Source organism: Metopolophium dirhodum, chromosome 5 (assembly GCF_019925205.1).
Source record: "Metopolophium dirhodum isolate CAU chromosome 5, ASM1992520v1, whole genome shotgun sequence".
Lineage (NCBI taxonomy): Eukaryota > Metazoa > Arthropoda > Insecta > Hemiptera > Aphididae > Metopolophium > Metopolophium dirhodum.
The window spans coordinates 37737464-37794315 of NC_083564.1; the positions used below are offsets into that span (position 1 = coordinate 37737464).

The following is a 56852-nucleotide window of genomic DNA, read 5'->3' on the forward strand; positions in this document are numbered from 1 at the left end:
ATTATACAATCTCAACAAAATAACTGAAAAAATATTCTAAGTTTTTACTTAACTCAAAATAATTTGCTAATTTTCGTGATTTTTCATTATTTTATCAATTTTTGAACTTTAAATGCTTAACCACCAACAATATTCACTTTCTAATCGAACAAGATACTGAAGTTGAAAATCGAATTATTATTTTGACTACTTATTGTGTACATAGACAAAAAAAAATTTTAAAAAACACATGATTTTAAAATCAATACATTCATCGTTCCACTCAGAATCTAAAAACTAAATTATCAGTTTGTTTTATCTTATTTTTCTATTTTATAAAAATAAAAGCTTTAATAAATTCAAAACATGACATGGTGTTTGTAATAGTCAGTGTCAATGTTTGTTTTATTGTAATGACCAATTAATTAAATAATACCATTGAATATGAATTATGAACTTAATTTTAAAAAAATATGAACAATAATTGTAAAAAACTTAAAACACTCACAAAAAACATATGAGGAACCATCAACTTTTTTTTTCTTCTAGTAATAAGAACTAATGTTACACTTTGTATTAAATGTTCAATGTTTTTGACAATGCAAAAGTTTTTTATCAACAATTATTGAAAAAACAACAAAAAAATTCGAAAATTTAAAATTTCTAAAGTTCTCAAAAAAAGTTAAAATATTTTGAAAATTATTCCATGCATAATTTTTTTTTTTATCTTAAAATTAATTATGCATAGATATTTTTTTTTATAGAAACACAATTTTGTGTGTTAATTTATAATATGAAGTTGAATATGAAGTATTAGTTGGTGTTTTGGTAGTTTGGCTGAAGCCAATAGTGTCAATTAATTTTTTATGTTCTCATATACTTTTGTAGTTTTGTACATTAATACTCAATATATTTATTCTATACTTTTATAATTCTTTATTAAATCTAATAGACAAACGTATAAATGTATAATATATACTTAAACATTTTACACTTAGTATCTAACCAAATAAAATATTATTATTTTTCCAAATATGTTGTGTTTATGAATGTTTCCAATACTATTATTATGTATTATGCATACAGCAGTATTATTATTATTATTATGAACCTTTTACATAAAAACATAAATAATACACAAATACTGCCAAATATGTTTAGGTAGTTATTTATTATTTTGTAAGATATCATTAAGATTAAAGATCATTTAGATAATCTTTACATTTGTAATTAGTAATTACCGAATAAACTTTGAACAAATTACCTAACAAAAAAAATTATTTATACATGCATTTTTTTTTGTCATTTAGTACAACATTGAAGTATTAATAATAAAAAAGGTGGGCTAGTGGATGTCGCTCTGCTGTACAGTAGGTTACAAGTGGATCACTGTATAATGGATGGGATTAAATTTGAATTCAATGATATATGAAAAATATGATATCATGCATTTGTTATACTTAAGCTCGGTAAACTTTAAGCGTTGTACGGGTGCGTAAAACACCGAAAATCGTGAACTTCGTAAGGCTGTACCATAAATACCAATGGCTTCCCGGTAGTAGAGTTTTGGACAAGTACCTACATAGGTAACTTATAATAATTCATATTGTAAATTAATTAGGTACCAAAAAAATATATAACTTCTCAAACACTGTGTCTATTGACACTGCCGGGAGAATGTATTAGAATGTCTATAAACTTACGGACCAGTTCAGGCGCGGACTGGTAAAATAGGGCACGGGATGCTACACAATTTAAAGGACAAATAACATAAATTGTTGGGGCGAATTTAATACATGTAGATTATTTATAAAATATTAATATATTTTATTTTGTTTTGAAAAAATATTGAATATACGTTAAACACGTAAATAAGTACCAAGTTACAAAAAACTTTCAATCAAAGTTGTACAATATTATAGATTACTAGTAATAGTAAGTTGGTAACAATCTGTTGTTCATTAGGTGTCTAGAGTCTTTAAATATATTATAATAAATAATATTAGGCAAATATATTTTAGGGCAAGGGATGCTGTAGCATCCCAGCCAGTCCGCGCCTGAACATAACTATTATAGTTATAATCAACAGTATTATGTACTATATAATTGTGTAATTAAAGAAGAACATAACAAGGAATATATGTACAGCAGAGCGACATCCACTCACCCACTTTTTTATGATTAATTGTGTCATAATATTATAAAAGTATAAATAAATAAATACCTACAATTTGATGAATGAGATTTTACTGATTTTAGTTGTTTTTATTTTATACAATTTTTATTGTACTAGATTATTTTAATTTTATCAAAAACCGAAATATATTGATACATGAACAATAAATCGAATATTTGGGGATAATCGATTAATTATTAACTATAATTTATTAATAAAGATATCGATTGTTATTGTTCTAATGTTATACTATAGTGCACAGATATCTAAATAGTAGACCAACAGTGACCAATTTATTATTGAGGTGGTGATGCATAGGCGCATTGCGAGTCGAGGGATATTTTCATTTTTTTTGTCCGAGCTCAGCGTACCGAGCGAGCGGCCACGCGGGTATCACTGGCGAGCATCACTGTAAATAATTTAGGTTAGATAGTATCTATTCTAAAGCTGTGCTGTAGTGTCTTTATTTCAGTTGAGTGTGTGGTCAGGTGGTCCTGGTCTTAATTTTCGTTTCGCTTCGCCTTCCACGTTGGACGTGAAAATAACCATTGCGTAGCGTAATTGAAGTTTCCTATACTCACGAATACTCATCCTAGGTTTACCACTATTATATTTTAGTATTTTTAGTTATGGAATCAATCAACAAAAACGTAAGTACTGGCTTTTATTTTTAAGTGATAATTCATTTGGATTATGAAAATTGTCTATACCTTCTTTTATATTAAATTGTTGTACACAGTTTAATGATGCACACTTGGATAACAAAAACTCAAACTATCCAACTGCAGATACTCAAAGCAACACTTCTAGTGAAGAAGACAAAGAACTGTCTGCGTGTGAAAGATCATTATTGCAGAAAATTGTGCGTACGGGTCTCATAACGTCTAAACATGACATTGAAATTCAAAGACGTGACCCAAAATCGCCGTTATTTTCAATCAAATCATTTGAGTTACTTAAACTGTAAGGTTCCAAAATTGAACTATGGTAGAAACTCGTTTAACCGTTACAGTCGAGACCGGGATTATGACTGTTAACAAAAAACCAGCCATAAACGTATACATTTTACAACATGTATACATATTTTCATACAAAAATAATACAAATATAAGTATGTACTATACAAAATAATCCGTCATCCTTTTTTGTTTCTTCAAGGCTTTAGCTGTTGAGCAGCAATGTTCCATATTTTACAGAACCTGCTTTGCATATGCCGTTTTTTTTGGACAATGACGGATAACAGAGTGACAGTTAATCGAGTTTCTACTGTATTTTAATATTTCTAATGGTTACATTAGAAATATTTATTATGTATGTCATTGTTGATTTGTTTTCATTACTTTTTAGTCATCCAAATTTGCTTAAAGGAGTTTATGAAATGGGTTATAATGCACCGTCAAAGATACAAGAAACAGCATTACCTTTACTCTTGGCCAATCCGTAAGTCTATTCTTATACATTTTGCACACAGCATTAAACTCAAACCATTGTGAGACAACTACATTTTCTTTGTTTGTATCAATATATAGTATATCTAACTATTAACTGATAAATATTTGGTACTCGTCCAATATGCTATCTACCGCACGTTTGATGGTTTAGTATGCTATCTACCGTGAATATTTTTTCAACCGTCATTTTATGTTGGTTTATTATGATAAATTTCTACTTAGTCACATTTTTTCATGTGGTACTGTGTAGTTATGTATACAAATTTCTGACCACTCCGAGGAATGATTCGAAAAAGTCTTCGGTTGATTTTTGTAACGAGCGCCACCACTCTTCTGGAAGTTGGGATTGTAATATTATGTTAGTAACTCCACATGTTTTTATTTTGGACATGTCTCCAAGGAGTTTCTATAGTTTGTGTCTCAGCACCAGTTTTTGTGCCAGTGAAATTTTCCGAATAATTAACCGTTTTATGGATAAACCCATGTCATATATAGTAGTACCTTGTTCAACTTCATTTAATATAATTGGTAGTAAGGTATTTCGAATTTGACTTTGAACTTTAAAAATATGTCTCTAAAATGCAATCATGCTTACAACACAAACCAAAAATCTATGGCCCTTGAATTTGCTGTCCATAATTTCAATTATTTATTACACAGTCTTCATCTGAACTATCTTCATTATCATCAGACTTTTCCTTAGGTTTGCGATATCCAAGATATTATCTTCCACGATTATATTTAATTTTATCTTAGAACAAGGCTTCATCTAAATCCTTTCATGCTTAATCTTAATTACAAAATGATAAAGTATATTATGATACAATATTTACTGTAGATGTCTTATTAAACTATCATAAAATTATGGTACCTAAAATATTTACAGTAAATAGCATATTGGACAAGTACCAAATATTTTTTTATACACAAAGATTAAAATTTTTAACTTATTGCATATTATAGGCCTCAAAATTTGATTGCACAGTCACAGTCAGGTACTGGAAAAACTGCAGCTTTTGTTCTGGCTATGTTGAGTAGAGTTGATCCGGAATTTCAGTATCCACAGGTAATTTTGACCAGAATATTTTGCAAAATAATAAATAGTGTATTTAGTTATTTAATTTTTTCTAAATGTTCTTGTAGGTAGTTTGTTTGTCCCCCACGTATGAATTAGCTATTCAAACGGGTGAAGTTGCAGCAAAAATGTCCACCTACTGTCCAAACATTAGGCTAAGGTATGCTGTTCGTGGTGAAGATGGTTTGTATTTTTTTATATAGTTTCTTAATTGTTAAGACGGTACTACATATATTATTCATTTTTAGTTGAAAAAGGTTCCAAAATAGCAGAACAGATCATTGTGGGTACACCTGGAAAAGTTTTGGACTGGGCAACTAAGTACAAATTTTTTGACCCAAAAAATATTAAAGTATTTGTGTTGGACGAAGCTGATATTATGGTTGACACCCAAGGTCATCAAGATCAAAGTTTCCGCATTAGAAAGTAACATTTCTTCTAATCAACATTTTTATATTTATTAAAAATTTTAATTTCATATTAAGGTTACTACCAGAAACATGTCAAATGATGTTTTTTTCTGCAACATATACAGAAGATGTTATGAGGTTTGCCAATGCTATTGCACCTATGTCTGTCATCATAAGATTAAAACGTGAAGAAGAAACTTTAGATAATATCAGACAATACTATGTTAACTGCAACAATAAAGAAGATAAATATAATGCATTAGTTAATATTTATGGAGGAGTAACTATTGGTCAAGCTATGATCTTTTGTCAGGTAATTAAAGCAAAATATTAATATAAGTTAATAACTTACTGTTCTTCGTTATGCATTGGTGACTATTGTATCTTAGCATTTATTTATTGATTGTAAAGGAAAATTGATTAATTTTAAATTATTAAGAATTTAAATTTGATTATTTGTTATTTCTAACTTTTTAAATTAAATTTGAATGCATTATTAATCAAAAATATTTTGTTTTGCGTTTTTTAAATATTTTATTTCTTTTCTTAAAATCTATCTAATCAGTACTCTTTTAATATAAAACAATAAAGTAAGTTAAATATTATGTCACCTGCAAAGTTAAATAATATATTGATGATTGCAAATGGGCAATTAATTCAACCAAAATGTACCAATCTTCTGTCGATATAATGTGATTAGACTTCTGGAAACTGATTTCAATTGTTAATATATCTGCTTGAGATTTATTTAACATTTTGTCCTCAAATCCAATAAATTTTGTTTGAATATCTAAAATTTACAAAAATTTAAATGTTGATTATTCAAAAATTAAATTAAATATCTTAAAATGTGACTTGATTGATCTTTAGTAGATATATTAATAAATTCTTACTAAATCTTTTTATTTTCAACATAAACATGCCTTTTGGCTATGTGTTTATCTAAATATGACATTTATTGTAAGATGCTTTTTAGTTTTTATGTTACACTTCATGTTATCACTTAATATGGTAACATAATTGTTATTATGACTAACTTGTAAATAATGTATAATGCTAAACAAAACTATTTTTGAAATATCGTGTATGGGATCAACATGGGATATTTAATATTTATTTGGTATCATAATTTTACGGGTACCTAATCGAATTAATCACTAGGTAACATTTTTTTCAAAATTTAAATTTTTAAAGGTTTTTATTTAACTTTGAATCTGTAAGTTACATAACAAAAATTGGTAACACAACATAAAATTATTTACAATAGGTAACGTCTAATGAAGTATATAAGCCTAATGTAGATTTTGTATACTGAGTTAAGTCTCCTTAATTCTAATCTTAATATATACATTGTCGATAGTGATATTTGTATTATTGGTAACTATCGAATTGAGCCTTCTTTAAATAATTTAATATGCTGTATAATGTGTTGCCTATGGTAGTCGTCCAACTAGGCCCGTCGCTAGGGTACAAGTAAGTTATGCACTGCTTTAGAGCGGCTTTATTTTTTTTATTAATGTAATGGTAAAATCAGATGAATGGCGCCACAGGTATTTTCCTATTACCTCATTTGGTTTTACTGAGCAGGAATTGTGTTGGCCGTAAACATAACCATTTTATAAATTATATATATAAGATATACATTTATATCTTAAGTAAAAAATATTACAGCATGACAGTTAATTATTTGTAATATTTGTTTATATTATTTAATAACATTTTGTTTTTATTTTAGACAAAAAAAATGGCTTTATGGTTAGTTAATCAAATGGTAGAACAAGGACATGCTGTAGCTTTATTATCTGGTGAACTCACGGTCCAACAAAGAATATCTGTTTTGGACCGTTTCCGCGAAGGAAAAGAAAAAGTTCTTGTTACTACAAACGTATTGTCTAGAGGTAATATGCATCATTATTTTCTTAATTTTTTATTTTAAACTTCTATTTTATTATGTTAGGTATTGATATTGAGCAAGTCACGATTGTTATTAATTTTGATTTGCCTATGACAGTCACTCGCGATCCTGATTATGATACATATTTACACAGAATAGGACGTACTGGTCGTTTTGGTAAAAAAGGTATTGCTATTAACCTTGTAAGTGGTAGTTCGGATCATTTTGTATTGAAACAAATTGAAGAACATTTTAGTAAACCTATTGAATGTTTGAATACCGACAATGCAGATGACATGGAAAAATTGGGAGCCGAAGATTGATTTGTAATAATTATCTATAATATTTTTTATCTTGAAGTTGTATTACAGATTATGAATCATCAAAACATATATTAAGAAAGTGAGGTTAATTTAATACATTTTTGCTTTTTACCTTAATTAAAATTCAGATTTAAAATCTTTTCTGAACAAAAGTTGTTTTTATACTAATTTATAAATATAAATAAAATAATTTATCATTATATGTTAACATTTTTATATTAAATACATTAGTATTTTTATTTATAAGTTAAAAGTTTTAAGTTTTGGCGCATATAACTACATTTTTACAATTTGTAAACATTATTTTGATAAAATAAATAAATTATGATTCTTTTAATTTGGATGAACTAATAATACAATATTTAAATCAAATGCTTGGAATTCAAAAAAAAAAAATATTTGCTTAATTATATTATTTATAGATAATTTTCATACCATTGTTTGCTTAAATTATATTTAATTATTTTATTTAATATTGGAAATTAGAATTAACTAATTAAGCTCAAGTTAATATGAGTACAATTAATTTAAAAATTGAATTATTTAATTTTAATATCCCTTTCAATGTTCTTTAATGATGCCATAGGAAACAATATGTTATACTTTTTACAAAAAAGATCCTTGGAATCTCTGTTGTGTACTTGTGTACATTACCATTCTTTCATTTGTTATACATATTGTGTTGTGTTCCATCCCACTTGGTTCCAGTTCAGTTGTTTTAGCATTTGGGTTCTGCTTGAGGAAATAATCAATCAATAATGTATTTTTATAAATGATCTGTTAGTAAAAGAAAATGAATTGATGACTGTTTTAATGACTTAATCATTGTAAGTCTCGTAATCGACTGCTGGCTTCACGCCATGCATGTTAGTGACACATTAGAAAATACGTCTGTAATGGGTGTCGTGTATAAAATAAAATTACTTACATGCTAAATCATCATAATTAAACAAGGCGTTCCTAACAATACTAAGATAGGTGTGGGTTAAATTTTTTCTTTGTCCTTTTTCAAAAAGTACCATAATATTATTTTTAAATTCTGTTTTATTTACATAGGTGACCTCCATTATGTATTTCCACTTCCTGATCATAACACTCAATCAAGTGTAAATATTTAGTACCTGTTGGTAACATATCTTTTTTGACTTTGCCTGTGATTTGACGTATGTACCTTTGGAGTTTAAAAATTTAACAGTAAGCTGCTATGTGTAATCACTTTAAGCCTTAAGGTGATACTAACTGTATTTTATAATAATATAGTCTATAATATAAATTATGATAAAGCATAAAATGTATGGGAATTAGTAATAACTAGAGAGCATGGATACGTATTAGTATAAAAAAGTCTTATATATAGTTTTATATTTCATAATAGTAGTTTTCGAAAATAATTTGGCACTTCGTTTTTAATGTAACTGCAACACAAATAGGTACTTAAAGCTATTACTTGAAATATTACTTTTACTATCTTGACTTGATATAAAAAGGCTTTATATCCGGTTATAATGATTGCTGGAAATTGATTGCAACAGTTCAATACATAACTTATACTATATAAAATTATAAGCCTGACTAGGGAAGTGGACTCCCCTAAAACTACTCATACCTTAGGATAAATTAATCTTCAAACTCGTATAGGTAAAATTATAAATGAATAAATAATTATTTTTATTTTACTTGTTATAAAGTATATGGGATAACCCTTTTGAACATAATACCTATATGCATAGATATCACAAGAATTATGACATAAATTTATTAATAGTTTCAGAAGACACGCAGAGTCCATATTGACATTGGCTCATAGGTTCGTTTTTAAGGTAGTTGCTGGTGGCATGGGGACCATAAAAAAGAGCAACAGAGCAGTATAAAAGTTGAGGTAGGTACTCTAAAACATATTATTAAGAAAAGTAATTCAAGTGACTAGGTGAGTCAATATTACCACTTAATAAATTATTAATAATAATCCATAATTGCTTGATGCTCGAAACATAAATTCTTACCGCCAAGGAAACCAAACCAAGTGGCAATGCAACAGGTTTATAGTTATGGGGTTTACAAGGGATATAAAATTTAAAGATTTCATACCTCAAACATTTTTGTTGAACCTTTTCCAACTTCAAGGAGTTACTGATAGTATAAGGTTCACAAATGAAGGCACCATACTCAACAATAAGATGAACAAGAGCACAATATAGAACCTTAAAGGAAAAGCCTGACCGAAATCTACATAATTTTAAAACTTAACCAAGGGTTTTAAAAGCCTTACAACAAATATGTTTGATGTAGGGCCCCGGATCAAGATTACTATTTACTAGGTAGTTAGGTACCTACCTACTAAGAATAAATCCTAGATCTGTAATACATAGCCATTAGAACGTGAAAGAATAGTAATTCCGAGATGATATGAATATATAACAGGGGACTAAATCTTGGCAAAAGTCATGGTTTTTCACTTAAAAACATTGAGGGATAACCTTAGTAAATTGAACCATTTAATGAAACTGTAAAGAGGAGATACCGAGTGTAGAGTTGTATATCACCAGCGAGATATAAAATACGACTGTGGGAAGAAACACTTGAGACACTCGCTATATTCATAAATAGAGAGGCCAACAGCGGGGAAAGATGTCCTCCTTGAGGAGCAGTATACGTTGACAGATAAACATTCGATTTCACTCCAAACAATTTGACCTATTGATGGCGGTAACATAGGTAAGACTAAAACCACGACAAAGGTTCACCAATACCAATTGCTTTGAGGACCTGGAGAAGGGTACTGCATCAAACGCTTTATAAAAATCCATATAGGTACAATGTGTAACAAAAATACCGGACGAAAAAAAAAATGATGCTATTTAAACGTATGACAAAAATTATTAAAATTATATAATTAGTAAATAATTTAAGAAATATACTCATGTCAGCAAATTTCCAAAAAAATATTTTGAAAAAAGTTATTACCTTCCAAATTTAATGAACAAAACAATTTTGACATTTTAAAAAATTCTAAAAAGTAAACTACTTCACTTAGATAAATGTTTTTACTATCAACATTTTATTGTTCTTATAATCAGATTCACAAATCAGCTATTTTGAATATATCCAAAAAAATTTAAATCAAATTTTAAAATTTTTATTTTCAGTGTTAAAAAAAAAAAATAATTTTTTGTATAATTTATAATATGTAGCGCAAGTGACTATAAAATAATTATATATAAAAAAATTTAAATATTGATTAGAACAAAAGTCAGCTCTATCTGTTACACACTTACAACCTTTTATATAACGTCAACCTGGGATTTCAAATTTAAAAAAGCGGGTAAGTGGATGTTGCTCTGCTGTACAGACGTACAGTAGGTTACAAGTGAGTCAATGTATAATGGATTGTATTAAACTTGAATTTAATGATATAATATCATTGTATAAGAAAAATGATTGTGAGCGGAGACGGTTTATCAGTCTGGATTTCTTAAATTTTATTTTTTATTATAGCCTTTAAGTTAAATTAATATTATAATATTATAACTTTTTATTCGTTGCTACGGTGATAAACAAAGCGTTAGAAATTAAAATCCCATTTTAAGCGGTTTTTCGTAATTTTTCAGTAGTTTTTCCCGTAGCATCAAATAATTATTGAGAAAATCAAAAAATGACCTCTCTAAAGTACCATCCTGATCCAATTTGCTAAAATATAAGGTACTATATGTGGAAATCGAAGCACTCCTTCTGGTAGAAATTTTGTATACAGGATATAAAAAAAAAAAAAAATAAACACCATTGTAAAACCACTAGCTTTCTCGCTCCGCTCAGAATCTAAAAAATAAACACCATTGTAAAATCACTAGATCCCTCGCTCCACTCAGAATCTAAAAAATATGATATGTAATATCGATCCGTCCAATATTGTCTTCTTACAATATTATATATTATTCAGTTTTTTGTTCATTGATGATGGGTAATCCTACTTTCTGGGCTGTGTCGTAAAGCCTTTTGAATAGCTGTTTTATCGGTAATTGGAATAAAAATCCCCGACCTTAGGAAAAAATGTCCCCAGACTACAATATTACTCACAACTACATATAAAAATGGTTGAACAAATATTTTTTAAACATTATATAAATATTAATATTTAATTACAAATACGTGTATTAAATTATATAATACTATATTATATCATTCAAAAAATTATTATAATATAATGTATATAATACTATAAATAATTTTCGAAAATTAACATCGTAATTTAAAACAAAATATAATTTTTTTGAATGATATAATATAGTAGGTATAATATAATATTATAATATACGTATTTGTAATTAAACATTAATAATGTGGTAATTATAGATACTAATTTTTTATACATCTTAAAATACTCATAACTCGCTTTAAAATTAAAATATACTAAAAAGCCCATGAGGTTGCCTAGATAATAATCTTACCTTTAGATTTTATAAGAGGTCAATTCAGTCTAATTTTTAAATTAACGGAGCTACACGTGATTTGCTGAGCACTTGTAAAAAGGAGACAACACATGCGGGTATCACGTCCTCTTAACGTTTAAAAAATATTTGTTCAACCATTTGCATGTGGTTGTGAGTAATATAATTGTAGTCTGGGGATTTTTATTCCGCAATTCGTTTTATCCCATCTATTGAGACTTACTTCAAACTACATCATCTGCGTATGCCAATAAGCAAATAGCCTTATCCTGGAGTTTTATTCCCTCGTGGGGTTAAATCCTTTTTTCTCTTATTACTTTTCCGAAACCAAATTGAACAATGCAGGTGGTATGAAATCACCTTGTCTTAGGCCGGATTTTACTGCAACTGGATCAGACTTCATGCTTCTGACTTTAACTTTAACTATAGTTTCCATGATGCTGATTGAGACTAATTTGATCAATTTTCTGGAAGAAATCAAACTCTTTCAATATGTTTTAATATTTATAAGGCTTTCTCTATGAATACTGTCGTATGCTTTTTTGAAGTCAACGAATAACGTACCTATGTATCTCCTTATCGAATTCCCAGGTCATTTGATTTAGTTGTCTAATATTGAATATTTGGTCCGTTGTTGATCTTCTCGGCCTAAAACCACCTTGATACTCTCTAATTATTTATTCTACTTTTTCCTTTATTCTAGTTAGAATACAGTTTGAGAAGACTTTGTACGCCACATTCAATAGAGGTAGGTATATCCCGCTATAATTGTTACGGTCTCGCTTATCACCCATTTTTTGTGTATTGGATAGATGAGAGAAGTTTTCAAATCTTTTGGGAGTTCTTCTGTTGTTCATACTATTTTGATCACTTGCCAGACCCACTGTGTCATAACTTCTCCCCCTTTTTGGAGCAGTTTAACTAGTAAGCCATCTATGCCTGGAGATTTATTATACTTTAGAGTTTTAGACTCTAGGGTCAGCTGTATATGTTTTCTATATCTCTTCTAGAGTTGGTGAGTTGGTCTTACGTTTTGGTACAGCGTTTACATCTGAACCAATTAATTATAATGAGGCAATTAATTGTATACATGTGGAAACAGGCCATGAGTGAGAAAATAGACTCTCTGAGCTATATAAAAACAATACATATGGACTTTGAGATCAGAGTCGGTGGGAGCTAACATTATTTAACGGCACTTTTATATGGTAATCTAGAAGAAGATATGGAGTAATTATTGCGGTTTAGGTACCACGCAATTTCTTTGATTTTTTGTTTGGAACATTTCCCTTGAAGTATTTCCCCGAGTTAACAACGATGGTGCAAAAATAAATTGCGCAAATCATCATTTTAAAAACCTTCCAAAGTTTGCGAATTTGCGAATTGCGATTTAAGCAGTATTTACTATTTAACGTTTATACGCATGCGCACATTACTTCTTTACTGCCACGAATTTTGATTTTTTTTTTACAAATTTTAACAAGTTAAGAACCAGTTTCGGCTCCGACTCCAATCGCCAGTTAAAGTAACATATTAAGTATATAATGGCTCCCTTTGCAATTTTTGTTTTGTTTTGTATATTATGTTTCCAAAAAAATTAAAAATTAAATCGCATGGTAGAGGCTAAAGCGCGATTATACCTGGCTTTTAAACCACATAATATTAAAGATATCATAGTATCTGTATTCATATTTTAAAACTAATTTAATCACATATCAGGTGATAGTATTAAAACTTAGATAACTGATATTGGAATTTCTTAATAATGCACTAAATTTACAATATAGGTATTATTGTGTCATTATAATACAATTTATATTTCATATTAAATTACTTTATTTTATTCTACCTATTGTGTTACTTAAAATAATACTGAAATACAACTATGGTAAACATGAGGAAAATATTAAACAAAATGGGTAAAATATTATTAATAACAAATAATTATTAGTTTCTCTTTGTTAAGTTATTGTTTTAAAAAATCTTTCAGCTGAAATAAACCTGGACGAAGGACGTCGACATATGGAAGTTGAAGGTAAAGAAAATCGTTCTGTATTTGTAAGCAACTTAGATTTTGCTGTGACCGAAATGGAAGTGAAAGATTCATTGTCTTCAGTTGGTCACTGTGAAGTGTTATTAGTTAGAGATTTCAAAGGCCGGTCTAAAGGATTTGGTTATGTGCTTTTTGAAAAGCCTGTAAGTATGAATAATTATTATTAATTATTATTATTAATCTATTTATGTTTTGCAGGAAATGGTTGCAGAAGCATTGAAAAAAGATCGTGAATCTGTAAATAATAGACCAATGTTTGTATCTAAATGTCAACCTGATAAACAAAGCAGATCGTCAGGATTACGATTTCCTACTGAACTAGAAAAAAACAAATTGTTTGTTAAAGGTAAATATTTTGGTTATTTTTATAAAATTCATGAAAACTCATACATTTATAAAATCATATTCTGGACTAGAGTAATATATTTATCAAATTAACTATGGTTACTATAGTCATGACAATGCCAAACATTGTCTAAGATAGTATATACTATAATATAATAATTTACTAATTTTACACAATACTAAATATTTTTTTAATTTTGTATTGATCTAAAATAAATTATTAGTTTTTTTATTATTACTTATGACTTACTAATTATTAATTAATAATTTTAACCTTACAATATAATTGCATCAAAATAAAATATGTCATATTTTGTTGTTAAAAATTGAAATGACTTATATGTCAGTAATACATTATCATTGCATTTAATTATTTATAGAAGATTATAATTTTTCATAGGTTTACCATTGACTTGTACAAAAACTGATTTAGAAAATATTTTTAAGCCATATGGAGCTTTAAAAGACATTCGGGTTGTGACATTTAGAAATGGTCATTCAAAAGGATTAGCTTATGTAGATTTTGAGGATGAGGTAAAATTATTTAAGTATAATAATTTGATATAACATTATATTTAATTGCATATTTTATTAGGTATCAGCTGCTCAAGCATTGTTAAAAACAGATAACACAGTAATTAAAGATAGAACTATATCAGTAGCATTAAGTCAGCCACCAGAACGTAGAGAACCTTCAGACATTAAATCTTACCCTCCTGTTGCTAAATTTAAATCACAAGCTACACCTCTTTTATTAGGGCGGTAAGTTTGTTTTTATTTTATTCAATAATATTTTTTTTTATATATGTATTTTTTTTTTTTAGTCGTGCAAAACTATCTTATACACCAAGTGTATTGCAGAAAAAGTCTGCGCAAACTGCATCAACATCTGCTGATGATAAAACTCCACTAAATAACGAAGACTTCAGAAAAATGTTACTTGGTAGCATGTAATTAGCTATTGAATATTATTTTTGTTTTAAAATAGTAAAATAATACTTTATTTTATATTTACCTTATCTTTATATAATTAAAAATATTTAATTTTAATATTAAATCTTATAAATATACTTAATAAAAAAAAAAATTAATAATTTCCTTCTATAAAACCAAATTATTTTTGTTATAGACTTGATTGTTGGTTTATGTTAATTTAGTCATTGCATAAAAAAACAGGAGTTTTTACAAATAATTCATCATACAAGCTATCTGTAGGTAATGACATTTGGTTTTTTAATTAATAAACTAGCAATTATATACTCTTCAAAATCAAAATGTTTATTGCCATGATAATTTAATATTTAGTATTTACTACATTTAACATCGGATGCATTTATAAAATAATCATTACAATCTTAACACCTTCTCTAGCCAATTATTATGAACATCTACTTTTTAAATCACTATATTAATAGTTTTATAAATAAAATCAAGTTTAAAAAAAAAAAAAATAATAACCATGTCTTTTTTTGACACATATACTCTTAGTTATATCATAATATATTAAATATATATACAGATTTTTATTAAGTAAATTTATAAACTATCACTTTAATTTAAGAGTAATCACTAATTTGTAAAATGTAAAAAAATAATAATAAAAGTTTTCTTTACAGCTTATAAATTATGACTTATAATTGAATACTCTTATACTAGATTGTCGGGTACACCTTTGAAGCCTATTGTGGTCTTCTTAACCCTAGGCGGTGGTACAGGCTGTTCATTTTTGCTTGTTTTCTTTTCTTCATTGGCACTTTTTCGCATACAAGAATAAGATGATTCAGCCATTCTTCTCCACCATGATTTTATTGTGTCTCCAGCATGATAGAAGTACCAATACACAAACATGAATACCATCAAAATAAAGCCCAATGACAATAATATAATAGATATGATAAATATGGCCAAGCTGAATCCTGTAGATTGTGGCTTATGATGTTCAATCGTGTCTGGTATTTCGTTGGTGTCCACAGACTCAGTGACACTGGTAGTAGACGGTGTCACTGTTATCGGTGTTGGGTATGGTGACGTATCGACTGTGCCATCTCTGTCTGACACCGATATGTCAGCACATGCCCGGAACTCCTCTTGCGCCCCACAGCCCACCGCACTGGTGCCGTTACCACACTCGCCCCAATTGTTGCCCGCAATGTACTTCCACTGCAAAACGCACTGACTACACGTCAACCCATCGGGGAGCTGGTACCTCATTTCGTACACCTTGTTCTCGGTGCCTGGATAGAATCGAGTTTCGTGGAACGCTTCAATGGTGTCCTTGGTCTTAACCCTCCGCAAAATATACTTGTCCAGACACGACTGGCTGGCCACTTGCTTGGGTGCATTGTTCGGACACAGCCTGAACTCGAAGTACCCACGGTGGTTGGCTGTCAGCTCGACGCGCACAATTACTGGCTGTCCGATTTTGTAACGGCGCACGATCACTCCCTGGCCGTACTTTCCGCCAGCTTCATGTTGTCTCGGCTGCAGAAAAACACAAAAGCATTATAAATTGTCTCATTTATATGAATTTCGGACATTTTCCTCTCGTATGCGTGGAGTTACCCCTTCCCCAGTCTTTCGTTAAATAATGATGGATTTAAAATTCAAACATAATATATTCCTTTTTGGTAGGTATATAAATCATAAATGTATAATAAATATGTTGTATTATACTAGTATTATACTACTATGCTGGTTTATTGAACTCTCAACTCTCGTGAATTTATTTGAGCCTATTTGAAACTTAAAAATAATTATAAATGAATTTCTAAAAACGTTTTCAAATATTTCTTTGTCATATAAATAGATACACAATAGTATCAATAATCTATGTGCTTAATTCTCAATCTTATGGTGATTTACGTTTTTTTCTGAAATTAATTTTAAATATGAACTAAATTTTATAGTAGGTAGGCACCTAACAATAATAATACATTTTATAATATTTTATACATTTGACAATACAAATCCATAGGCCATAGGTATACACGTATGATATTTAGAGTTCAATCGATAAAAAATCGAAATCTGACTTAAGTACTTAAAAATTTTAGATTAATTGTGGACGGAATATGCCCAGCCAGGCATTAATTAAACCAGCCAGGCATCAGGCATGTAGGTATAAAATTAGAAGATTGGTGATAGGTAGTACTTATTTTTTATTCTTATATCAATAAACTTTAATACTTTATATATATAATGTGTTGTATAGGTACCTCTACATATAGTGTACCTAGCTAATAATTGATATCTAACTTCAGTAATGCAATTATAAAATATATTTATTTTATTAATGTTCAACTAATTTATATGAATATTACTAATGTCTTATGTGTAACTGACATGTTATGTTCAAAGTTCATGAAATTGATATCTGTTTTGTGAAAAACTTGAATACAGTATTACACTATATTGATGAGATGTATATTATCTATAATGTATATTTTAATTTATAAAACACAATACTGTATAGTGTATAGTGTATACTGTATAGTACAACGCAAATTAACGTGAGGTGAACCATTTTCCTCCAAAAATAATATATCATTATACACCACTGTTAATTATTTTCCTTGAAAAAAAAGAAAGTACTTTCCATTTTTTTGAACTAGAATCATGTCAATTTTCCTACTAATATTAAAATTATTTTTTTATTTGTTTTTGTATAAAATTATGACTCAAATTATTTGATTGTATTCTTAACAGTATTTATAGCACTCTTTACATTATCTAATAAATAATAATACATGGGTAATTAAAAATGTTACAATAATTTATATATAATATTTAAATTTGAAGGAAGTCATTAATACCTATAGGCACAATTCTAAATTATTAGAAAAAATTATTTTACTATATTTTATCGCAATGAATTTTGGTTTATATTTGATGTTATAACCTATAGGTACATAAATATATAGATTAATCAATTAAAATTAATAAGGTGGCGACAGTATTTCTTATTTTGATAATAGGCGAAAATGGTCTATATTTGTTTGGGGTGTTATATTAACGAATACATATTAGGTATACCTGTGGAGCGTCCCACGGGTCGCCGCATATACCGCATTTGCCTCCGTTCGTCTGGTATTGTCTCGTGAAGCCGCCGCAATACAACTCGTTGTCATTGTAATTTGGAGGTGAATTGAAGCCATATCTATCGGAAAAAGCATAAGGGTTTTCAATTGATTTTATTGCGACTTCAAAAAAACAAACTCACCTCCACATGGATGCCCTGGAGGGCGGTTCAATTAGTCGTCCGTGACCATTGGTTTCTTTGTATTCCAGCGCCCATAGGAAAAATCCGATAACCAGTTTTGGTCCAAAAATCATTATGACCTGTAGAAAGAAAGTAAAATATTAATGTTGTTGATTGACGGAAGAGATCATCTATTGTGTTATTCAATATTTCGATTTGCAAAGAGATGCAATTTCATTTGTATAATCTACATATTTTTTACAGTACTCGGCGGACTCTATATAGTATACATGTGCATAAACATCTATATAATTATCATTTATCACGTTAAACTCCTTTCGAATTCACCGGGTCCGCGGCTCCTGAACAGAATATTATTGACACGCTTCACCCATAACAAGAAAAGTGAAAATCGTTAAGACTATAATATAATATAGTTAATAATTATAACTTATTATGTGTACCTATAATATGACTGCGTTTAATTTTCAAGAACCAGTTGATTAAACAAGATTTAATACGAGCCAAACTTGAAGTCAATAATAATATATTAATATATTATACCTATGTTAATCATTTTTAATATTTTAAATAACAACATAATGCATTGATGCTATTGCCTTTTAACTTTCATATTTAAAGTTATTATACATTTGCATTGCTTAACACTAAACTACTAAACTATAATACTAAGAAAAATTAAATTCAGACCGCTTTTTCGTGTTACTACAATAATATATACTATTAATGTTACAGGACTTACGTTTATTTCATATTCACTACGGGGTACCAAAAAGAGGTCGGTGGGACATCTTTGGAATTTACTTTTTTCTGGACAATCAGATTATCTAATCCAATAATATTACCATAATAAGACGTGAATCGCACTTTTTAATTAATCATTATTAAATTATGAAATATTTTCTATCGATTATTCGTGAGTTCGTGACCTACTGTGACGAAAAAAACATTTATGTATACAAGTATCTAAATTGAATTGAAAGAGATTCATAATTAACCAATAAGTAAATTGTATATTAGTATTTAGTAGCGGTAGGTAATGAGATAAAACTGTTAGATTGCTATTATAATACATATATTATAGCCGCATAGGTGTTACAACTTGAAAATGGTTATTAAATATTTTGTTTCGTAATTTGAAATGATTTTCTTATAAATAAAAAAAAAAAAAGAAACATATTATTATTAATAATATTCAAAGATTTTACTAGTACCTATATTTTATTTTATATTAAAACATTTAAAAATATAATGTAAATATGTATATCATTTATGTAATAGGTACCAAGGTGTATAGAATATTAAAATTAATTTATCATTAATAAATTATTAGACAATACTATAGTAATTATTACTAAACATTAAAAGCATTATAGTATAACTAATAAAATGCGAGATATTTTACTGTGCAAAAATGTACGAGGTACGCCTTAAGTAAATTAGGCGTTTATTTTGTTCAGATTAAAGAACCGTCATATGGGTATAAAATAGACAATAGTTTAAATAGTTTAAGTTAGTGCATAATATGTTGGTAAATTACTTAATTGTATGCGGAAGTCATATAAAAATATAATATATTATCAATATTGTAAAATTGTAGTTAAAAATAAAAATATTAAATAAGTTTTCAATAATAGGAACTATACCTAATACCCAGGGTTATCCAACCTTTTATAGTTGCCGAGCCAATTTACACTTTCATAAATACACTGAGGGACCATAAAAAAATCTCTCACAACGAGAATTGAATTTTATCATGGTTTTGGAAGTTACTCATAGGGGTGAAAGGCCAAAAAAAATTACTTCGAGGGCCGAGGGTTGGACAACTCTGGCCTAACCCCTATAGACAGCTAGGCCGGTTCCTAAATTTTTTTTTAACATTTTGTTACTACTAAATATGGAAAGCAAACAAGGTAAAAATTAATGAAAAATATATGACTATACTGAGTATACAAACATAAGAAACCAACATATTATTATTATTATCGTATTCCCATAAAAACTAAAATCGTAGAAATAGTCAAAAAAAATTTACTTTCGGGAAAATTAATTATATTATTTACTAACGATGATCTAAGTTCTTAAATACGTATGATGAATATAGTATGACAGAGCGTACAATTTGAATTTCAAACAGTCCACTGGCTGACAGACTATCGCTTAAAAATATATATTATCGTGTTTCGTGTTCATCCTGTGTGAAGTTTTGTTTTAAATGATGTAAACAGTAAATGAAAACCTTCTTTTATTAATTTAAATAGCGTCTTATAAAGTATAATAGAATAAATAATAAAAAGATAAAATTTGCTTTCGTAATTTAAAATCATCTTCCGTAGAAAAATAAAATAAATAAATCGCTGCCGATCCATCGTTTAAATGACGACTTCGCTTCCCAATATTTTTTTTCTCTATACATTTACATAACAATTTCTATGTGCATTCTTTATAACAATTGCTTCCGTTCTAATTAGTTACGCATTACAGAACGACTGACGACATCCTCGATTTTATTGAAACTAAATTTCAATATATTATAGGTTCCTTATATTATATGACGTATGGTTTTATATTGTTATAATATTTTGACGAATAAAAATGTATGTATGTAATCTATTTATTTTAACTATATAAACCTGAAACAACTTATATACTTTGAAACAGCTAATCCCAGAAAGACAGAAACTACGAGACCGATTTAATTCATCTTTTTTTTATAAGTTTTCTAATACTTTTTAGAAGGTTCTTACGGAAAGAAAACTCGAGAAATTTGGAAAATTTCAGAAAACTTAATGACTATATTAATTTAACCTTCTATTTAACCCTTTTATATTAATATAATTAATAATATTGTCTATCAATATTTATTTTGGTAACCATGGCAACAAATTTTTATATTATAGTTCTCATGTGAGAAGAGGAGCAGATGAATTAATTTCAAAAGTTCAAAAGTCTACCCGGGAATATCGGAAATTTCAAACAAAACAAGCAATGGCTGTGATTCTAAGATATAGTAAAGTATTTAAATATAGTAAGATCATAGATTAAACATACATAGATATAGCAAAATATTCTAAGTCTTAGATTTTTTTCGGCAAGATATTATAGACGGTAATGAGGAGGTGTATGGTGGTGAACAAATATTTTACACTTGGTTGAAATCGGGTAATTCAGCTAGTATCATATATATGTGCAAATATGGGGGTTTTAACTATAGCTGTTGTTGCATATTCAGCATTTATGTACCACACGCTGCACAACACACACATAATATATATAGGTAAGTACCATATTACGACCGGTGGGGACTGTCCATCGGTCATTAGTGAGTAGACAATTTTAATGTGCATATCATTACTCATTACGATTTACACAGTTAACAATAAAGGACTATAAAATACGTTTGTGTTATTACTTATTATATTAATCATATTGATAATCCACAACAGCTGTTATTACTATTTACTTTATGGTATATCCTGACTTTGCCCGAGAAAAAATGGCATTATACCTTATATAGTCACCTCAAATCTCCGTAAAGTCCTCATAAAGCTATTGACAAAACAAATTAACAGCGGGAGCGCGTTTGACGACTGTCGTACTGATGGTTAGGCGGGTTCCCCCCTACGTGGAGTCTGCCAGTCTGGATACTATTATCAGCTTTTAAGCATTTTCCCGAGATTTCGTATAGGTACGTTTTGCTTTAAGTGAAGTGTATTTGAATAATTGAATGTATTTGATAATATTAGTAGAAATTGTACTTACCAACGTACCAATACAGCTAGAGCTAATACCAGCGCATAAAGTTTCAATGACAAATTTAATTCATTAGAAAAAGTAAAAAAACTATATCTATACTATATCTATCCCGAATCGGAAGGTACAAATTGTTTCCATCAGAGCACGTTTTGTTAATTTGCTTCACCAATATAGTAGGTATACTATTTAGACTATAACTATATTATATTATTAATCACTTTTCTCTGCAATAGTGCAATCCCTTTCTTTTTTTCTATATCACTACGACTTAACTCAATCTTTTCCGGTCTTCTATTCTCTACTACCTATATGCAATATGCTTGTAAATGAGATAAGTATTGCATTTGCTTTTATCGTCGTTACGTTTTCAGAACCTCTGAATGGAATAAAATATAGAGTTTTCACTGTTGAATACTTGGTTATCTGGTGAGGTCTTAGACAGATAATATAGTTTTATGGACCAAACTCATATTCCCAATAATTACTTATCTATTAATAATGGCAATTTTGAATTAATGCACAATATATTTTACTGATTTCAATAGATGTGCCATGTATAATTTATCAAAATATAGCAAATATTTAGTTCTATATATTATCTAGCTTAGTTTATTAGTTATTATTTATTACTATATTATATTAACAATATTCTAATTATAACGACTTTGTTTAAAATCATGATGTTTGCAGTGATGTTTACATATTGGTCATGGTAAGTTATTACCGACGGTAACTATAATATTATATCAATAATAAGTTACAACCACAAGGCGAAAATAATGTATTTTATAGTGTCAAAAAATGACGTCGTCATTTCAGCCAATACCTATTACCCACCTTCCTGCCTACTTGTTATATTGTTCGCGAAATAATACACGCACGCATTCACAAATCACAAGTATTTTACACCCACAGGCGACAGTCATAAACATCCTATTTTACCTTCGTATACACGGTCCTTTATGCTGGACCGTTTATTTCGTGTCGTACCTATATATATATATATACATAAATATAATATTATGTATACACATAATAATATATGTGGTACATTCAGTTCACAGTTGTATATTATTTATTATTATGTATACGCTGTAGACTGTATATAGTGTTGTACACACACGACTGCAGTGCTGCACGGATTTGACGTTATACATACTGCTGCTACCATTCACTGTAGATATTTTTCACAGTGCTGATGATACTTACATAGTTATACATTTTGTCAATTCACGATATTCTGTATAGGTAGTCTATATATAGTTATACTGCTAAAACGTCTAGTGCTCTGCCCACATGCATTCGTGAATATATAATTATACATGATTGTATTGTGCAATTGACTGCCGAAAAAAATTGCCCAGGCCTAAAAATGTATTTATTTGACAACTTGTCGCAATACCTATTACCTACTGCTATGTGTATGTATATTTATGTACACATATTGTGTTATATATACGTACATAAGCACATAGGTCATATAGACATCTCATTAAAAATGTTCATGAACTCTGAACAGTCAACACCCACCGTATATAGACAGGTAGGTACGTGTAGTACCTAATGTATAATATATAATCTATAAACAAAAATATATTATCATAATATACAGTAATAATTATTACGATATTATAACTTTAGAACACTATAGTAAGTTATAATAATAATATATAAACTCTGTAAACTACAGCTATTAATAAACCATTAAAGTTTTAACAATAGGTATAAATAAACCATTTTCACGACTGTTGTTTTACCAACAAAAATACGCATTTGGGCTTTCATTTTTACGAGTCAACAGATTTTGGTCTTTTGAAGCTGTTCGTGTGTATCATTATTTTTATGTGATAAATATTATTTATTTTAGATTCTGAGTGGAACGATGAATGTATTGATTTTACAATGATGTGTTTTTTTATTTTTTATTTTTGTGTCTGTCATCACGGTTTGGGGCAGTAAAATTGCTTCGATTTTCTTCAACAGTATCTTGTTCGACGGATAAGTGAATCTAGTTGGTGCATTTGATCAAATTTTCATCATCAAATTTCAAAATTCTCAATAGTTTTTAAAAGTGACGAGAAAAACAACATACAAATTAATATTAAATTTAAATTAAATTTTTACGCAAAATCGGTTTTCGACAAAATCGATTTTGGTTTTTGGTGTAACTCTAAAACAAATGAACGTAGGTATAATGTAGATACATGAAATGTTCACTGGTTATTTATATTTGCATTTTCTATACACGATGAAAATATTTTGATTTGTTTTGAACTGTTTAAGAACATTTTCAGTTTCCAATTTTGTTAGTCTTTTTTCAATGAATGTCAATACGCCTTTAGTTGTTGGCTAAAAAAAAGCTTGAAAATTTAATGCAACGCTCCTACTATACTATAGTTTTTAATTTTTTTAGTTTTTTTTCTATAAATATCAATAAAATACTATTTGTTGGGTAAAAAAGCGTGAAAATTTAATGCAAGGCTCCTGATATACTGTTACAACAGCAATTGAAAAATATTATAAATAAATAGGCACAATTTTTTTTTATAAGCATTTAAAGTTCAAATTTTGACAAAATTTATCAAATTTAAAATTTAATAATTATTTTGTAGTTAAAAATTTATAAAATTGCGCTATTGTATGCGCTGGTGTAGCATCATCTTAACTAAATTTTAAGATGTACATAATACCTAATTATATGTAATTTATTATAGTTGTAGTTGTTAGTTGTTACTGATAAATTTAATTAGGTACCTACACTGTGATTCAAAATTCTAATTTACCTAAAATAAACTAAAAATAATTTCAAACAATAAAAAAATGTCTGAGAATAAAATCATTATTTAAGTGATGGTTATTAAACAAATATAAGTTTCTAGTTGGTTGCACAGTTAATACTATACCTATAGTCATGCTGAAGATTATTTGGGAATTGGGAAGCTTTAGATACACAAACTACAGAACCTACTACCTAGCGACTATCAAGTTCCTGATTGCATATTGATTGCTGTAAGATATGTGTCCGTTCCCATCAATAACATATTTTATTTTCAATTAAAATCGAATTTAGTTATATTTTCAAACTTAATATAACATTAATTGTTGGTTTTGACCGATGAGTTTTTATAAAATTCTAAGATTGAAAGTACAAAAAACCTATGAATTCCTTTCTGAGAATTTTTTCTTTAAAATCAAGATGATAATATTATGTTGTTTTTGTTTTTTGAACAATGGCGATTAGTGGTTCAAAAAGTACATATAGATACAATCAATGGGAAATATTTATATCATTAAGTATAGATGAGTCTGATATAATATAAATAAGTCTTTAGAAACTTTCTTTTAACTACTTTGAATTAGGTACTCTACAGTATAGTATAAAATATTTATAACTACCTACCTAACGAATTCGTCAAAAGTCGTACCTACATATACGTACCTAGTTGTAGTGTGGATTCGTTTCAACATCTTGATACCCATGGCCACGTGAAACTAATATCGTGTACGGTGTACAACTGCAGCCTGCAGGAGTCCTTTCCTTCACATCAATATATTATTATGGGTAAGTGGGTTATTTTGGGGTTTCCAAGTTTACCACGTGTAAATAAGTATTGAGTGACCAAGCAATGTCAATGTGTACAATTAGACGATTGGTGATGGTGTCTATTTTGAACTCTGCAGGCTGCTGTCCATGCAGAATGACAGGCAAATAGACAATTGATAAAATATTATAATTTATAATTGATTGAATACAAATTATTCCAAAATAAATAATTTTAACACAATGTGCACAATATGTTGGCAATATATGGCAATATATGGCATGCTAACTGCTGAGGTATTTGAATTTTAAAGTTTTATTTATTAGTATTCATTCCTGCTATATTTTAATTGTTGTATACTTTTACAGTAACTGCTATACTATATAGAAATTAAAATTTCAAAAGTATATAATATTATTTAAATATTATATTTAACATTGGATAATAAGGCAAGATTATAGATCCGATATCTTCACGGATATCTCTATTCTCTAAATCTTATAATTAGGGTAATATCTACCTTCTGTAAAATAATAAAATATTAAAATCAAACTTGGTTCACATGACGTTTTTTGTATGTTGTTACCTACTTGTTGCACCATTGCAACAATGCATTTTCGATATACTGCACTTACGCCTTACGGTATGCGTGTGTAATAATAATAATAATATGATATACATATATATGGTACTAATAATACAGTATATAGGTAGGTACTAATAATACAGTATTATAGGTAAGTACTATTAATTTATTATTTATATTATAATGTGCGTATGAAATATGAATAATAATACAGTTGGCACAGTCCAGTGAACAAACAACGAACAGTATTATTACATTTGTTGGTTTATAATTCGATTAAATGGTAGGTACTGTAGATACAACTATATGACAGTACATATAGGTACATAATTATGATAATTTTAAATTTATAACAATAGTAAGCGTTGCAGCCGAATAGACGGCGCGCGTACCTGTGCCGTCGCGTCTCGTAGTTTTCTAGGGCTCTCATTATCAGTAGGTAGGTTAGTAGTTAGTAGTTATAGTATCTATAACAGTTTCCGTTTTGCAATCCTCCGGAACCACACGAGTGCCTTATATACTAATACTATATACATATATTATATTTAACACACGGTTGTATACTTGTATTATAGTAGGTAGGTATATTGCATATCGTATATGTATAATATTATTTACAACACATTGTTATATATTTTATGAACGTATAACACGATCTTGTGTATTTTAACACTTTCCCCGTTGCAGTGGACGAATGAAAATTTCGAAAAGATTTGATGGTATAACAAACTGCGATAATCACTTCAATTTTACGATCAGTGAAACGAATGATTATAATTCATAACAATGAGTATAGGTACAATACAGAGTACACAATAGATGCGGTGTATTATAGTAAATTATTCTATAAAAGATACCGAAAAAATGTCTTCTTTGTTTTGTCAATAAATAATAATTATTTTCAAGTAAACAAACGGTATTATTATCAACGGATCATATTAAACTGGATGTATGAGAAATCGATGGCGTTATAAAAATATAATATCAATAAAGCCGTTTAAAGCCGTGGAACATCTTAAACATCTTAAACCGTAGACCATAATAATAATATACTCGTATACTCGTATAGGTATAACGGGCGCAGGGAAGTTGATCTTTTCGTCTGCGATTGTTCAGATCAATCGTTGGAATATTTGCAAAAGCAAAATATTCTGGTACTCGGTCGATGTTCAATCGCTCCGCGTGAAACGCACACCTATTGTCGTCGTTATAAAATAAAAATGTAAGTATATTGTTATTGGCTCCTGTCGAAATCGGCTCGTTCACAAGACATTACGTAACGACGTGTATGTATTATAATGAGGTAATGAGATAATTAAACCAGCAAACAGCGGTGCACCCTGTACAGCAGCGTTTCGCTAATCTAATAGGTCTGTTTACATATTATTATTCTTTTACTGTCGACATTTTTGTTGTATGTCACGCACGACTACCGCAGACACCCCGCGATGTCTCGGACATAATATATTATCTCGCACGTTTCGCGGCGACTCAAGCCTCAAATATATATATTATATACGTAAATAATACATACCTATACATACATAATAGTATAATACGGTATATAATATATAATATGATATATACCTAATATATATATGTGCGTGTATTGTGTGTATTTAGTTATTATAAAGACATTATATTATAGAGTATAGACTTATAGACTTCATACGTAGGTATATAAAAGACGATATTCGACTAAAGTGTACACAATGCAGTACGACGACGGAGTATCCCACAAAAAAAAAAAGTTACAGGTTAATTAGGTATAGGACAGGTAAGACAGGTAGGTGGCCAGGCGACGACGTCAACGAGGTGAAAAACAAATAGCGCGCGATACGACGCACTTTCTATAATAATAATAATAGTGATAATATGATATACCTATGTATATATTATAAATTTATAATATTATGTATATAACGCCTTAGTACGTATATATATGTTATAATATGGCGTGGATAATTGTAGGCTGTTTCGGTGTACAATAGACGAGCGCGTAACGCCATAAGGCCGCGGTGTCGTCTTCCCATCACGGACGCTGCGAACTTCTATTGTTTCTCTAACCGCCCCGTAATGGATATAATATAATATTGTATATTTTTTTTATGGCGGCCGTGCCTGGAAGTGATTCTAATAATAATATACTTTATAAACGCGGTCGCGAAATAATATAATATTATAAGCAGGCCGCGTGCGCTTTCACCGAGCGACTCTGTGGTTTCCGCAAACGGTCTCGCGTGCGTTCTGTAGGTAAAATGCAAATTATTATAGTATTTTATACTGCAGTACCCACATTGTTAGGTACATAATATAATATTACTATATCACTGTATTAGGTCCTATATATATATATTATTATATAGGTACCCGTGTCTGTATTATATAGTGTCCGTTTTCCGCAGGTTCGAATTTGCGTGTACACGTTTGCGCGTACATTATAATATACTATTACTATGATTAGCAACACTTTGGTGAACGCGGGCGGGCGCGCGTATAATATAGGTAGGATACCCCATTACGCCGACGCAACACCCCTAGCTTGTATTATATTACCCAGTCGTCATTTGAAAACTTTCTATACGCGGGCAACAACAACAACAACAATACATTATTATTTTAATTTAAATTTAATATATTTTGGATTGTTCTAGCCTATTTCATACTACCAAGTACAGTAAGTACCTACTGCGGTAGTACCACAGAACCTATACCTATACATTATAACATAATATATACATTAGTATTCTTTCAATATATTATACAACAGATAGGTACCTATATAAGTAACCTATCCCGGAACGACATTTTAAAAGATCATTATTTTTTCATTTCTGGATCAATTTGTTTACAAGTTTTAAGAGCAATAAAATTTACTAATCAACTATACAGTCCTACATTATGCCTAAATTACAATCTCACATCCCAGTTCCATATATAAACAATAACAGTATGTAGCCAGGTAGGTACATATATATAATTATATGATTGATTTACAACTTTAGAACTATTATCTGTAGACCTGTAGCCATGTAGATAGTATATACCTATAATTAGTAATTTATAAAGATATTTTATATATAAATGGAAAAATATACCGGTAAAACACCATCCAAATGCTTCAACTTTATCTGTAATGTCCAGTATTTTTTTCCAAATATCCGCGGTTTTTTGATAATTTTTGCCAAAATACCTGTAACGACTACCACAGCAGAACGTTTTTTTCTTTATTATTCGCGGCTCAAATATAATATGGGACTAGAATGCTAGATATAGCTTAAGTTTGGCTTTGATTTACGGAAGTTATATGACTTCGACGTTATAATGTAATTTTATATATATAAACAGGTTTTCCAGATTACCTAGCATGTATGATTTTATACTTAATACTTTTCGTATATGTATAATTTTATTATAAATTTTAATTTATATATTATAATATGTATACAGAATTTTTTGATATTATAATTTATAAATTATAAGATTAACGATTGCTTATGAACATCCTCCCTCCCACCACTTTTTTCTGCAGTATACGGGAATGGGTAATTGATCTAATTTGGAGGTTAGACATAAGAGGCCGGATTCTAACTAATATTAACAAATGTTCTAATCATATAAATAAACTCAAAATGTAATGTTTCTATTTTATTTTGTATGTAGGTATAATGTTTCTATTCTTATTATTCTTAGCTTTGTTTTATGCATTACAAACAATCAACAGACCATAGTAGTAATGACTAATGATGATGTACTTTGCCAGTTTCAGTAGGTACTAAACTACTAAATCTCAAATATTATACCGTCAGTCCCCGATCAACGATCTTAATGATTACTGAAATAGCGTTGATGACCTCGCAATAACGTTCTATTTTTGTTAATGATAAAAGCAGATACATGATATACATAATAATAAACACGTTTCTAAATAACATTGATAAAAGATTAATTGTATAGATAAAGTTATTGCAATTTGAACATTTACCTATATACCATACATAATATGACAGAAGAAATGGAATGTCATCGGAAATTATTATAGGTAATATATTAACATATCAAATAACATTGTATGTACCTAGGTAACTAATGATAAAAAGTAGAGCTTGATAATAATGTTGAGTATGGATATACGATATACAGTGGCGGATCCAGGGCTTATTTTTTTTTTTGGGGGGGAGGGACCCCTGGATCCGCTACTGTGCATAAATTAGTAGGTACTTAATTAATAAATATAAAATTATATTATTGATAAATATAAGTACAGTTTGGAAATATCCCCGTACCTACAATTTCATTTAGGTATATATCAATATACCCATACATTTGTAATCAATTTAAAATGTTAATCAATCATATTATATGTTTCAAAAACAAGTTAAGTACCTATTTCTGATTTTGTCAATACAACATTTTTCAAGCTAATAAATCTATTTGAATTATTTTGTATTTGTATGATGTATTCATAAATTAAAAATCTTTTCAATTTTTCTTTCTGAAGTATACTTTATATTTTATAAAAATATTATGTCTTCAAAGTTATTTGTGGATTTTGTTTCAACCGAGTGATTTTATGACAAACACGAAACAAGTCTCGATAAATGTATACAATTATCAATTTAAAACCTGTTCACCTTGAAAAATGTTGTAGTAGGTACAATTGTACAAATTGAAATATTGAATTATTAACTTAATTGTGTACTTACTACCTTGCCACTGTTACCTAATGACTAACTAAGTTTAGGTAGGTAAAGGTAATTCACGTGTATAAGAACGTTATGATAATACTAAAAGGTTGACTTTTTAAAAATAATATTTATAGCCTATAGGAACAAAACAACATGTAGTTTCGAATTTTGTAAATTAACAACCAACGCGTCTTAATATGGTAATTTAAAAATACTTAAAAATAAATTATGTTAAAATTAGTCGTTTTGTGATTGGTTAGTTAGTATAGTTACTTACTATATTAAGTTAAATTTTTGAGAACTGGATAGCCAGATAGATTTTGTATTAGGTATTGAACCTACATATTATTATATAAATAGCCATGTCTTTGAATGGGCTAAGTGTTGTTTTGTAGAAGTAATAACACAAAATATAAGCATAGACATCCATTGACTATCAGCGTTGAAAGGGGTTTCAAATTATTATTCATTGCAATATTGAATGCATACCTAATACCTATGTATTCTATAAGCGCTTTGTTAATGTACCTAAACTAAAAACCAGTTTAAATAGACCAAAACAAGAAACATAATATTTTGAATAGAGCTTTTCTTTTTCCAAACATTTCTTAAACCACTTTTACATTTAACCACACACTGAAAGTATTATATTTTTACTTGCGTTTCAATGTATTTGATTTAGATTTCAGTTTAATTTAATCAGTTTTGAATGTTGTATATTAATTATTAGGTTACCGACCACTTTCATTTAATATTCAAACTAAAAACTGTTAAACATTTAAATAAAATATATTCATATTATTTGTAATTGGTTTTAAAATGTTTAATCATTTATAAAAATGAAATAGTTTAAAATATAAGTGTAAACTAAACCAAACTAAAAACATCAATATGGCTAATGAGAAAATTACATTTTCTTTTTAAAAACACATTTCAGTTCAATCTTGTGATTTTAAAATGAATACGGCCATTTCCAATTAAAATGTATAAATGATGTATCCTACGGTGAGAAATGCTAATTATTTACTAATTAAAATACAATTGTTTTCGAAAACTGTAAAAGTGGACATCGTGCGAAAGTGATACTAGGTATACCGTGTACCAATATAATATGCACTATATTACAGATAATTTTTTTGTTGATTTCAAACAATATGTAAACTGATAGATTTATTTTACGAATGAATAATTATTTCAATTTCTTTAAAACACTTTATACAGAATGTCCCTCGAAGATTTACCCATTGCGATATCTCCTGATATAATAAATATTATATCACAAATCTGTTTTTTTTATTAAACTCACAGAGACAAGGAATACCTACACATGTTTTATTTTTTAATTTAATTAAATTTTTGGTAAAAAAGTTAAAAAAATTATTATTTAATTTTTTATTTTTAAAACAATTAAAGATTGCCATTTCATAGAGTTTATTTTTGTGAAAATGTTATTTTCATTAATCTCATAACGGAAAAACAAAGGTTTTTGTCCGGGCGGCGAGTTTCCCTCTATGGGTATATCCTCACGGGACACCTGTTACCTGTCGACTATTTTTCAGTTAAAGTTAAATTTTCATTTTCTAGCATTATCGCAAATATTGTTTGCACATAAAATACCTAATGATCCTACTACCTATGTATATATGCGACATACGTTATGATAATTAACTTTAACGAGTAAAATATTATTCAAATTGGTTAAATATATTTTACTGTTTTGTTTAGGTGGTTTATAGCTGAATGGACTACACAACCGATAATTCGACTTCCTCCGAGAATATTTTACACGTGGGTGATTTTAGTGTTATTGACCTAACCTACTCAAATTCTATTTTAAAGCAAGCTTGTACAAATTTACACGATACAACAGTATTTAATTTTTTGTGCAGTTTTTATCGTATTCAACTTAAATGAATCCAGTATTTTATTTAAAATTGCTATATTTAGGTACTTAATATTTTAACTTGTCCTTACCTAGTTACCTACTGCGTATAACGATAATTAGAAGCAAAAACCGTTAATAATTTAACATTTTATATAATATATACTTATAAAGTGTGTAATTAAAATTAACATTTTGTAATAATTAATACTTTTAATATTTTTAAACTGCCAATGTAAAAATATATTAGGAGACTTGCATTAAATGTTCAATATTTTTGACCCAACAAATTAAATTTTTATTGACATTTATAGAATAAAAACTGAAAAAATTGGAAACTGAATTTGTCCGTAAACAGCTCAAAACAATTAAAAATATTTTCAACATTTATGGTGTATACTGTATATAAAATGCTAATATAAACATTCAGTGGAAATTTCACGTATCTACTGTAATTTATTGTTTTTAGAGTTACACTAAAAACAAAAATCGATTTGTTGAAAATCGATTTTGCGTAAAAATTCACGTTTTACCTTAATTTTTATTTTGTCTTTCTCTGCGATCTTGAAAACTATTGGGGATTTTAAATTTTGACCTCCCTAATGCAACAACTAGATTCACTTTCCCATCAAACAAGATACTGAAGTTGAAAGTTGAAACAATATTTCGACTACTTATCGTGTACACAGACACAACAAATAAAAATAATAAAACACAAATCATTGTAAAATCAACACAAAAAACAGCTTATTAAACTGAATATAAACTAAATAAATACCCAATATTATGAAAGTACTCATAAAATAATCACATTCTGATCGACATAAACAACTAATAAATAAGCAGACAACATGTTGTAAACACTATAACTGCAGTAATCACTACAAACGGCTACAAAGCAAAAACACATATAGGTATAACATAATATAGGTATAGACCTTAAGAGGATTAATTATGCCTACATATTGTATTATTGTCAGTATTTGGAAAGAATGAATACCTACCTTGTACAGTTGTAACTACATATAAAAACTGAAATTCGAATACAGGTCCAAATCAATCGGTCCTTATTGAGAGGCCTATAAATATAACTTATTCATCCCATAGAGATTGTATTTAATTTAGATTTTAAATAAGTTCATTATTTCAGACCGTAATATTTTATCAACACGCAAACGCCAAATGTTATATAACTTAATAAAATATTATAACATAAAAATATTATTTTACAAAGTATCTTTTTCATATAATATTATGTGTAGCTGTTTATAGTTCCAAACTTTGTAGAGTTAAATATTATGACCGTATTGTTGGTAATCACCGTAATTTCACTGTTGCAAAATGTAGGTATAGTATAGATAGCGTGGCTTAATATGGTCCACCACAGTCTCACTATTGGAGCAAATAGATGTTAGGTATATTTTATTGTAGTCCTCTACCAATAATACTTATTAAGGACCTTGATAAAACGAGATTGGCGAAAGGAACACGACACAGTTGCACGAAGGAACTATATTACTTATAACATTACAAACAAATGGAGTTCATGCAATAGAATAAAAATAATATAATTCACGTTCTCAAAATCTGAATATAATATCATATTACTAAATTAGTATTATATTATCAATAATAATATATAATATAGTTTCCACACAAAAATGAATAGTTTTTTTTACAAATAATAATGTATACGAATTTGTACAGTGTTTTATGGAAGTAGGATATATTATATAATATATAACAGTACAATTATCTTTAATTTATTTAATGTTTGTTTGTGACTAGTGATGTCGAACTTAAACGAATCTACTATGCCGAATATCTAATTTAAATATAACCCACTATTGCGGTATTAGCAAATATAGCAAATATCCCACTATTATAATAACACTATAGGAGAGTTGAACCTTTTCATTACAATTTTCACTATACTTATAATATTATTACTTTACTTTATTGCCATATGCAAATATATAAGTTTCTTTAATATACGTATACTAAAGCTATAGATAAATTATTAAATTATTACCGCTCCTATTTGTATTTACTATGTTGATAGTTAACACACTATAATACTAAGATACTAGGATAGTTGAGTTGTTTAATGAAATTTTATGAAGTTTGGTCTTTGTATCACTAATTGTGACGTATGACAGTTATAGGTCGTAGGTATCTATACTTAATTTATAATTGTATATATATACAGATTTATTGTGGTCTGTGAAATTTTATTTTTATATTAAAAAAGTTTAAGTAGGTACAACATTTCTATATATGTGGGCTGGCTTTTGTACAAAATTTAAATAAATATTTGTATTTTATACTTGATTGATGGTGTATTAAATTGTTAATGATATGAATACCTATAAATTTATTTAAATTTATTAAATAGTTATAAAAGTTAAATTATTATTGATAGTTTATATAATATCTTCTTCATTAATTAATGTTGTACCTACGTTATAAATTATAGTAATAATTAATAGGTAAGCTTTATACTTGCAAATATGAAATAATAATAATCTATACTTACTTATACATTCCAAACCTACTAAAGGATTTAATTAACAGTTTTTACCTATATAGTCTATACTAATATACTATACATACAACATAATTCAATATGTTAGCTGTCCCTGCTTATTATGAAATTTTGTGAAAATATTAATTATTATCCAAAAATGTATCATATATCAAATTTCACCTCACTTTCGTTCCTTAGGGCAACTTATCATAAACGTAAAATGATTCGAATTTCGAATAGGTGATTATTACTTGTCAACGAATTCATTGAATGTTTTGATATTATAAAAATAAGAACATAACAAAATAAATGAAGCATCTATAACTTCTTATTTGATCCAAACAAGAAAACATTGATAAATATCTTATTCCCGGTTGACTTGAAAAAAAATTATTTTTATTATATTGTCAGAGGTTAATGCACCGGAAACGTTGCTACACTACCCCACAAGTTCTTGCTGTATCGCATAGGTAGGGTCCAATCTAGGAAAATATATATATTCATTCGTTGTCAATTCGGCACACCTGTTTGATTGTGGTAGGCTCCACTGTTGTGCATCGTATATAATATAGGCTGGATGTTCCTGGAGGAATGGAATTCAGCAATTGTGGTTTTGATTTCTATATCAGACAGAAATTCTGCTGAATTACCACAAGTTAAAATTAAAAATTGTCATTTCAAATTATAAAATACTATCTATGCATTATTTTGATTTTTCCTTTAATCATTAAAATTTCATACAAAATCTTTGGAAATGCTTCAAGGGAAATGGCTTAAATAAATCTTAAACTTTTCTTTGCCTTTAATTAAATACCTAGTAATTATCAAACTTGTACCTACTTGAAATTATTTTATGTCAAAAATATGGACATTTATGATAATAGACAGTAAAACTGCTTATGATTTATATTGATATGATAAAGGATGCTATTAATAATTATAATAATCAAGTGAAATAATGTCCATGTATTAATATTAACAGTTTTCAATAGTCCTATTAAATAATATTAATTGATCCGAAAATGTAAAATTTAGTATTAGCCTTCATTCGTATCTGTTTATAAAATCTATCCGTAATACAATTAATTCGTAATATTTTTAATTTAATTGCCTTTTTTAATTCAATTAATTTAACGTTCTTTATTATTTGTTAGAATGAGTTTAAAATCAAGCATCTTTTATAAATTAATTAATAATTAATAATGTAAGTATACATTATGTTTATGTATAATATTAATTTTAAAAAAGTAGGTCAGCGCATTTCGGTAGTGGATGTTTGTCCATCGTCCCTTCGGGCCTCGGGCAGGATTGTGTAATTTTAGTGTATTCGATTTGAATGCATTGATTGCATTCGATAAAAAAACGATTCTGAGCAGCCGAGGGAATTTTTTTTATTTAATTTTATTCGTTTCTATGGTGATAAACAAAGCGTTTTAAGAACAGCTTAAGAACTATTTATATAAATAGGTAATTTTTATAATTATAATTAGAAAATATCATAAAAATGAAAAAATATATAAAATAAAAGAAAAAGCTCATAAGTCGCTCAAATGTTTTGAAAATTTTACCATGTCTAGGTGAGGCTAATATAATTAAAAAACCCAAATTTCAAGTTTTTAAAAATGTTTTTAACCGAATTACAACATCCAAAATACAACAAAAAATATCTCTTGTCATTTTTCATTTAAAGCAATATTTCTGGTAGAAAACGTCGGCCGTAATTATTTAATATTATAAAATCGTGAAATCTTACGTTTTTTCTCCTTTCAGAGTAGCGTTTCGAAAATCGAAAAATGACCTCTCTAAAGTACCAGCTCAAGAACATTACCTTTCAGAAAAAATGCTATACTTGATACTTTTGAGCAAGTTTAGAGGGAGAAAAAGTGTCTACAGAAAAAAAAAGAAATAAACATCATTGTAAAACCATTACATTCCTCGCTCCGCTCAGAATCTAAAAATTGAGAAATTTTCGTAGGCATATAAAAAAAAATATTTTCTTTAGTGCGTATTACAAAATAGTAACTCAATAAAGACAATCCATAGTTTTTGTTTACAATAATTGTAGTGTGTATGTATGCTATTCAAAAATTACAATTTACATATTATAACACTTGAAATTTGTATTATTATTGCAGGAAGGCCATTGGCCATTAAGTAGGTATCTATTAGTGAAGGGAAACATTAAACATGTAACATATTATTGCATTGTTTACTTTAGAAGTTATAATATCGTTTAATTCTTATTTCTTATATACTTCCTCCTAACTATAGAAATAGTTTTTTAACGATGTTTTGTAATATTATATTTTTATATAATTATGATTCGGAAATGCTATTTCACTAGTCACTACGTGTATCTGATATGATGGTGTTGTTTAACGTTCCCTTAATTTATTATTTTATTTTTTACGTTAGCTATTCATTTAAAAGAAGGTTTAAAATTCTTAAAAAATACTTGCAAAATATAATTTCTCTATGATTTTTAGAATTTTTTGTAAGAAATGTCTTTATTGTTGTACGGTTGAAGTTCAGAAGTCAAGTGAATAAAGTTCATTAATTAAATTCTTTGAAGAAGGTCATATACCGTGAGTGAATATGTAAATATATTATATATGAAATAATAATATATGTATATAAAAAGCTACATTTTTGGCAGTTCTAAAAGTACGTAATTTATTAAAGGTCAAGTTCAAATTCAAACCAAAAAGAAGGCGGTTCATGCGTGCGTAGGAGTCCTATGAAACATTATGGCTTTAGGGAATTGTGATTTATAGGTGTGGACCTAGTAAGATGCGTGTATAACGTGATGCCTTTATTTGTACAATACATTTTTAATAACCATAAAACAATATTATTATAATACATAACTCGTAGTTGGTAATCATTACATTTATTTACAATAAAATAAATAATACTAATACCTAGAGGCTAGAAGTGTATTATTTTTAATATTTTAGGCTGATTAATGACTTACCTATTTATAGAAGGTACATCATTACTATGATACATTATAATATTGTTTATTTTAAAGTAGAAATTAATTTATTATTGCATTATACTTAATATTGTATTATTTGAAGAAGCTGAATATTTCTCATATTTATGTGTTTTTATAATTTGTATCGAGTATTGGTAATGTCTAAAAAAAGGTTTTGTTTGTCAACAATTCTGTTTAAAGTTTAAAAGAAACAAATAAAATATAAATACCTATTGTAATGTATCGTAAAATACACTAATGCAGATTACAGATATTAATTAAATTATATAATATATATTATACGATATGTATTAATTTCACACGTTAATTAAAATTATTGTAGATAAAACAAAAAAAAAACGTTAAATCTTGATTAAAAGAATGAATAATCAAAAAATGTAATTTAAAATAAAATAATAATTACTATGTCATCTAATGGATTTAATTTTTTTTGTATCATGAATTGCGTATTTAAATAAATTATTCCTAATATTATAAATAGGTAGGTATTAAAAAAGTGCTTAACACAAAATACAAATATGAAAGAATAAAATAATTACTAATTATTAATAGGTAATTATCTAGAAGACTACATAATACATTTAAGTCTTTTATATACAAATACATAAAGTTGAGGTAAATCGACAAATGTATACCAACTTTATGGTTGACATGTTTTATAAAATATAATAAAATAAATAATAGGTAATAAATGTTTTTGTTCATTCATTGTATTATATTTTGCTCATTATTTTACATAGGTACCGTTTCGTCTCGAGCTCAATCATTCATCATTAAACATTGTTTTTTAAAACAAACAAAATATCCAAACCCCCTCAATTATAGTATAGGAGATAATAATTAAATTATCATATTTTATTTTTATACTGACCAGAATGTCAAGAACCATAGAATAATATGGATTAATTTATTGTGTTTTTATTTAAAATAAAATACATAGCGCATAGATAAAATTATTTAAAATGATATCAATTATTGTTCAATATTAATTTTTTTCAGTTGTATGGTCGGCATTATTGTACAATTCACGTACATTATTTTGATGTACTACTTTAATTATAATTAATGTTGTTCTTATTTATATATTGTTAGATAACTATTGATTTAGCTCATTTATGTTAAAATTGTTACTTTATTCACAATTGTCATATGTACTTGAAATTGGACACTTTGTTCGTAAATAAATAAAAATAAAAAGTAAAATAACATCAAAGTTTATTATATTATTATTTATTCTATATTTATATATGATTAGATAATATAATACAATTGTTATCCTGCAATCTCGATAGACAGCTGTATTGGTACCTACAGTTCATATTTTCAACAATACCCATCAGATCTTCCAAAAGAATAATAATAAACGTTCGTTTTATTAATCCGTGTCAACCTATTGACATCAATCAGAATGCACTTAAAATTCTTTTTCAAAACCGCAATCACGATTATGCGCGTTTACCCTGCGGAAGAAAGTACCATGTTCATTCAGAGAACGTCGCGCGTTGCACGCACAACTATAATAGTATAATAATATTATCATTGCGGGCGCAGGTAGGTATTATAAGTATATTATATTATATCGAGTGTTTTTATTTCTGTCGAAGTCGAACGATTTGCACTCTTTCTCGACCCAATAATATATTATGACGACGAACATAATATTTTAGTAGGTATATTAGCTGCGGCTGTAACACCAGCTGCATAATATAATATTTTATTATGTGGTGTATAACAGTCGTAGGTATAGGTACTTTCGTCCCATAGGTATATAATATCATAATATGCATCTCCCTTCGCTCGTGCCACTGACAAACTTTGAAACGCACATTGAATACTCAATGTACCAAATATATAGGTAATACGTATAATATGTACGTGTATACATTGTAGGTGATATTATATCTATTGCTGTATATTTGAGATAGGTATAACTATTTGTAATGGGGACAATGCACTGCATGCGTAGATGATTTTGTAATGGTTAATACGTTTATAATAGTCGTACGTGACGATTTTTTTTTTAGGCTTTAACATTCCGAATTCTAAAACTATGGTTAACAGGCGAAAAACTTCGGTTAACATTTGTATGACAGTAATTCGTTCTTTACTATTATATTATTGTATATTATATAGTTTTTATATACCTGCCTATATAATATATTGTACCTATACGTCCGCCGGACTCTGCGTGCACATTGATAATGTCAATGGACCGAGAATTACTTCAGTAATAACGATTTTTTCTAGTTTTACAATTTTGAACATAAGTTCTGACAAATAATCATGCATTGTACTTGTAAAATTACTATATTATATTATATTAATTATTTAAGATTTGTACACGATACACATAAGATGTAGCCATGTGGATGTGGCACGTAGGTACATATAATAATATAGGGTCATCATCTGAGGTACGATATAGTATAAACGACATACGTATAGTCGTATAGGTATATAGATAAGTATATATAGAGGTACATAGATACCTATCATATGGATTATTCGCTTAAAATGAATACTATTTGTTTTACCAACCATTCGATTTATAGTCTTATACCTACATTAAAATATTCGTCTGATTTAAAATGGTAAAAAACTTCAACATTTTTGGATTTGAGCGTTGATATTTGATATTTGAATATTATCTGGAAAATTTACTGACAGTTAATTGCATTTTTTGAAATAATTAGTATAATATATTATTATGTAAGTACCTACTATTTTAGTATTTTACTATAGTTTACTTTTATACTCATCATCAGTTCAAAATAGTAAACTAGGTAGGTACTCGATTGTATTGTGATGATACCATGATAGCTATGAATTTAGTATTTAGTTAATAGCAATTTCGTTTAACTTGTTAACTTATAAAATAATACTTTTAAATCATTCAAAACTTAACGAAAGTTTAAAAATACATAAAAAAACCTTTTTTGTTATCTGTATTATTTGAGGCTAATTAATTTATCAAAGATCACTGTTTATAAAAAAAAATATGTAACTTGAATTACCTAATTGTAAAATAATTAATAATTAATTCTATTATTTTTATTTAGTTCAATTTTGTTTATTATAAAAATAACAACAAAATAATATTTATTTCGCAAATCTTTCACTATCGAGATTTTAACTCCAGCCGACGCAGATTTAAATTTTAGCCTCAACCCTATCGCTTATTTCATCACCTGCAGTACACATGTTAATTGTTCGTCAAATTAATGCATCGTACATAAACAATATGAAGACGGCAATTTCACACATTTGAGTAATGTTCTACAGTAATGTGTACAAATTAGACAATAGGAAATAATCGGGTTGACACGTGTAGGGAACGCGACCTTCGTGGTTCGTTGCATTTCTAAAAAAAAACAAAGGGGTCTGATGTGGTATTTTTTATCATTGATATATCTAATACAAAAATAATAAACGTCGGTTGATCTTTATCCGATGAGCCTACTTGCCTACTTAGTACTTATAGATAGGTATCGTGTATTCGTGTATAATAAATGGAACTATTATATGCCATTTGATGTTTTCTTGGTGTACAGCCATGACAATAATAATGCGTTTATGATGATGTTTTATTTTCATCTTATTCCACAATTGAAACTAACACGCGAAAAATCGAGGTTAGCCGCGTGAGGTTAACGCGGGGAGAGTTTTACTTACCAGTCTCGATCTCGACCTAGTATAACGCGGGAGGCGGTGAAACGTACTATGTAACATATTATAAGGAACCACCGCCGCGAATGGGCTTCAGTGCTTCACAATTTAATGTCGGACAACTGTTATAAATTATAATCGATAATTATTAATTATTAGGTATAGTAGGTATAGGTAGATACGAAATCGATAGATTAAAAATAATTTTGTTTTAATTTAACTATATTCATAAATCATAGATAACCGTTTATAGAACAAACAGTATAATAGTGTATAGTGTATTCCCATATTTAATTTATTATTTTCGCGGGAATTCACCACACAAATGTTAATAAACCTCCATAAACCAGAAAGTATGGATTAAAATTAAATACCTACATAGGTAGGTACATATAATAATGGGCGTACTGTAAAAATAAGACATATTTTAACTAGAAATTTCCTTGATGAACTTAATAATTTTTTCTTAGTGGTTGTTATTTTTGATAGTAAAATTTTTTAGTAATTTTGATACAAAATGTAATACTTAACAATTAATCCAACCAAACAATTATAAAAACCATTTCAAATTTAATGATTTAAAAAAATTGTATATTATGATATTTTCATAGTACTAACTAGTAACTACTTTTATTATATTTTTTTTTTTTTTTTAAACTTTATTTTAAAACATACAATCTGTAATTTAAATTTACAATAAGCATGTATGCGGATATACATTAATTAATTTGACATGCGACGCGTGAAAAAAGAAGCCACCCAATAGCAACACTTTATAACTTTTATTATATAGTTATGATACACATGTTGTATAGGTAATCGGAAAAAAAAATCCCCAAAGTAAATGCTTATATATGTATAATCGTACATCTTAAAATACTCATAACTCGCTTTAATATTAAAATATAATCATAGGCGCAAATTGACTAAATTGTTTGGGGGAACTCAAGCCCCCTTCCCAATAGGCCATATTGCTTAGTACCACAGAGTATAAAAATTAGTACTAATTACTAGATTTTGAACTGGGAGGGACTTGACCGCATTTGGGGGGACTAAGTCCCCCCAAGCCCCCCCCCCCCCTATTCACGCCAATGAATTTAATAAAAAGCCTAAGATATGGCTTAGATAATAATCTTATCGTTAAATTATATAAGAGGTTATAATTCACTATAATTTTTAGACGTGATCTGCTGAGTGTAACATTTTTGGTTTTTTAAACAAGTACCTATTTTTATTTTTTTTATATTAAAAATTAGTTAAATATTTATATACTAGGTATATTATTGTGTAAATGATTTACACAGTATATTATTCACCGTTTCATCTTCATGAAATAGAAAACTTTTCATGAATAGATCGATTTCGTATACGAGTAATGTGTGTAGGTACTAGAGGTACATTTAATTCATTAATTAATAATTAAGAATTATCAACTATTATCAGTAGCTATCTTAAATATATGTACGATTGAGCGTATTAGGCATAGGTACCTAGGCACAAATAGCGTTTGAGATTTGTGGCAGGGGGCTTGTATGTACAACAATAATATCGAATATGCTTAAAACAAATTTAGGAAATATTTGGGGGGCCTTAGCTACTAAACCCCCCCTCCATTCGTGCCTATGATATAGGTACTTTAGTACTTATCTATTGATATGTGCCTACTTGCCATATATTATATACAATAAAATATAATACATCAAAATATTGTATTCGTCAAGATAAGGTGAGCTAAGTATTGCAGCCTTAGATCATAATTTATTATAATATATTGTATATGAATTATGATTTAAGATGGCAACGTTTTCCTGAACCAAAATCGAATAATCGAACTTGGTACAAAGTATAAGTAAGTATATTAATCGCATTATAGTCATTACATATTTATACAGGTACCTGTAGGAATCTATCTACTAGTGCTGACACTATCAAAGTCGTTGATGTCAAACTCAATTAAAGTATTCGTAATAATGTACAGAAAAAACGTATAGTAATGCTGAAAATTCGAAACAAAAAAAGAATGAAATAACATACAGACATTACCAAAAATATTAAATAACTTTTCCAAAAAAAAAAAAACGAAACGTAAGTACCTACTTTTAATTTGTTATGTGCAAAACTTAATAACTGATCATTTTACATAATAATATATTCTTCTTTTTTTCTTTTCTTGATATAAGTATGTATATCTTATTTCGTTGTATTCGAGATTTATTAATGAATATATATGGATATACAGAATTTAAAAAAAAGAAAAAATATTCTTTATTTTTAACGGCAATTTTATACGACAGTTTTAACATTTTTAAACAAGTTATACCAACGGTAAATTTTGATGGCCATAAATATCACAGTTTGTGTACAGTACAAAATATGTACGATTTTCCGTTATCAATTATCATTATTATATTATTATTCTCTCTTCTTCCCAGTTCCCGAATTAATATTTGACATTTTTATAAATTATCTTTCAAAAATTGTCAAAAATTTGTAATATTTCACATTCGTCAGATCTTAATCCTAATCTATCAACATCAAATTTAGTTTGTACTTTGTAGGTACATATGAAGAGAGTGATAAATATATATCATAACAAAAACATTCTATGTTAACGTACATAATTTTTTGATATAAAAACATAAAAATATTTTTTTTGTTTGGGGGATTATATTCTTGCGTTTGGTGACAAATATCCTATAGATCCGGCATTATAACTAGTGACTTCATAAGTGATTATATTATATCGTGTATTGGTAATTGATTTATCTGTTCTCAATTTTATTATTTTTTTTATTTTATTTTACAATACGGGACGAACCCTTTAATACATGAATATAATAGTAATAATTTACTTTATTTGTTTATTATAATTTTTATTTGTTGAAACAACTAAATATTATTGTTATACATAGATATTATATTTATACACTTAAACAACTATCTATTAGGTATCTATACGAAAATAAATTTGTTGTGTTTTTTTTTTAGTTCATGCTCTCACTGCTGATGTATTTTCTAATTACATTAAAATAGTGACATCGATTTAGTTGTATTGTAAACCATATTTATACTAAGAGAGTTAATGCAATTTAAGATTGCTTTCGTATATAAAAAAAAATATCTTTCCCATAGTTGATTTAATCATCAGCTATTAATTGGCAACCGTATCAACTGAAAAAAAAATATTCACCGAGACAATTATTTTGCTTTATTTAACATAGTTCAAATAACACAGCTTACATATTATGTTATTTGTAACTAAATAATAGTAATAAAAAAATATTTTAGACTTGGTATTTAATTTATTGGGTATATAACTATAAGGTCTAATCAATTTTAGTACAGTTCAATTATGATATGATTGTCTAACTGTATGTATTTAATTGTTTAAACAAAAAATTAATTATTAGTTCAGTGAAACAAATAATATATTATTGGTAGTCTTATTAATCAGTAAAAACTGCAAGGAATAATAATGGTTAGGTATAGTACCCACTACCCATACTGGTAGTAGGTACCAAATTATAGAAGTAAGAAATATGCTATACTAATATTATAAACGCGAAAGTTTGTAAGTATGTTTATTACTCTTTCACGTAAAAACTACTGAATGGATTTTAATACAACTTTACAATAATATAGCTTATACATCAGAATAACACATAGGCTACAATTCATAAAGATATATTGTGTGCATTTTTTAATTTTAATTTTAATTAAAAAAAATATGTAAATTATATACCTATGCCTTTTTTAGTAAGAAATAGTCGCTGGCTGAAAATAAATAACATTCAAACAATTATTATAATTATTTAGTTTAGCAAAAAAAAAAACAATTAATCAATAAATGAATGTTTGTGTGTAGATTAGACCTCTAGGAAGAAGATAGGCTAATTTAAAAATGGTTAAATTTGTTTTTTTTTATTTATCGGATTTTACTACGGTCAGGTTAGGTTAGGATTTTATAATAATTGATTATATTAATTCACCATAGGTGATTATGACAAACTTGGTATAACTTTGATACTTTAGAGTTAAATCATAAACTTCCGTACAAACAGCACGGGGTCCGCAATCTACCACAGGTAGATTGCCTACCTGATAATATAGTGATGCGAATCAGAATTTTTATTACGAAAAACGGAAAAGTTAAGATAAATTTTGAACACCATACACCGAATATTAATTAACGAATTGAACAAAGTTTGAGTCATATAGAATTGGTATATTTAACGGGCAACGAAGTGCATGGGATCAGCTATAGTTAATATTTAATGTTAAATGTTTTTGAATATTTGGTTGTACTCAATTAGCGAGAAAATTATTAAATTATAATTTTATGATAATATAACCACGAGAGAGTCCTCACACACGGACACATCATGAAGAACCAAACACCGACGGAATGCACCTCATGTTAAAAGCTAATGGTCCATGTCGCCGAAGCTACAAAAAGATTAATAAAAAAAATAACCACGAGAAATTAATTAGTATATTATAACGCATTACATATTTACATGGGTGGAAAATGTATGAAAACGCATCTTCTGACTCTGAAAGATTTTAAATTTTAAAATTCTTATTTTATTTTAATAGATCAGTTTTAGAATTTTCTTATAGTAAAAATGCAAAAAATTACTAAGCAAAATGATTTGCTGTAATTAAAAAAAAATAGTCCAAAAGACTTGATATTTTAACAATTTTTAAAAATAATTGTATGAATGCAATGACTTATGATTAGTGTCGATAATGCAGTGATCATTTTTAAATTTATATTACTATATAGCTTTCCAACACTGACTTGCGCTAAAATCGAGGCGATTTCTCAACACGAATTCCCAGTATTCTGGTCAGTGCCTCTACTTTGTTTCTAATAGTATTTTTTTTTTATCACCTGCTTAATAATCACATAAATTAATTTGAATATATCTTTAATACCTACCTAATTATACCAAACTGGGTAATAAAAGAAGAACAATTCAGGCGTACATTTTATGCTAAAAAAAAATCCATACCATAAATAAATAATTTCTACATACAAATTACAATTAACCAAATAACAAAAAGTTAAGCAAATTAGGTACAGACTTATAATTTTAAATTGACGCCACGCATTTGTTGTCTCCATTTTACAAGAGTTGTTATATACAGTAAATTAGTATTCGTAGAGTTTAGGTTTAGAGTCGTAGTTTGATTACTTTTAAAACTTTGGTGAATTAATTACCTATCATCAAATGTAAAGATAATAACATAATAATGTACTTACTACTTCTCTCTGTTTTTCAAATGATTTTTTGGATTTTTCATGTTTAAAGAGAGTTTTAAGTTTGTTTAATTATTTTTTTAAAAAACGATTATAACTCGCTTGGACATTGAAATATCAAAAAAAAATTATTAGAGACAACAAAATTAATATGCTATTACCTTTAAATTTGACAATATTAAGTAAATTTACTATAACAACTCACATAACAAAATATGAACTGCTGAACTAGGACAGATTCAAATGCATAATAAATGCGGGTGTGGTGCCCTAATTATTTTAACTTATTTTTCCAATATATTATCAATTATAAGCCTAAAAACCGTGGGCTATATCTACTTTTCTGTATGTGAAGTGTATCATACCATTTAGTCAAAAAAATATAAAATTGTAACGTCAAATACATCTGCAATCGTCATTCGTCTACGGTCACAATATACTTATATAATATTGTATTTTTTGCCTTGAAAATTAAAAATTAGATCTGAAAAAATCATTCCAGGGAGGGTTACTAGTTCACACCACCCCCTACCTCCCACCATGGTTGCGCCACTGATATTAGTTTGATTATTTTAAATATAAAGTATTAACTATACACGAGACATTTAATTTTTAGCTTTAAAGGAATCAGTATAAGTTAAAAAAAAGTTTCAATTCAAATTTCTAAAGTATATTCAAGGTTAAGTATACGAGTAAAATAAATACAATTAAGTAAATCAGTAACTATCGTTTTATAGTACCTAGTCTTTAAATTGTCCGTATAATCATTAATTACCAATCAGCTGGTACTCTATGGATAACCATTAGTTTTTAAAAATATTTACCTTTTTAAAGAATCTTCCAATTTATACCAATCAAGCACCGGGAAACGAAGTCATGATTGCTAAAACCTTATATTATAGTGAACTAAATACTTTAAACACAATTATTTAACACTATCAATATACGTAAATAGCTACTTATCGACAAATATAATGAAGTTCACTTTGTTTCAATATTAAATTATAATTAATTAAATCGTTCATAAATCGATAAATTTAAGGTACACCAACCGCACGTCTACCTACCGGTGGTTTCGGTCACGATACTGCAGTGGTACGTTTGCGTTAACCGGCTAACGGTAACATCTATAACGACTAACGATTCTTTCACTTTACTCCCACCTTAAACATGCATTTGGACTTTAGTATAATAGAATAGCATGTGGTTTTATGGTTTCTGTTTACAGTTTTTCTATAAAATAAAAGTATATTAACTCGCTTCACAAGAAGATTTTAGGATATAATCATTGACCTGATTTAGCTCAGTGAAATATAAACAATAATTCAAAGTTAATAGATTTTTTAATAAAATATAGTTTTGAATTTAAACAGCTATTTAAATTTGTTTGTATATTTAATACTTATGTAATAACTAATATGCATTTTTAAATATTTTTGATAGTATATAAAAAATAATCTTAACTCTAATAAGTATTGGTATCTAACGTCTAATATATTTGTGACACAATTTAATGAAAAATATTTTTTTGTGGAGGGGGCTTTAGTCCCAAAGCCCCCCCCCCTGGGTGCACCATTGTAAACAGCATAAAAGGGGTATTATTCGTTTTACTGAATGTTCACAAATAAATACCATATATTCATATATGTATAGTATTAAATACATTGTTTTTAAATGTCGTTCTGTTTCAGTATATTAATTTACAAAAAACAAAAATTTTCAAAACTAATTGTTTGATATAAAAACTAAATTTACGCAAATAAATATTTTCAAGAGAAAACAAAAAAAATTACATAGGTACCTACTTTAAATAATTGTGGTTTACTTTTTTATTGTATTTTGGAATTTCTCCATTGCAAGTACAATATTCTAATTTGCTGAAAAAAGATAAAAACATTTTTGACATGAATTTTTATCTGGAGGAAATAAGGCGAAGGCTGCCCAGCAGCAATACAACCTTCAACATTTTAGTTAATTTAAACAAAAATATAATAACTTATACATTTTGACGTGAAACAAAGATCACTTTTTGAACAAACAATTAAATATGGTTAAATGTGTGAAATCTTTGTAAGTATGTTTTTTAAGGCAGAATTTATTTATGTAAAAAAATATATTTTTTTTAGTAGGTATATAATAATTAAGATGGTATATATTTTCCAATGTGTTCAAAGTTTCAGCCTTCAGGTTATTTTCCCTTATTGTAAAACTATGATTTCTAGATTAATAAATAAAAGTAAAGCAAATGTTAATTTGTCACTAGACAACAAATTAAATTTGAAAAATAGTGAATCCTTAACAATACATTTATAATTTTTTTAGGAAATCAATAAATCATACACGTGGGTTGACAGCTATAGCCAATATTGGTATATAATATGATTGGCAAGGTGCAGGTACTGAGGTACATATTTTAATCTGTTAATGGTTGTTATTCAGTAAGACTCGAATCTCGATAGATCAATGAAATATTGGAATATATTATTCAGTAAAATAATCGTTAGTGTAATATACCATTATACCAACTTTACGGTAGTAATAGGTAGGAACCTACATACTAACATACTCGTAAATGACTCATCGTATTATAGTCATGTTAGGAAGGATACTCGGTGAATCAGAAACTGTATCATGTAAATAATAAATAGAGATACAATATACATTACCGTTTTTATTGAAAATCATAGTCATAGGTAGTGTTGTATAATCTTATATTCTTTTCTTATAAACATAATATTTGCAAGGGTATAATATCATCGTGTATCTAGACATATTTGTATTCATGCAGTTCGTGTTATCATGGTCGTACGGAAGAGTTTTGGACAAAATTACATAGGCAGGTTACAGGTACCTATGTACAAGAAAATAAATCGATCGGTGTTTATTGACTGTGACTTAACATGTGCATTATATTTGTTTATACCGGAACCAAACAAACTATGTGATAAATATTTTAACATCACCAAGTAAAAAAAAAATGGCATTTTTATAGCTGGCATGCTAATGTTTCTTTCGTTCTTTCGTTCTTCGTGGATTATGATTTATGGGCTATTTTATTAACAATTAAACGCGAGAAAAAATGTATGTATGTTTGTTTATGTTTTCCTAGTTTGGGCTGTTAATACACGTTTTTTGGTTTAAATTTTAATTAGCAAAATAACAGGTAAGTCGGGACTTATAAACTATTTAAAATCAATATACCTAGAATTTTAAATCACTGATTTAATCAATTTCGATATTTTTTTATTTTTAAAGGCAGTAAAATCAAATTATTTAAGTCCTTGAAAATTTTAGGTATATATTGGTTATAGTTGTATATTGGCTTTAGTTATGTGCTTATGTTTATTATTAATGGTTAATCATAAAATACAATATACATTGTATTCAAATTAAAATAAATTTCTATACAGTCAACAGAAAAATCAAGTATTTCATAATTGTGATCGAAGAAACAATAAGCATTTACTTAAAAAATAAGGTGCCCAGGTGCCTAAAAACTGATATGCGTATTACATATTTAAAAATTACGTAATAAACTAGACATATCATTTTGAAATAGTATCTAAACCACCCCATGTTTCTACGTTCTACCTCTAATATATATTATATTGTGTATTATAATTTCGCTTACCTACACTCCACTGGCTTCATTAAGTAGGTATAAACTTAACAGTATGATAACAATAAAAACCGTGATACCTGTAGGTATATTGTATATAATGGTAGAATATAATACAATAACAATGTAACGCACTATAATATATAAAAAAAAAATACGCACATCAATGAGACCGCGTGTATACCTATATAGTGTATGCACGTTGAATATAATATTATATAATTGACGGGATACGACTTAAGTACTTAAGGTTGTTGTAATTTATCTATAGGTACGCGACATGATGAAATAACCTTTTTTTTGTTATTACCAACATAAGGTATCATTATTATTATCGTACGTGCAATCTTTATTTGGATCTCACGAAAAAAAATATTTGTTATCCCATTTTAACGGAAAATTTGCATTTTGGTAGGTACTGTAATATCTTATAATAACTTGTTAGTCTAAAAATAATTCCACTAATCGTAGACAGATAATATCATTTTTTTTTTTTATTGATCTTAAAACGTAAAATACTTAAAATAGTTTTCTCTTTAGTCCTGGGTTATGCCATGTTTGTATGTTGTTTTTTATTTGGTTTAATTTTGTATTCTGGACTCTGGTTAGTCCATATAGTTTGAGCCATTTATGGTTTAGGACTTGTTTGGTTTGTTTCTTTTTGTCTTCGTATGTGTATATAGTGAGAAATGGGGTGTCTGGAGAGGAGGCTGCTTATTTTGACGCTTCTAAGTCTGCTTTTTCGTTACCATGTATCCTGTATGCCACAATATAAGTAGCATCCCAATATCCAATATTTCCATTACGAGACGTTCGTGTTTACATATATAGAGTATAAAGTATAGGTACTATAATAGTAGATAAATGTCCGTAACAAAATTCGCACCTCTAGAAAAAGACAGGCACAATTAAAAATTCATCAATTTTGAGTTATAACTACTTTCGAATATAGATGGTGAAAAAATAGATCTATAAAATATTAAAATGCAAGAACATCACATTGAATATTATTTTTCATTTAGCCACTAAAAATATGTCAGTATTTAATTATTTAATTTTTTAGGTAATTTTCAAAGAAAGAGGGCCATATTTATTTTATGGTAGTATACTTATTTTAATTAATCCAATTAGTCACTGAAGTCAAAATTCAAGACTATAGTATAACACGTATATATTTTTTTATGTGTTTGATCAAATATTGGGTAGGTGGGTATAAACTAAAATCTTTACTCCTTGTGTTAAAATAGCTTGCCTCACCACTGTTGTGAAGTATGTTTGCAAGAATATTTAATTCTTTAGTATAAACGCATAGGAAAAGTAAGTAAGCTCTTTAAAATATCATAGATTTAAACTTCAAATCCCTTTTTCCCAAAACTATACTCTTTGAGTTCTTGCAGTCTTGTTTTAGAGGCGCAATCAATGTTTGGGAAGATATAACCTTGAGAAAAACCTCTGAAAAAAATATAGGTACCCTATGTTTTAAAGACGTTGATTTCGGATTAAACAAATATTAATGTCTCTTTTACCTGAAATCCAAATAAAATCTTATAATAAATTTGTGAACTTTAACATAATATGCAATTTACATTTTGAACAATAAATTATGTAGGTTTACCTACCGACTACCGTATACAATATACATTAAATATATTAAAAAATAATTAGAAAAGTTATATAATATTATGTCTCTTGATTTGTGATATAGGTATATAGCTATTCGATATTATACCTATCTAACAATAATTCATTGCAATGAATAATAATGTACCTTCATCAATTATCTAAATATTGTAAACAACTTTCAATTTCCAAAAAAAGTAATTTTCAAATAATTTGTATGCAGCCAATGTGCAGCCGATGTGTATTGTTTTGGCAATAATAAATTATAATTTAACAATAAACCTATGATTGACATAAGTAATAACGCCATACTAATAATGTATTATCACTTATCATAATAATATCTATTATTAATAGGGTTAGGGTTTTTATGTATTTTCATATTGAAGAGGGGTGGGGTGTTTAAAATCATAGTTTTGTAAGACGTAGAACGTGTAAAAATAGCTAAAGCCTTAAGTAAAATGCTTAACAACCATTTTTTATGCATTTCTATTATATTTAGATACATAGTTCTATATCGTAGATACACAAATCAATTTTTATCGTATAGAATATTAATTTTTAGTACAATTATAAGAATATAGAACCGGTTATATTGTAAATTATTATTAAGTACTTAAATATTTTGAAAATAAAAAAAAAATAATGCGGAAGGTAAAAAATATATTATTTTAACATACCTACCCTCATACGTGTAGAAAAAACTAAAAAGTAAGACATTTATTATATTTTCACTAAATTATAGATGAATTACATAATATACGTCCTATTAAATATCTAACCTATCTGTACCTACCTATACCTATTATTATTTATTTATATGACGTGAATAGTACATAGTGGCAATTACTATATAAGATTACAATTTAAAAACGAAACCCGTCTCAGAATTTCACTATATTGTTAAATAATGTTATCCACCGACCACCGCTTATAAATTCTGATAACGTCGAAAACTTTCTTTGTGGTGGTGTTTAATTTTACGTGACTAGAGTAAGTTACGTTTTTTATAACTTATACTTTTACGATTTTTTTTTAAACAAGATAATATATAATTATTATACATTTATTCAATCATATTTTTTTAACAAGGAACACTTGAAAACTATTACTATTATTTCATAGTTTTATACTAATATATTATTGCAATTGCCTTTTTTAAGAAATCATTTTATTTACAGTTATAATTGTTCATAATACCTATCGCTTATTTTGAACTACAATATAAATATAAATATACCTACAAGTTTTTCGAAATAATGATTATCGTCATAAAAAAAAGACGTGTCAGATTTTGTATCTGACGCTCAATGTTTATGTGTTCACAAGTAGTATAAACTATAATTTATGAAATGTTCATAATAATAATATTTAAGCGTTTTATGATAAATAACAATGATTAATAATAGTAAGAAAATATCATGTGATCATTTATATAATCAAAATTAATACATATAATAATAATAATAACAATTTGATATTAATATATTTTATACGTTGCCACGGAGTAAGTAGAGACTTGGGCTACTGAGTTGAACAATTCCGCAACTTCCGTTACACTATTTCGTGACATCGAATTTACCAATTCACTCTAGACCCATTTTTTTTTGGGGGGGGGGGGGCGTGAAGATGTTAATACATTAAAATTAATAATTAACATTTAAGGTGTAGGTATGCGAATTGCAGGTTAAAATATGATTAAAAATACTATACTATTTTTATATACTATATATAGTATATAAAATTTTATAATTTCATATTAAGCATTTTACAACGGAACATCTGGATCTGGCCCGATTGGTCTTCCCACTCTAGAACATCCTTATTATAGTATATATAATATAATATGTACCAGGTACCTATTAAATTATTATTAAGTAGTTTCTTTAACATTGATTTTGTATGACATTTTACTATTATTTTATTTCGAAATTATTCATAATAATAAAAAAATGGTTGATTTCATTATTATAGATGACTCGAAAGGAGACGCCTGTACATTTTCCCACTCTATCTTACCTGTGTGGCTCGGTGTGACTAAATGGATTATTTTTACAGAAATAGTAGGTATTAACTATTAGGTATTTATGTCTGATGACTAATGAGTCTATGTCGGTATATATTATATTGGGTGTAATACAATAGAATCTATAGTAACCCGGGTTCCGCTCAGGATCATTTAATGCAATGATTCATCGTTAAAATTTATAAAAATGATGTTATTATCTGGTACTAAGAAAACCTTAATACCTGAGTAAAAATAATATACATATATTATTTGTATATCCTGTCTTGATTTTTTTATTATTATTATTTTAACGCGTTTGAAATAGTTTGTTCAAAATAATAACTATTTATCTTATAAATAAAAAAATAAATTAAGCCATGACTATGTAAATAATTAATTCCGAGAAAAAAGTAGCTTAAACTTCAAATATCTTATTTATTTATATTTAACTGATGCGTGTGACACTGTGATTCAACAAATGACGGCAAATATTCTCTTTGTTATTGGCTATTTGTTGAACATAATTAGCAGTGCACGCGGCTATAGGCTATATAGATACCAACGGCTGACTGCACCCGAATAGCATGCCAAAAAAGAGAAGTACTGTAATGCATGTAATTACGGGGGTCTGTTCGAATTGCTTGCCGTGTACAATTTTATTCACCATGCACTTAAGCACAAATAAGTTTTTTTTTGGATTTTGAAAAACAAAAATAAATTCATCAACATGTTTTAAAAACATTTATTTTTATTTATGTATGTAGTAAAGTTTGCATATACGGGGTCGGAGATGACAATATAGAAGATATTACACGTATAACCAAAATAGTAAAATAATATAGTAGGTATTGTAATAATTTTAAAATTAAAACATTTATGATTTATTGCTATTATTATTATTATTATTATTATTATATTTAAAAACGTAACAAGTAGTAATTAATAACTAGGTGAATTTATGACTAAATAACCTTAATGTATTTTTTTTATGAATAAATAAAATTAAATATTTTTAAACAGTTTTGATTGATTTATTTTTCGTTTATAAAAAAATAAAAAAGACCCAGAAATTAAATTGTGATAGGAAAAGTTAGTATAGATATCTGAGGTAATATCTAGACGAGATGACCACGGAGAACATCTAGATATTAATACATTTCAAAGAGTATACCTACTCTTAGTATAGGTACATAGTTTCAAATAGTCCGGAGTTACAATAAATAGCACAAATAATAACCATGAAGAAATTAAAATAAGAACTGCTGCAGCAAATAAATGCTATTACAGTCTAACAAATATCTTCAAATCTAAAAGTATCACTCGATTCAAAAACCACTCTATACAATAGGTTGTTGCTATGATAACTGTTGAGGTGTGTGTCGCGGCAATGGGCCTTAATGGCCTTTAAGAATGCTATATAAAATGTTTATAAGTACCTACATAATATATAATATTAGGTATATAGATTTGTAGAGTACTGGAGTAAGTACCTATAGGCAGGCGCGGACTGGTAAAATAGGGCACGGGATGCTACACAATTTAAAGGGCAAATAACATAAATTGTTGGGGCGAATTTAATACATGTAGATTATTTATAAAATATTAATATATTTTATTTTGTTTTGAAAAAATATTGAATATACGTTAAACACGTAAATAAGTACCAAGTTACAAAAAACTTTCAATCAAAGTTGTACAATATTATAGATTACTAGTAATCGTAAGTTGGTAACAATCTGTTGTTCATTAGGTGTCTAGAGTCTTTAAATATATAATAAATAATATTAGGCAAATATATTTTAGGGCAAGGGATGCTGTAGCATCCCAGCATCCCAGCCAGTCCGCGCCTGGACCAGTTTGTATAGTTAAATTTGGCATGCGAACTATAATTGAAATAGAAAACCAGAATAGGTGCATTGCAGATGACAAAGATTTCTGTAAAAGAACATACGATTTATCAATATACCGTATAGGTACTGATAATACTGATAGTACTAGAACTAGATAATACTATAATATATAAGTTCTATGGATTTATCATAATAAACAATATATTTTATAATATCTATGGCAATCGTCAATTGTCGAAATTCGTCGGCGACGGTTAACAATTCTAATAATTTCAGCAAAATATACTATTGTATTATAAATATAATATATTGTATATTTTGATTTCAGTGAACAAAAAAACAATAAGCCACTAATATAAACAGACAGTTCGTTAAACCGTACATATTATAATGTAAGTTTTAATAAAAACTCGCAAATTTCATTATGATCAGGTTATTTTCATAAAGTATTTCGATACTTTCAAGTTTCAGTTCATC

The 56852-nt window shown here is 27.7% G+C and overlaps 3 protein-coding genes across 4 annotated transcripts; 2 read left to right on the top strand and 1 right to left on the bottom strand.

Moving 5' to 3' along the window:
• Nucleotides 1-2596: 2596 nt before the first annotated feature.
• Nucleotides 2597-7533, top strand: LOC132944765 (ATP-dependent RNA helicase DDX19A-like). Its single transcript, XM_061014248.1, has 9 exons — nucleotides 2597-2805; nucleotides 2895-3118; nucleotides 3503-3595; nucleotides 4570-4672; nucleotides 4750-4864; nucleotides 4930-5107; nucleotides 5167-5404; nucleotides 6827-6989; nucleotides 7049-7533. Exons 1-9 carry the CDS (start codon nucleotides 2785-2787, stop codon nucleotides 7306-7308), a joined length of 1395 nt encoding a protein of 464 aa, XP_060870231.1. The 5' UTR covers nucleotides 2597-2784; the 3' UTR covers nucleotides 7309-7533.
• Nucleotides 7534-9153: 1620 nt separating this feature from the next.
• LOC132945417 (squamous cell carcinoma antigen recognized by T-cells 3-like) lies at nucleotides 9154-15243 on the top strand. Of its 2 annotated transcripts, none has more exons than XM_061015156.1 (6): nucleotides 9154-9187; nucleotides 13744-13949; nucleotides 14005-14152; nucleotides 14552-14685; nucleotides 14747-14913; nucleotides 14976-15243. In XM_061015156.1, the coding sequence occupies exons 2-6, from the start codon at nucleotides 13776-13778 to the stop codon at nucleotides 15103-15105; spliced, it is 753 nt and encodes a 250-aa protein (XP_060871139.1). In that variant the 5' UTR covers nucleotides 9154-9187; nucleotides 13744-13775; the 3' UTR covers nucleotides 15106-15243. The 2 variants fall into 2 exon arrangements, with proteins under 2 accessions (XP_060871139.1, XP_060871138.1); XM_061015155.1 differs by lacking the exon at nucleotides 9154-9187 and adding an exon at nucleotides 13316-13672.
• Nucleotides 15244-15474: 231 nt separating this feature from the next.
• On the bottom strand, nucleotides 15475-48378 carry LOC132945416 (uncharacterized). The gene is made up of 4 exons (XM_061015154.1): nucleotides 48103-48378; nucleotides 18371-18489; nucleotides 18184-18307; nucleotides 15475-16632 (listed from the first exon to the last, which is right to left on the bottom strand). Exons 2-4 carry the CDS (start codon nucleotides 18481-18483, stop codon nucleotides 15799-15801), a joined length of 1071 nt encoding a protein of 356 aa, XP_060871137.1. The 5' UTR covers nucleotides 18484-18489; nucleotides 48103-48378; the 3' UTR covers nucleotides 15475-15798.
• Nucleotides 48379-56852: the final 8474 nt, after the last annotated feature.

What these genes read in the sequence shown, in the direction of transcription:
- LOC132944765 (XM_061014248.1), top strand. Translation starts at nt 2,785, where the DNA reads ATGGAATCAATCAACAAAAAC. An exon ending in TGGAATCAATCAACAAAAAC is followed by an intron (nt 2,806 to 2,894) that starts GTAAGTACTGGC and finishes TGTTGTACACAG; the next exon opens with TTTAATGATGCACACTTGGA. An exon ending in AAGCTATGATCTTTTGTCAG is followed by an intron (nt 5,405 to 6,826) that starts GTAATTAAAGCA and finishes TTTTTATTTTAG; the next exon opens with ACAAAAAAAATGGCTTTATG.
- LOC132945417 (XM_061015155.1), top strand. Translation starts at nt 13,639, where the DNA reads ATGGTAAACATGAGGAAAATATTAAACAAAATGG. An exon ending in ATGTAGATTTTGAGGATGAG is followed by an intron (nt 14,686 to 14,746) that starts GTAAAATTATTT and finishes ATATTTTATTAG; the next exon opens with GTATCAGCTGCTCAAGCATT. An exon ending in ACACCTCTTTTATTAGGGCG is followed by an intron (nt 14,914 to 14,975) that starts GTAAGTTTGTTT and finishes TTTTTTTTTTAG; the next exon opens with TCGTGCAAAACTATCTTATA.
- LOC132945416 (XM_061015154.1), bottom strand. Translation starts at nt 18,483, where the DNA reads ATGATTTTTGGACCAAAACTGGTTATCGGATTTTTCCTATGGGCGCTG. An exon ending in TCCAGGGCATCCATGTGGAG is followed by an intron (nt 18,308 to 18,370) that starts GTGAGTTTGTTT and finishes TTTTTCCGATAG; the next exon opens with ATATGGCTTCAATTCACCTC. An exon ending in ACCCGTGGGACGCTCCACAG is followed by an intron (nt 16,633 to 18,183) that starts GTATACCTAATA and finishes GTTTTTCTGCAG; the next exon opens with CCGAGACAACATGAAGCTGG.